Below are 72,089 nucleotides of genomic sequence, written 5' to 3'. Positions count from 1 at the left end.
CCATAGATTAGGGCCTAATGAATTTATTTAAATTGACTTCTATGAACTGTAACTCAATAAAATATTTGAAATTGTTGCGTTTATATTTTTTGTTGAGTATAGTTAGGAGCTGGGCAATTCCACAGTAACAGAATTACACCAGACTCTGATTTTTCATTTTAAAATGTATGCAAAACAAAAACCATTGCTGCTTTAAAACCACGTTTGTGTACATCAGTTCAACAACTGCAGGAATTGTGCCCCGTTATTAAATAATAGTATTTACTGGTGTTAATCTGACCTTCTGTCTCCTCCTCCTCTTTCACTTCAAAAACTGCATCCTCCTCTTCCTCTTTTACAGTAACATCCTCCTCCTCTTTCACTCTGAACGCGTCTTCCTCTTCTTTCACTGTAACGTCTTTCTCTTCTTCTTTCACTGTAACAGCCTCACCCTCTACTTCTTGTTTTACTGTAACATCCTCCTCTTCCTTCTCCTCTTTCACGACAATGTTCAGCCCCAGAGCTTCTTTCTCCGTCCAGCAGACCTCCTCTTCTTTAACAGGAGGGGAGTAGTTTAGGGAGCTCATGTTCGGGGATGTTTGCTAGCTAGCTATCATTAGCGACTAGGCTAATGCTAACTTAACCAGCCAGCTACTATAGCTGACTAATAAAAAATAACGTAATATTAAATGAAATAGGTTAACAAGTAGATACGACAGAAGTGTGTCTAAAACACAGTAGCTAATATAGACCGAAAGCGTATAAATAGCTTGAATGTTTCGGCTATGTTGGCTAGCAAGCTACCGAGGTGGTTGACGAGCTGTTTATGAAGAACCGTCCACTAGATTATACGTCACGCTGCAGCATCGCCTGAAAGACGCACATCGCCGTCTGCTGACTGGAGGGAAACGCAGTTGAGGATCACATTTTATTTTCAGACAAAGATTATTTTACATGGATGTAATTAAATAATACTATTATATTGAGACATACAAAGACAGGAATGTGTTGATTGATTGGTGAGAATATTTTTTTTTACTGCAGCACATTTAAGACAGTTTCATTCAGTCAAACAACATCTAAATAAGTAGCCAGCTACTGTAGGTCTATACTGATCCTACATGGTGTAACAATACATCATGTAGATGTATATAATGAACAGACTAGGTCTATACTGCTCCTACATGGTGTAACAATACATCATGTAGATGTATATAATGAACAGACTAGGTCTATACTGCTCCTACATGGTGTAACAATACATCATGTAGATGTATATAATGAACAGACTAGGTCTATACTGATCCTACATGGTGTAACAATACATCATGTAGATGTATATAATGAACAGACTAGGTCTATACTGCTCCTACATGGTGTAACAATACATCATGTAGATGTATATAATGAACAGACTAGGTCTATACTGCTCCTACATGGTGTAACAATACATCACGTAGATGTATATAATGAACAGACTAGGTCTATACTGCTCCTACATGGTGTAACAATACATCACGTAGATGTATATAATGAACAGACTAGGTCTATACTGCTCCTACATGGTGTAACAATACATCACGTAGATGTATATAATGAACAGACTAGGTCTGTACTGCTCCTACATGGTGTAACAATACATCACGTAGATGTATATAATGAACAGACTAGGTCTGTACTGCTCCTACATGGTGTAACAATACATCACGTAGATGTATATAATGAACAGACTAGGTCTATACTGCTCCTACATGGTGTAACAATACATCACGTAGATGTATATAATGAACAGACTAGGTCTATACTGCTCCTACATGGTGTAACAATACATCACGTAGATGTATATAATGAACAGACTAGGTCTATACTGCTCCTACATGGTGTAACAATACATCATGTAGATGTATATAATGAACAGACTAGGTCTGTACTGCTCCTACATGGTGTAACAATACATCATGTAGATGTATATAATGAGCAGACTAGGTCTATACTGCTCCTACATGGTGTAACAATACATCATGTAGATGTATATAATGAACAGACTAGGTCTATACTGATCCTACATGGTGTAACAATACATCATGTAGATGTATATAATGAACAGACTAGGTCTATACTGCTCCTACATGGTGTAACAATACATCATGTAGATGTATATAATGAACAGACTAGGTCTATACTGCTCCTACATGATGTAACAATACATCATGTAGATGTATATAATGAACAGACTAGGTCTATACTGCTCCTACATGGTGTAACAATACATCATGCAGATGTATATAATGAACAGACTAGGTCTATACTGCTCCTACATGGTGTAACAATACATCATGCAGATGTATATAATGAACAGACTAGGTCTATACTGCTCCTACATGGTGTAACAATACATCATGCAGATGTATATAATGAACAGACTAGGTCTATACTGCTCCTACATGGAGTAACAATACATCATGCAGATGTATATAATGAACAGACTAGGTCTATACTGCTCCTACATGGTGTAACAATACATCATGTAGATGTATATAATGAACAGACTAGGTCTATACTGCTCCTACATGGTGTAACAATACATCATGTAGATGTATATAATGAACAGACTAGGTCTATACTGCTCCTACATGGAGTAACAATACATCATGTAGATGTATATAATGAACAGACTAGGTCTATACTGCTCCTACATGGTGTAACAATACATCATGTAGATGTATATAATGAACAGACTAGGTATATACTGCTCCTACATGGTGTAACAATACATCATGTAGATGTATATAATGAACAGACTAGGTCTATACTGCTCCTACATGGTGTAACAATACATCATGTAGATGTATATAATGAACAGACTAGGTCTATACTGCTCCTACATGGTGTAACAATACATCATGTAGATGTATATAATGAACAGACTAGGTCTATACTGCTCCTACATGGTGTAACAATACATCATGTAGATGTATATAATGAACAGACTAGGTCTATACTGCTCCTACATGGTGTAACAATACATCATGTAGATGTATATAATGAACAGACTAGGTCTATACTGATCCTACATGGTGTAACAATACATCATGTAGATGTATATAATGAACAGACTAGGTCTATACTGCTCCTACATGGTGTAACAATACATCATGTGGGGCTTTAAGGCGATGCTGTTGGTGTGACGTATAATCTAGTGGACGGAACTCTTCTTTCAACAGTAGCAACAGTTATTCAGCCTCCTCGGTAGCTTGCTAGACAAAATAGCCGAACCAATAAAGCTCTTTAGACGCTTTAGTGTATATTAGCCACTGTGTTTTTAACCCACTTTTGTCGTCTAGTTAGTTATCCGATTTAATTACATATTTACGGTGTTGTTGTTATTATTCATCCAGCGGGCTGGTTAAGTTAGCATTAGCATAGCATAGCTAGCTAGCATTCCCGAACATGAGCTCACTGAGCTACTCTCCTCCTGCTAAAGAAGAGGTCTGCTGGACGGAGAAAGAGGGTCTGTGGCTGAACGTTGTCGTGAAAGAGGAGGAAGAGGATGTCACAGTACAAAAACAAGTAAAGGGTGAGGCTGTTACAGTGAAAGAAGAAGAGAAAGACGTTTCAGTGAAAGAAGAGAAAGACGTTTCAGTGAAAGAAGAGGAAGACGCGTTCAGAGTGAAAGAGGAGGAGGATGTTACTGTTAAAGAAGAGGAAGAGAAAGAGGAGGAGGAGGAGATTGCTGTCACATTGGAGGAAGAGGATGAAACGGGATATCTGGGCTCGGTTTCCCAAAGGCATCTTAAGGCATCCAATGGTTCTAACGATGAACGGGCCCTGATTAACACTAGTAAGTACTGTCTTAAATACAGAGGCACAAACTCTGCAGTTGTTGAACTGATGTGTGGTGTCAAAGGGGAAATATGCAATAGCTACATCCATATTGTGACTTTTAAATTAATAATTTATAGCCATTGATTGTTGAAGAATATAACACATGCCTCCATGAGCTTAGTTCAACTGTTGTACCCCATCAGAACCCCAAATAAGCTTTTTATACTCCAATATTTAGAAACATTTTAAATGATAAACAAACACTGTATAGCCTCAACATGGTTAAAACTATAATGTTGATATCATGGATGGTCAGTGCTTGCATCCGTAGGTCCGTCTATGAATTTGAGAGTAGTTACATTTCTCCAGCCCCATCATCATCTTATAACCAAACTAGTGGTGGAATGACATCTTTGTTATTGTATGAACTGCAGATTGGTTGATAGATGTGCAGCTATTTTATAGGGGTTACCTAGGATTTAAATAGCAATAAATTGTCAGCCCTGAGACTTGGTTTGGTAAACAGCTGAGGAATGGGCGCTGGAGAAATGTAACCACTCAAATTCATAGAGAAAGCTATTGTAGCAACCGTAACCCAAAACCTAGTGACCTCGTCAAGAAGTTCAGACATTTTGGTGTAACAGTTATAAGGTGTTGGCTTGACAGTTGCTGGACCCAGGTTTGAGTCCAGCTCAGGACTACCCCCCTGAATTCACTACACTATGAATACAAGAACGGGCCATCCATAAGGTCACAATTATCATTTTAAACAAGATCTATACAGTGCTTGTTTACAAACAGTTTTCAAGCTTATGTTTTGGTTTCTGATGGGGTAATACAGTTGAAACATTTGAGGCATTTATAAGTTATATTCTTCAAGAATCAATGGTTATATAGTAAATGGGTCTTTCTATAACTGCCAGTGTAGATTTCCTGTGGGGGTCAAATTGTTAGAGCTGTTGATAAGTCATTAGCTGTGTTAGAATACTCATACTAACCGTACTATTTGTGATGTTAATTGAGTATATAGTATGCCTATTGGTCATAGTATGATATAATTAGTATGCCAAAAGTTCCCGGATGTCTTACTAAATTCACCAAAATATGACGTAAACACGCAGTACGTTAGGGCCCATAATGCAATTCTTCAGGAAATGGGCGTGGCTTCACATCGTTTTCAGATTTGAAGAAAATGGCGGAAATTATTCAGCCGATGTCCAACGAGAGCCGATACAAATTCATTGTTTTAACTAATTATGACAAATGTTAAGAACATTTTGAGCAATGTAATAAAGTAATGACTTTTCAAATAAGTTACCTTAGATAGAATATAGTTAACTAACTACCCAACATATATTAAATAATATACCTTACACGTTTTTTTGGCTGACAATGTGTTAGCATGTTATTACAGCAGTATGTACCGCTATGTTATCTAGCTACCTAACGTTAGTTGGCTACTTATACATCAAACGTGCCAGTATATTTACTTTATTCTATCTAACTAACTACCCAAAGTTTATTGACTTGATTATTCCCGTCATTCTTAGCTTAGCTAAATGGTATAGTCGTTGTGCTTTCTCAATGGACATTCGGGTGCTTTCATAAATTCGCTCTGGCTATTTACTCTGATTTCAGAGCACTCGTCTGAGTTGTACAAAATAAAATGTTATTGGTCACATACACATGGCTAGCAGATGTTAATGCGAGTGTAGAGACATGCTTGTGCTTCTAGTTCCGACCATGCAGTAATATCTAACAAGTAATCTAACAATTTCACAACAACTACCTAATACACACAAGTGTAAAGGAATGAATAAGAATATGTACATATAAATATATACACATATATGAATGAGTGATGCCCGAACGGCATAGGCAAGATGCAGCAGATGGTATAGAGTACAGTATATACATATTAGATGAGTAATGCAGGGTATTATATAAATTATATAAATTGGCATTGTTTAAAGTGACTAGTGATACATTTATCACATCCAATTTTTAATTATTAAAGTGGCTAGAGATTTGAGTCAGTATGATGGCAGCAGCCACTCAATGTTAGTGATGGCTGTTTAACAGTCTGATGGCCTTGAGACAGAAGCTGTTTTTCAGTCTCTCGGTCCCAGCTTTGATGCACCTGTCCTGACCACACCTTCTGGATGATAGCGGGGTGAACCACAGTGTTGAGGATCAGCGGGGTGGAGATGTTGTTTCCTACCCTCAACACTTGGGGGTGGCCCGTCAGAAACTCCAGGACCCAGTTGCATAGGGCGGTGTTGAGACCCAGGGTCTCGAGCTTAATGACGAGTTTGGAGGGCACTATGGTGTTAAATGCTGAGCTGTAGTCGATTACCAGCATTCTTAGATAGGTATTCCTCTTGTCCAGATGGGTTAGGGCAGTGTGATTGCAATTGCATCGTCTGTGGACCTATTGGGGCGGTAATCAAATTGGAGTGTCAGGTAGGGTGGAGGTGATATGATCCTTGACTAGTCTCTCAAAGCACTTCATGATGCCGGAAGTGAGTGCTACGGGGCTATTGTCGTTTAGCTCAGTTACCTTAGCTTTCTTGGGAACAGGAACAATGGTGGCCCTCTTGAAGCATGTGGGAACAGCAGACTGGGATAGGGATTGATTGAATATGTCTGTAAACACGCCAGCCAGCTGGTCTGCACATGCTCTGAGGACGCAGCTAGGGATGCCGTCTGGGCCGGCAGCCTTGCGAGGGTTAACACTAGAGGTCGACCGATTATGATTTTAATGCCGATACCGATTATTGGAGGACCCAAAAAAGGCCGATACCGATGAATCACCCGTTTTTTAAAATGTATTTAATTTATTTATTTGTAATAATGACAATTACCACAATACTGAATGAACACTTATTTTAACTTAATATAATACATCAATAAAATCAATTTAGCCTCAAATAAATAATGAAACATGTTCAATTTGGTTTAAATAATGAAAAAACAAAGTGTTGGAGAAGAAAGTAAAAGTGCAATATGTGCCATGTAAAAAAGCTAACGTTTAAGTTCCTTGCTCAGAACATATGAAAGCTGGTGGTTCCTTTTAACATGAGTCTTCAAGATTCCCAGGTAAGATGTTTTAGGTTGTAGTTAATATAGGACTATTTCTCTCTATACGATTTGTATTTCATATACACTGCTCAAAAAAATAAAGGGAACACTTAAACAACACAATGTAACTCCAAGTCAATTACACTTCTGTGAAATCAAACTGTCCACTTAGGAAGCAACACTGATTGACAATAAATTTCACATGCTGTTGTGCAAATGGAATAGACAACAGGTGGAAATTATAGGCAATTAGCAAGGCACCCCCAATAAAGGAGTGGTTCTGCAGGTGGTGACCACAGACCACTTCTCAGTTCCTATGCTTCCTGGCTGACATTTGGTCACTTTTGAATGCTGGCGGTGCTTTCACTCTAGTGGTAGCATGAGACGGAGTCTACAACCCACACAAGTGGCTCAGGTATTGCAGCTCATTCAGGATGGCACATCAATGCGAGCTGTGGCAAGATGGTTTGCTGTGTCTGTCAGCGAAGTGTCCAGAGCTTGGAGGCGCTACCAGGAGACAGGCCAGTACATCAGGAGACGTGGCGGAGGCCGTAGGAGGGCAACAACCCAGCAGCAGGACCGCTACCTCCGCCTTTGTGCAAGGAGGAGCAGGAGGAGCACTGCCAGAGCCCTGCAAAATGACCTCCAGCAGGCCACAAATGTGCATGTGTCTGCTCAAACGGTCAGAAACAGACTCCATGAGGGTGGTATGAGGGCCCGACGTCCACAGGTAGGGGTTGTGCTTACAGCCCAACACCGTGCAGGACATTTGGCATTTGCTAGAGAACACCAAGATTGGCAAATTCGCCACTGGCGCCCTGTGCTCTTCACAGATGAAAGCAGGTTCACACTAAGCACATGTGACAGACGTGACAGAGTCTGGAGACCCCGTGGAGAACGTTCTGCTGCCTGCAACATCCTCCAGCATAACCGGTTTTGGCGGGGGTCAGTCATGGTGTGGGGTGGCATTTCTTTGGGGGGGCCGCACAGCCCTCCATGTGCTCGCCAGAGGTAGCCTGACTGCCATTAGGTACCGAGATGAGATCCTCAGACCCCTTGTGAGACCATATGTTGGTGCGGTTGGCCCTGGGTTCCTCCTAATGCAAGACAATGCTAGACCTCATGTGGCTGGAGTGTGTCAGCAGTTGCTGCAAGAGGAAGGCATTGATGCTATGGACTGACCCGCCCGTTCCCCAGACCTGAATCCAATTGAGCACATCTAGGACATCATGTCTCGCTCCATCCACCAACGCCACGTTGCACCACAGACTGTCCAGGAGTTGGTGGATGCTTTAGTCCAGGTCTGGGGAGGAGATCCCTCAGGAGACCATCCGCCACCTCATCAGGAGCATGCCCAGGCGTTGTAGGGAGGTCATACAGGCACATGGAGGCCACACACACTACTGAGCCTCATTTTGACTTGTTTTAAGGACATTACATCAAAGTAGGATCAGCCTGTAGTGTGTTTTCCACTTAATTTTGAGTGTCTCCAAATCCAGACCTCCATGGGTTGATAAATTGGATTTCCATTGATTATTTTTGTGTGATTTTGTTGTCAGCACATTCAACTATGTAAAGAAAAAAGTATTTAATAAGATTATTTCATTCATTCAGATCTAGGATGTGTTATTTTAGTGTTTTTTTGAGCAGTGTACATTTGACCATTTGATGTTCTTATAGGCACTTTAGCATTGCCAGTGTAGCAATATAGCTTCCGTCCCTCTCCTCGCTCCTACCTGGGCTCTAACCAGGAACACATCGACAACAGCCACCCTCGAAGCAGCGTTACCCATGTAGAGGAAGGGAAAAAACTACTCCAAGTCTCAGAGCGAGTGACGTTTGAAACGCTATTAGCACGCACCCGGCCAACTAGCTAGCCATTTCATATCGGTTACACCAGCCTAATCTTGGGAGTTGACAGGCTTGAAGTCATAAACAGCGCAATGCATTGCGAAGGGCTGCTGACAAAACGCACAAAAGTGCTATTTTGAATGAACGCTTACGAGCCTGCTGGTGCCTACCATCGCTCAGTCAGACTGCTCTATCAAATCATAGACTTAATTATAACATAATAACACACAGAAACACGAGCCTTAGGTCATTAATATGGTCAAATCCAGAAACTATCATCTCGAAAACAAAACGTTATTCCTGTTACATTGCACAACCTTCAGTGTTATGTCATAATTACGTAAAATTCTGGCAAATTAGTTCGCAACGAGCCAGGCGGCCCAAATGTTCTGTTGCATATACCCTGACTGCGTGCAATGAACGCAAAATGACCCAATTTCACCTGGTTAATATAACCTGCTAACCTGGATTTCTTTAGGCTAAATATGCAGGTTAAAAATATATACTTGTGTATTGATTTAAGAAAGGCATTGATGTTTATGGTCAGGTACAGTCGTGCAACGATTGTGCTTTTTTTCGGCAAATACGCTTTGTTAAATCATCCCCGTTTGGCGAAGTCGCTGTCTTTGTTAGGAAGAAATAGTCTTCACTGTTCACAACGAGCCAGGCGGCCCAAACTGCTGCATATACCCTGACACTGTTTGCAAGAGAAGTGACACATTTTCCCTAGTTAAAATAAATGAATGTAAGCAGGCAATATTAACTAAATATGCAGGTTTAAAAATATATACTTGTGTGTTGATTGTAAGAAAGGCATTGATGTTTATGGTTGGAGCAATGTGTACCTAAGCGATTATATGCAATGCAGGACAGGCTAGATAAACTAGTAATATCATCAACCATGTGTAGTTAACTCGTGATTATGATTGATTGATTGTTTTTTAGAAGATAAGTTTAATGCTAGCTAGCAACTTACCTTAGCTTCTTACTGCATTTGCGTAACCTCGTGGAGTGCAATGTAAAGCAGGTGGTTAGAGCGTTGGACTAGTTAACCGTAAGGTTGCAAGATTGAATCCTGAGCTGACAAGGTAAAAATCTGTCCTTCTGCCCCTGAACAAGGCAGTTAACCCACCGTTCCTAGGCCGTCATTGAAAATGTGTTCTTAACTGACTTGCCTAGTTAAACTCCCTGGGCAAGGTGGGACGCTTCCCAAACTGCAGAGTTTGTGCCTCTGTATTTAACTTCTATGTCCCACCCAAGTCAACAGCCAGTGGAATCGCGTGGTGCGAAATACAAATACCTCATAAATGCTATAACTTCAATTTCTCAACATATACTATTTTACACCATTTTAAGACAAACTCTCGTTAATCTAACCACATTGTCCGATTTCAAAAGAGGCTTTACACGAAAGCAAAACATTAGATTATGTCAGCAGAGTACACCAGCTAGAATATGATCAACACCCATTTTCAGCTAGCATATAATGTCACATAAATCCAAACCACAGCTAAATGCAGCACTAGCCTTTGATGATCTTCATCAGATGACAACCCCTAGGACATTATGTTATGCAATACCATGCATGTTTTGTTCAATCAAGTTCATATTATATCAAAAAACAGCTTTTACATTAGCATGTACGTTCAAACTAGCATAACCCCCCGCAAAACTTCCGGTGAATTTACTAAATTACTCACGATAAACAATCACAAAAACATAACAATTATTTTAAGAATTAGAGATACAGAACTCCTCTATGCACTCGCTATGTCCAATTTTAAAATAGCTTTTCGGTGAAAGCACATTTGCAATATTCTCAGTAGATAGCCCAGCATCACAGGGCTAGCTATTTAGACACCCAGCAAGTTTAGCACTCACCAAGTCAGATTTACTATAAGAAAAATGTTATTACCTTTGCTGTTCTTCGTCAGAATGCACTCCCAGGACTTCTACTTCAATAACAAATGTTGGTTTGGTCCAAAATAATCCATTGTTTATATCCAAATAGCGGCGTTTTGTTCGTTGCGTTCAAGACACTATCCGAAGGGTAAAGATGGGTGACGAGCACGACGCATTTCGTGACAAAAAAAAATTCTAAATATTCCATTACCCGTACTTCGAAGCATGTCAACCGCTGTTTAAAATCAATTTTATGCAATTTTTCTCGTAAAAAAGCGATAATATTCCGACCGGGAATCTGCGTTTAGGTAAAAAGACGAAAGAAAATAAAGCATGGGGTCGACTCGTGCACGCGCCTAAGCCCATTGTCCTCTGATCGGCCACTTACCAAAGGCGATAATGTGTTTCAGCCAGAGGCTGCCTCGATATCATTCAGCTTTTTCCCCGGGTTCTGAGAGCCTATGGGCGCCGTAGGAAGTGTCACGTTACAGCAAAGATCCTCAGTCTTCAATAAAAAGAGCCAAGATGAACAAGAACTTGTCAGACAGGTCACTTCCTGTATGGAATCTTCTCAGGTTTTTGCCTGCCATATGAGTTCTGTTATACTCACAGACACCATTCAAACAGTTTTATAAACTTAGGGTGTTTTCTATCCAAAAGCCAATAATTATATGCATATTCTAGTTTCTGGGCAGGAGTAATAATCAGATTAAATTGGGGTACGTTTTTTAATCCGGCCGTGAAATACTGCCCCCTAGCCATAACAGGTTAACTTGTTAAACGTTTTACTCACGTTGGCTGCAGTGAAGGAGAGTCCGCAGGTTTGGTAGCGGGCCGTGTCTGTGGCAGTGTATTGTCCTCAAAGCGAGCAAAGAAGTTGTTTAGTTTGTCTGGGAGCAAGACATCGGGGTCCGCGACGGGCTGGGTTTTCCTTTTGTAGTCCGTGATTGACTGTAGGCCCTGTCACATACCTCTGGTGTCTAAGCCGTTGAATTGCGTCTCTACTTTGTGTCTATACTGATCCTTAGCTTGTTTGATTGCCTTGCTGAGGGAATAGCTACACTGTTTGTATTCGTCATGTTTCCGGTCGCCTTGCCCTGATTAAAAGCAGTGGTTCGCGCTTTTCAGTTTTGCGCGAATGCTGCCATCAATCCACGGTTTAATAGTGGCTGTGGGTACAACACATCACTGATGTTCTTCAGGAATTGGGAGCTTTAGCTGCTTTAGTTGCTTCACAACGTTTTCAGATTTGAAGAAAATCTTTCACCTTTATTGAACCAGGTAGGCTACTTGAGAACAAGTTCTCATTTGCAACTGCCAAGCTAAAGTATAGCAGTTTGACACATACACAAAGAGTTACACCATGGAAGTAAACAAACATACAGTCATAATACAGTAGAAAGTCTATATACAGTGTGTGCAAATGAGGTAGGATAAGGGAGGTAAGGCAATAAATAGGCTATGGTGGCTAATAATTACATTATAGCAATTAAACACTGGAATGGTAGATGTGCAGAAGATGATGTGCAAGTAGAGATACTGGGTGCAAAGGAGCAATATAAATAAATACAGTATGGGGATGAGGTAGTTGGATGGGCTATTTACAGATGGGCTATGTACAGGTGCAGTGATCTGTGAGCTGCTCTGACAGCTGGTGCTTAAAGCTAGTGAGGGAGATATGAGTCTCCAGCTTCAGTGATTTTTGCAGATCGTTCCAGTCATTGGCAGCAGAGAACTGGAATGAAGGCGGCCAAAATAAGAATTGGCTTTAGGGGTAACCAGTGAGATATACCTGCTGGAGCGCATGCGAACGGGTGGGTGCTGCTATGGTGACCAGCGAGCTTGAGATAAGGCGGGCTTACCTAGCAGAGACTGAAGATGACCTGAGGCCAGTCTGCACACTGCTTAGAGTTCAACAACATTAATAACATATTTCTAGCCTACAATCATTGATGTTACTACTAATGTGAAAACAAGACAAAATATGACTTTTTCTTGCTCATTTTAATACAATTGTCAAATAATTTTTAACATTCATTACAGACGTGAATGGGTTGTACAACATCATGCTCTACTCGTTGGCATTACCTTTTACAGTGGATTTCCGCTGTTGTGGGCCTTGAACCATCTGTCTGACTTTGTTGTTGACACAGGAGAGAGACGTGACTATCGTGGATCCTCTGGGAGCCTCAACACCTCATGATGCTGAAGAGGCAGAGAGAGTCCCTCCAGATCAGAACACCTCAAGAAAAACCTGCAGAGACCCACAGGGAAGAGAATTCACTGCTGCTTTGACTGTGGGAAGAGATTCACCTCCTCGCAGGCATTAAAATTCATCAAAGAATCCACAGAGAGAAACCATTTAGCTGGTACTCAATGTGGGAAGAGATTTACTACATCTGGCTCTCTGATTTACACCAGAGAACACACACAGGAGAGAAAACCTTATCTAGTGGTCAATGTGGGAAGAGTTTTGGTCAATCTAGCATCTGACAGTGCACCAGAGAATACATACAGACAGAAACCCTATAGTTGTGATCATGTGGAAGAGTTTGTTCAATCTGGGCCAGCTGACATTACACCAGAGAAGCACACACAGGAGAGAACCTTATAGCTTGATCAATGTGGGAAGAGTTTTGGTCGATCTTGCCATCTGACTCAACACCAGAGAATACACACAGGAGAGAAATCTTATAGCTGTATCAATGTGGGAAGAGTTTTGGTCAATCTGGCCAGCTGACTCAACACCAAGAACACACACAGGAGAGAAACCCTATAGCTGTGATCAATGTGGCAAGAGTTTTGGTCGATCTTGCATCTGACTCAACACCAGGGAAACACACACAGGAGAAAAAATCTTATAGCTGTGGTCAATGTGGGAAGAGTTTTGGTCAATCTGGCCAGCTGACTACACCAAAGAACACACACAGGAGATAAATCTTATAGTTGTGGTCAATGTGGGAAGAGTTTTTCTGCAGTCTAGCAGTCTGACGCTACACCAGAGAACACACACAGGAGAAGAATCTTATAGCTGTGATCAGTGTGACAAGAGATACTCTGATAAAAGATCTCTGATTAAACATCAGAAAATACATTAGGAGTTGTTTCATGATATCAATGAAATAATGTCACAATGTAGAATGTTTAACATAGTAGGAGTATTTTAAGGAATTTCACAATGTAGAACCTAAACGTTACCCCATTCAATTGATTTCACGTGATATGGATATTAGCCTCAGGGGAAAAATCCAGGCTCTGAATTGAAAGAGTTACGATTTATGTGATTTAAACAAAAAGTGACTAACACAAAAAGAGTTGTGTTACCTTACCATGTTGGTTACGCACTTGAATCAAAATGCAACACTTCAAAATGTATCTAGCTGTTTTCTACAAACTGTCCTCTAACCAGGGAGGGTACACATTATTCCCAGATTCCGTGTGGGTTTTGAGTTGTTAGTTTTAACAGACGTGCAACCTCATCTCCCTCCGTAACATAAATGATTTCAACATGATATCGATGAGTGATGACAATAAGTGTTGTGTTCCTTGTTTAGTGACCCCTAAATTTAAATGCATCACTCCAAAATGTAGCTGACTGGCTTCTACATTTGTCCGCTAACCAGTGAGGTGAAAGATATCCCCCATTTCAATGTTTTTTTTTTGTTGTGTTAGTTTCCTGATTTCCCAATTAATCGATATCAGTGATTTATTGCTACTTGTCAAAACAACAGTGTTTCTGGTGCTTGTGCAGTTATAAGGTGCTTGTTTAAAAAAAATACAAAGTAACATGATTATTGTGGCAGATGTTTGTTTATATAGTATGGCCCATTTATGTTTAGGTTTATCAATATATCACAAACTGTTTCTGCATATTGGTTATTGATTTGGACACGTTAAAACTGTGTTTTGACATTGGGGATATCCCACCTAGGCAACATGTCATTGAAAAGAAGACTAATATACGTCCGGTATCTTCATTGTAAATGAGGAATTGTTCCTAACTGACTAATTTACAATGACGGCCCAGTGGGGATCAGTGGGTAACTGCCTTGTTCAGGTGCAGACAACAGATTTGACCTTGTCAGCTCAGGGGATTCGATCCAGCAACCTTTCGGTTACTGTTAAATGAAGGTTTACATTTTTTTAAATACACATGGACGCAGCCTATACACCTATAATCAATTTATTAACAATCTGACATCACTCCAGTATTTCTTTGCAACGTTCAGTGCTAATTGTCTTTATTTCCACTACTGAAGAAGCATGACTCAAATCACCTCATATTTCAAACATTCAGCCTGACAAAAGATACATGTTTTATTATTCATGCCTCACCATTAAGTTAATTATTGCCAACACATATTAACAAAGGGGTGTACATTTGGTTTGATATTTAATATTTACATTAATGTAACATTTAGTAATCATAATTATTTATGCAACCAAACTGACCATTTTTTGGGTACAATTATATTGACATTGTTATCCTGCTTTTAGAATATCAGGGTTCATTCTCAGATGTGCCAACCCAAATGTACAAGAGCATGACATTGGGGACTGGGCCTGATCCAACAACATGATTATCGAGATATTGCAGGAGTTTGCGCTTGAAATCAGACATGACTAATACAATTTGATTTGAGTTTCGGTTTCGGCTCGTTCCAACGGGACGAGAGTTCTAGAAGCTAGTGAGTTTTAGGAAGACGAGAGTTCTAGAAGCTAGTGAGTTTTAGGAAGACGAGAGTTCTAGAAGCTAGTTGAGTTTTACGATTCTATAGAAAGAAAATGGAGAACAAAAATTACATGATTGTATATTATTATTTAGAAATACGTGTTTTTTCTTGTATTTATTGTTGACAGCAAGTTGTTTTCTGTTGGTGGTGAGCAAACTTGTCCTAAAGAAATGTAGGATATATTTGTTGTCTTAAGGGGGAAGGTGTTACAGGCTTTCGTTTTCATTTATGTTTTGAGGTTGGACTTAGCACGTCTAGGCCCGTTAGCCCCGTCTAGCTCGTTAGCACGTTAGCTCGTTAGCACGTGTAGCTCGTTAGCACGTCTAGCAGCGTCTAGCTCGTTAGCACGTCTAGCTCGTTAGCACGTCTAGCTCGTTAGCAGGTGTAGCTCGTTAGCACGTGTAGCTCGTTAGCACGTCTAGCACGTCTAGCTCGTAGCACGTCTAGGCCCGTTAGCACGTCTAGCTCGTTAGCCCGTCTAGCTCGTTAGCACGTCTAGCCCGTCTAGCTCGTTAGCACGTAGGACGCACTGATTGGTGTCACCACTCGTTAGTCAGTATGTGTTAGACCTGTGCTGGCTTGTCCATCTCGTTAGTGGGAAGGTGTTTCACCTGAGCTGGTCCAGGTTCTATTTAAGAGTGTCTGGCCAGTTGTCTAGATACATGCGGAGAGTCAACACCTTTAGTTGCTCCACCTTTTTGGTTGCTTCCTGTCTTTAAGTTTGGTGTGGGTTTTCTTTTGTTTGCCTCTTCTTGGGCAGATTTAGTGGGTTCTCATGGTGGGTGTCTTTTAGGTCCCAGTTGTGTTACTAGTCACTTCCAGTGGACACCCCCATAGTGTCTTTCAAACAAGTTATATTTGGGTTGGAGGTTGCATCATATTGTTGATATTTTAATCAATGGCATTTCCTTACAATGCTCATTAGTCTTTCAGTTGTTATTATTGTTTTTTATCCTCATATTTGTGTACTAATATTTCTGATTATTTTCATCGTTTTTTTCCTGTGAAGCCATTGTGTTGCATCCATGTCTGACATGTGCTGTATAAATAAAGCTTGATTTGATTTGAACATATTGTAAAACAAATTAACCAATGACTGACCAATCAACAAACTCTTGGTCCACCTTAGTATGAAAAACTGTATCAATCCCACTTTTCCAGCCTGCTGAAGGCATGGTGGAGTGGTAAACACCACCCCCGGCTCTACCAGGGGCTTGAGGTGGTCTCCCACAGCTCTGCTTATGTCATGTTCTGTGGCCTTGCTGTTCCATTTCTGACTGCCCCTGCAACACAGAAACACATTTAGTCATATTATATAAAACACTCAAAGTAATGGATATGGAGCATCTACGGCCTCAGTTACACCTGGCACTTAAATGTGACTTCTGTCATCTGATCACTCCAAGCTGCATTAGGTTCAGATCTACCAGGATGGGCCTTTGACAAAGTCTGGACACAGTCAGGCCACTGAATATGCATCAGCAATGTAAAGAGATGGGGTGAATGTGTGGGGACAAGTACATTCCACACAAATTACCATAATATCAAAGAACAAATGTGTGTGTCTGAGGGGAAATTAACTTTCATACAGCCAGAAGGGGTGAGAAATTACACCAATATCAGTGGACAATTTGCACTAATGTAAATAAACATAGATGATGGAACATATTCCCTTTTGCTGACGTGATGAACCGCTAAGGGAACAAATATTTACCATCTAAACCATGTGTGACCTCTCACCTCTCTGGCTGTAGAAGTGTTCTTCCTAACCAGTCCCTCAACAGCTCTCTGACTGAGCGCCACCCTCACTGGGTCTTTATGAGTCTAATCTGGTCTCCTTCAACATGGTGAGCCTCCTTATGAGTCTAATCTGGTCTCCTTCAACATGGTGATCCTCATTATGAGTCTAATCTGGTCTCCTTCAACATGGTGATCCTCATTATGAGTCTAATCTGGTCTCCCTCAACATGGTGAGCCTCATTATGAGTCTAATCTGGTCTCCTTCAACATGGTGAGCCTCATTATGAGTCTAATCTGGTCTCCTTCAACACGGTGAGCCTCATTATGAGTCTGATCTGGTCTCCTTCAACATGGTGAGCCTCATTATGAGTCTGATCTGGTCTCCATCGACATGGCGAGCCTCATTAATTGTCTGATGAAAAAGAAACCCACACACTGATCAGTATCAATCAGCCTTTTGTTTTCTTTCAAGTTATTAACTAATGATTAACACACACAAGTTCTCAGATGTGTGAGTGCTTTACCTATTTCTAACAGTATCATTTCAAATGGAGAAAACATCTCAGCAAAATGGAAACAATGTGGGAGGATTAGCAAATCCTGTTTCACTATCGAAATTACAAACCACATGTACAAGTGCATTGGACACGCCTATGAGGCCAATACTAATCCCATCATGTCTGCATTGGATACGCCTATGAAGCCAATACTAATCCATCATGTCTGCATTGGACACACCTATGAAGCCATACTAATCCCATCATGTCTGCATTGGACACGCCTATGAACCAATACTAATCCCATCATGTCTGCATTGGACACGGTCTATGAAGCCAATACTATCCCATCATGTCTGCATTGGACACGCCTATGAAGCCAATACTAATCCCATCATGTCTGCATTGGACACGCCTATGAAGCCAATACTAATCCCATCATGTCTGCATTGGACACGTCTATGAAGCCAATACTAATCCATCATGTCTGCATTGGACACGCCTATGAAGCCAATACTAATCCCATCATGTCTGCATTGAACACGTCTATGAAGCCAATACTAATCCCATCATGTCTGCATTGGACACGTGCTATGAAGCCAATAGCTAACCCATCATGTCTGCATTGGACACGTCTATGAAGCCAATACTAATCCCATCATGTCTGCATTGGACACGTCTATGAAGCCAATACTAATCCCTCATGTCTGCATTGGAACGCCTATGAAGCCAATACTAATCCCATCATGTCTGCATTGGACACGTCTATGAAGCCAATACTAATCCCATCATGTCTGCATTGGATACGCTATAATGCCATACATGAAGCCAATACTAATCCCATCATGTCTGCATTGGACACGCCTATGAAGCCAATACTAATCCCATCATGTCCTGCATTGGACACGTCTATGAAGCCAATACTAATCCATCATGTCTGCATTGGATACGTCTATGAAGCCAATACTAATCCCATCATGTCTGCATTGGACACGCCTATGAAGCCAATACTAATCCCATCATGTCTGCATTGGACATGCCTATAGGCCGGGCAGGTAGCCTAGTGGTTAGAGCATTGGGCCAGAAACCAAAAGGTTGGTGGGTCAAATCCTGAGCTGACAAGGTAAAAATCCTGTCGTTCTGCCTCTGAACAAGGCATGTAACCCACTGTTCCCAGGTAGGCCATCATTGTAAATAGAATTTGTTTTCAACTGTCTTGCCTAGTTAAATAAAGCTTAAATAATGTTTAAATGTAGCAGAATTAAATACCCACAACGTTCATGTCTGTGGGAACTAGATTGACTCAGTTCACAGACTGTCAGCCAGACAGTGATTGTGCATCAATATCATCAGACTAAATTAGAGAAACAACCAAATAAAACAGACAAACAGGGAATGTTCACTGACCCAAAAAGACACTATAGTTGATTGTGTGAATCCACTTTATTTCCTATCATAAAGAACAGCTGTGGAAATGGGCCGTGGATTTAGACGTCCATCTGACTCCACAACAAGACATGACTGAATAGTTCAATAGTGTCTAATCCAAATAATCAGCACAATGTCAGGTGTTAGTGCAGGGCTGGAACAGAAACCTGCACACCCAGTAGCTAGATCTCTAGCAGCAAGGTTGGCCATGCATTTTCTAGGTCTCTGCATCGTTGCTTTAACAGTATTGGTGTAGTCATACAACTTATTCTAACAGTAAACCAATAGCATATTCAGAGCATTTAGAAAGTATTCAGACCCCTTGACTTTTCACACATTTTGTTACGTTACAGCCTTATTCTAAAATGGATTAAATAATATTGTTTTCCTCATTAATCTACCCCATAATGACAAAGAGAAAAACAGAAATACCTTATTTACATAAGTATGCAGACCCATTGCTATGAGACTCGAAACTGCTTTCAGGTGCATCCTGTTTCCATTGATCATCCTTGAGATGTTTCTACAACTTGATTGGAGTCCACCTGCGGTAAATTCAATTCATTGGACATGATTTGGGCACACACCTGTCTATATAAGGTCCCACAGTTGACAGTGCATGTCAGAACAAAAAACCAAGCCATGAGGTCGAAGGAATTGTCCGTAGAGCTCCGAGACAGGATCTGGGGAAGGGTACCAAAAAATGGCTGAAGTATTGAAGGTCCACAAGAACACAGTGGCCTCCATCATTATTAAATGGAAGACATTTGGAACCACCAAGACTCTTCAAACAGAGCAATCGGGGGAGAAGGGCCTTGTTCAAGGATGTGACCAAGAACCCGCTGTTCACTATGACAGAGCTCCAGAGTTCCTCTGTGGAGATGGGAGAACCTTCCAGAAGGACAACCATCTATACAGCACTCCACAAATCAGGCCTTTATGGTAGAGTGGCCAGACAGAAGCCACTTCTCAATAAAAGTCACATGACGGCCCACTTGGAGTTCACCAAAAGGCCTCTCAGACCATGAGAAACAAGATTCTCTGTTCTGATGAAACCAAGATTGAACTCTTGGCCTGGAATGCCAAGTGTCACGTCTGGAGGAAACCAGGCACCATCCCTACGGTGAAGCATGGCAGCATCATGCAAGTGGGGAAGTTTTTCAGTGGCAGGGACTGGCAGACTAGTCAAGATTGAGGGAAAGATGAACGGAGCAAAGAACAAAACAATTTCCACAGATGAGGCTAATATCCATATCATGTTGAAATCAATAGAACAGGGGACAAACGTTTAGGGTTCTACATTGTGACATCATTAAAATACTCCTTCTACAATGTTAAAACATTCTACATTGTGACATCATTAAAATACTCCTACTACAATGTTAAAACATTCTACATTGTGACATTATTTCATTGATATCATGAAACAACTTCTTCATGTATGTATTTTCTGATGTTTGATCAGAGATCTTTTATCAGAGTATCTCTTGTCACATTGATCACAGCTATGAGGTTTCTCTCCTGTGTGTGTTCTCTGGTGTATAGTCAGATGGCTAGAAGTAACAAAACTCTTCTCACATTGATTATAGCTATAAGATTTCTCTCCTGTGTGTGTTCTCTGGTGTGATAACTGGCTGCTTAAGTGAGTAAAACTCTTTCCACATTGAGTACAGCTATAAGATTTCTCTCCTGTGTGTGTTCTCTGGTGTACAATCAGATGGCTAGATGTAGTAAAACTCTTCCCACATTGATCACAGCTATAAGGTTTCTCTCCAGTGTGTTTTCTCTGGTGTGATACCAGGCTGCTTAAGTGAGTAAAACTCTTCCCACATTGAGTACAGCTATAAGATTTCTCTCCTGTGTGTGTTCTCTGGTGTATAGTCAGATAGCTAGATGTAGTAAAACTCTTCCCACATTGATCACAGCTATAAGGTTTTTCTCCTGTGTGAATCATCATGTGTACTTTTAGTGATTTTGATCTTAAGTAACTCTTCCCACAATCAAAACAGTGGTGAGATTTCTCTCCTGTGTGTACTCGCTGGTGTATTTTAAGTTCCGATGAAGATTTGCAGTAAGATTTCTTCCATGTGGGTCTCTGCTGCTGTTTCTTGAGGTGTTCTGATCTGGAGAGACTCTTCTCTGCCTTGTCAGCTTCATGATGTTGTTGAGACTCCCCAGAGGATCCACGATAGTCACGTCTCTCTCCTGTGTGAATAACAAAGTTATAAACAGATGGTTAAAGGCCCACAACAGCAAAGATCCACTGTTTATTTGAGGTGAAAGGTGATGCCAAGAGTGTACCCATGAAGTTGTAAACAATTGACTGTTAAATTATTTGGCAATTAAGACAGTCAAGTTAGCAACAATCATATTTTGTCTTGTTTTCACATTAGCGGTAGCTAGAGATAAGTTATTAAAGTTGGTGAAATCCTAAGCATTGTGATTTTTGCTATCCAATACAGGCCCCTTTCTGTGTTTGCTAAAATTTTGGGGGCGAGGGCGATGCACTCACAATTTGATTGCAGAAACACCTCCCTGCTAATGAGGAAACCACTAGTTATGGATGTAGTATATCTGGTAATGAGTAAACCACTAGTTATGGATGTAGTATATCTGGTAATGAGGAAACCACTAGTTATAGATGTAGTATATCTGGTAATGAGGAAACCAGTAGTTATGGATGTAGTATATCTGGTAACAAAGAAACCACTAGTTATGGATGTAGTATATCTGGTAACGAGGAAACCAGTAGTTATGGATGTAGTATATCTGGTAACGAGGAAACCAGTAGTTATGGATGTAGTATATCTGGTAATGAGGAAACCAGTAGTTATGGATGTAGTATATCTGGTAATGAGTAACCACTAGTTATGGATGTAGTATATCTGGTAATGAGGAAACCACTAGTTATGGATGTAGTATATCTTGGTAATGAGGAAAACCACTAGTTATGGATGTAGTATATCTGGTAATGAAGAAAACCACTAGTTATGGATGTTGTATATCTGAAATGAGGAAACCACTAGTTATGGATGTAGTATATCTGGTAATGAGGAAACCACTAGTTATGGATGTAGTATATCTGGTAATGAGGAACCAGTAGTTATGGATGTAGTATATCTGGTAATGAGGAAACCACTAGTTATGGATGTAGTATATCTGGTAATGAGGAAACCACTAGTTATGGATGTAGTATATCTGGTAATGAGGAAACCACTAGTTATGGATGTAGTATATCTGGTAATGAGGAAACCGCTAGTTATGGATGTAGTATATCTGGTAATGAGGAACCGCTAGTTATGGATGTAGTATATCTGGTAATGAGGAAACCGCTAGTTATGGATGTAGTATATCTGCTAATGAGGAAACCACTAGTTATGGATGTAGTATATCTGGTAATGAGGAAACCACTAGTTATGGATGTAGTATATCTGGTAATGAGGAAACCACTAGTTATGGATGTAGTATATCTGGTAATGAGGAAACCACTAGTTATGGATGTAGTATATCTCGTAATGAGGAAACCGCTAGTTATGGATGTAGTATATCTGGTAATGAGGACACCACTAGTTATGGATGTAGTATATCTGGTAATGAGGAAACCACTAGTTATGGATGTAGTATATCTGGTAATGAGGAAACCGCTAGTTATGGATGTAGTATATCTGGTAATGAGGAAACCACTAGTTATGGATGTAGTATATCTGGTAATGAGGAAACCACTAGTTATGGATGTAGTATATCTGGTAATGAGGAAACCACTAGTTATGGATGTAGTATATCTGCCTGGAGCAAAAATGGTGAGCGAAGATTTTAGTTTTTCACAATGTATTCTGAATATTACAGTGCAAGATCAGGAGTGCTACTCAAGGGAACTCACATTAAGCTCTGTGTCTATTCACTAATTCACCACCATGGGGGAAAACTCAGGGGAGTTCTCATAGGCTGACAGGAAAAATAGCCTCCATTTACAGGTTGCATATGAGTGCATTTCACATTACTTTTGGATTATAATTGTAAGGCTCGTTTGAACCTCCTGCTTAATATGTTTGTGTTATTGTCGCAAATCAACTGCTTTATTCTTTAAAAAACACTTCAACCAGTAAAATGCTCTTTGGCTAGCTTTAACATCAGCCTGACAATGAGGGTTTGTACACTAAGTGTTTAACAAATTGGCCCATAACTTCACCTAACAATAACATAGACCTACTGTAGGACCCATAACTTTATCTAACAACAACATAGACCTAGGACTATAAATAATTTAATATTTCAGGTGAAACAAGGAAACTAAACTGTCTTTGTCATGACATTTCATAACCTGATCACCAGATAATTTTGTGAATAATCCCACTAGGCTACTCTGTAATGTGATGTCATTCTAAATGTCCTGAATAAAGGAAAATAGCTCTGTGTGTTGTACAATAGCCTATCCACCAAGGAACAGTTCTCTACACATTATGAGCTAAGTATCTCTGTGTCCAAACAGACTAACGAGACCCTACTGTAAATCAAGCAGACAATAACACATTATAAACATCAATTTGTTAGGGATGTTGGATCCAACGTGGAGCACGGCATAACTGTCTTTACCAGAGTAATGAATGAAGAAGCACTTGGTTGTTGTTGCATGTCGTGATGTTTGTCATGTGACTGTCATTCGAAAATCCATTTCCTGGATCAGCTGATGATAGTTGAACATGTGACTGTAACTAAACAGCTACAGTATTAAGTATTATGTGTAATTATTGAAGAACCACATTAATGACAGTATCCATTTGGGTGTTGTCAATAAAGTTAAGGTGACTCTCGGTTAGAACCATTGGATTTAGCAAACTCTGAAATGATTTAGGATTTCTGTGCCCATGAAAACTGTTTTCCCAAAGTAACATAAGGAGACACTAAATGTTACGTAGGTAGAGTGCATTTCAAAGATCTGAATACAAAAAAACTGTCCTAACAGGACAATAACCTAAACCACAAGGCCAAATCTACACTGGAGGAGCTTACCAAGATGACATTGAATGTTCCTGAGTGGCCTAGTTACAGTTTGGACTTAAATCGTCTTGAAAGTCAATAGCAAGACTTGAAAACGGCTTTCTAGCAATGATCAACAACCAACTTGACAGAACATGAAGGATTTTAAATAGAATAATGAATATTCACATGAAGATCAGCCTCCTATTGGATGACATCACGACTTCCCATCAAGCCAACTCCTTGAAGGCCTTACTATGACATCACTCACTCCTTCTAGTTTGCAGTTGTTAAAAAAACACTATTTTGCTCAAAACATTTATTTGTTTCCCTTTAGTGTGTTTATAATTTTACTGTATTTATATATCACTTTTCAACAGGAAAGGACATCATGAACAATTCCGACAGTACAAAAACATATTCAAGTGTAGAATGCCCTTTTAAAAATCACACATTAGTTCAACAACTGCATAGTTTGTGTCCCTGTTTTATAAGATAGTACTCACTGTATTTACTGGTGTTAATCAGATCAATGTCCCTGTTTTATAAGATAGCACTCACTGTATTTACTTGTGTTAATCAGATCAATGTCCCTGTTTTATAAGATAGTACTCACTGTATTTACTGGTGTTAATCAGATCAATGTCCCTGTTTTATTAGATAGTACTCACTGTATTTACTGGTGTTTACCAGATCTCCAGTCTTCTCTTCTTCGTCCTCTAATGTGACAGTAATCTCCCCCTCTTCATCCTTCATTCCAAAAACGTCTTCATCTTCTTTCACTTCATCCTCCACTCCAAAAACTGCATCATCCTCCTTTTTATTCACAGTAACATCCTCCTCATCTTTCACTCTGAATGAGTCTTTCTCTGTAACGTCTTTCTCTTCATCTTTCACTGTAACAGCCTCACCCTCTACTTGTCTTTGTAGTGTGACATCCTCCTCTTCCTCTTTCACGACAACGTTGAGCCAAAGTCCCTCTTCCTCCTCCTCTTTCACCAGAGCTTCTTTCTCCGTCCAGCAGACCTCTTCTTCTTTAACAGGAGGAGAGTAGCTTAGTGAACTCATGGTCGGAGATAATAGCTAGTTAGCATTAGCGACTAGACTAGTGCTAACTTAACCAGCCAGCTAGCTGACTTATAAAGTAAATATTACATCAAAAGGGGTAGCTAGTTGTTTCCACATAAGTATGTTTAAAGCAAAGTGGTAAATGAACCACGAAATTGTCTAAAGAACTTGAATGTTCAGACTTTGTCGGCTATCGAGCTACCGAGGTGGCTGCAGTTGTTGAAGAAGAGTTCCGTCCACTAGATTATACGTCACACTAGAAACATCGCCTGAAAGACACATATCGCCATCTGCTGTCTGGAGGGAGGAAACGCAGTTGAGGAGGGAAAACTATTTTTATTCTTCATTGAATTATAATATTATAAAGCAGTTTAGGGAAACGTTTTTTTTCCTCTCCATTACATATGAATATTATATCAACACGTATAAAGAGCAACAAGTGTTGTTTGATTAGTTCAGATTTTTATGAGAATTTCAAACAAACTCTACATCTACTCCACATCTGTATTTCTGATTCAGTCAAATAATTAGATATCAAAATAAGCACCTAGTTATTGATACCCTTGATAAAGATGATAAAGAATTACTGTATAAAATAAATCATTAAACTTTACCCACTACTAGGATATTTTAGCCCAAAACCTGGTTACCTCTCTGCTAGGAGGCTGAAACTTGGCCTTAAGTGGATCTTCCAGCAAGACACATCAACGTCCCAGAAGAAATGGTTAATTGGGTACAAAATCAAAATTTTCAATGGCCATCTCAGTCTTCGGACTTGAACTCCATTGAAAACCTGTGGTTTGAATTGAACAGGGCAGTCCACAAGCGCAGACAAAAGAAATTGAGGACCTGTAGAGATTCTGGTTGGAGGAATGGTCTAAGATCCCACGCAATGTGTTCTCTAATCTCATGAAACATTTCAGTGTCATTATCCTCCAAAGGGGAGGGTGCTGGAGTATTGAAAACATGGGTGGCAATAATTCAGACCCCTACCTTTTGAGAATTACATGTTACACTAAATCTCTTTCTCTGAGCAATTGTATTAGTATAAAATAATATAGGACTAGGTATAGGACTAGGTCTATACTGCTCCTACATGGTGTAACAATACATCATTTAGATGTATATAATGAACAGACTTGGTCTATACTGCTCCTACATGGTGTAACAATACATCATGTAGATGTATATAATGAACAGACTGGGTCTATACTGCTCCTACATGGTGTAACAATACATCATGTAGATGTATATAATGAACAGACTAGGTCTATACTGCTCCTACATGGTGTAACAATACATCATGTAGATGTATATAATGAACAGACTAGGTCTATACTGCTCCTACATGGTGTAACAATACATCATGTAGATGTATATAATGAACAGACTAGGTCTATACTGCTCCTACATGGTGTAACAATACATCATGTAGATGTATATAATGAACAGACTAGGTCTATACTGCTCCTACATGGTGTAACAATACATCATGTAGATGTATATAATGAACAGACTAGGTCTATACTGATCCTACATGGTGTAACATATCATTATGACATCATGGATGAATTCTAGAATATACTATTTATCCTAGAAACCTGGTTAAACTATCATTATGACATCATGGATGAATTCTAGAATATGCTATATAGCCTAGAAACCTGGTTAAACTATCATTATGACATCATGGATTAATTCTAGAATATACTATATAGCCTAGAAACCTGGTTAAACTATCATTATGACATCATGGATGAATTCTAGAATATACTATATATCCTAGAAACCTGGTTAAACAATCATTATGACATCATGGATGAATTCTAGAATATACTATATAGCCTAGAAACCTGGTTAAACTATCATTATGACATCATGGATGGCCAGTCCTTGTATTCATAGTGTAGTGAATTCAAGGGGTTGGACTCAAACCTGAGCTGGACTCAAACCTGGGTCCAGCAACTGTCAAGCCAACACCTTATAACTGTTACGCCAAGTCTCTGGGCAGCCATTTTGTTGCTGTTTAAAAAAAAACAATAAATCAACCAATCTGCAGTAAAACACTGTTTTGGTAATAAGATGACGGATGGGTCTGGAGAAATGTAACTGGTCTCTAATTCATAGACAGACCTATGGATGCAAGGACCGACCATCCATGATATCAACATTATAGTTTTAACCATGTTGAGGCAATACAGTGTTGATTTACATTGTTTCTAAACATTGGAGTAAAAAAAAGCTTATTTGGGGTTCTGATGGGGTACAACAGTTGAACTAAGCTCATGAGGCATGTGTTATATTCTTCAAGAATCAATGGCTATAAATAAATTATTGAAAAAGTCTAAATATGGATGTAGCTATTGCATATTTCCCCTTTAACACCACACATCAGTTCAACAACTGCAGAGTTTGTGCCTCTGTATTTAAGACAGTACTTACTAGTGTTAATCAGGGCCCGTTTATCGTTAGAACCATTGGATGCCTTAAGATGCGTTTGGGAAACCGAGCCCAGATATCCAGTTTCATCCTCGTCTTCTTCCAATCTGACAGTAATCTCCTCCTCAGTCAGTCTAGTGAAGTGGTATCTCCCAGTCGGTCTAGTGAAGTGGTATCTCCCAGTCGGTCTAGTGAAGTGGTATCTCCCAGTCGGTCTAGTGAAGTGGTATCTCCCAGTCAGTCTAGTGAAGTGGTATCTCCCAGTCGGTCTAGTGAAGTGGAATCTCCCAGTCAGTCTGGTATAATGATTGAATTGGAGAGCATCCATTAACCTGTGATTCATTCTGTTTTATTGGCCACTTACTGTGGATTGATCATTCATATGGATCCACTGGATCCACATATGATCCTCCTCTTTCACTCCAAAAACTGCATCTTCCTCTTTCTCTTCCTCTTCTTTTACTGTAACATCCTCCTCCTCTTTCACTCTGAACGAATCTTCCTCTTCTTTCACTGAAACGTCTTTCTCTTCTTCTTTCACTGTAACAGCCTCACCCTCTACTTGTTTTTGTACTGTAACATCCTCTTCCTCCTCTTTCACGACAACGTTCAGCCACAGACCATCTTTCTCCGTCCAGCAGACCTCCTCTTTAGCAGGAGGAGAGTAGTTTAGAGTAGCTTAGTGAACTCATGGTCGAAAATGCTAGCTAGCTAGGCTAGTGCTAACTTAACCAGCCCGCTAGCTGAATAATAACAACACTGTAAATATGAAATTAAATCGGATAACTAACTAGACGACAGAAGTGGGTTTAAAACACAGTGGCTAATATACACGAAAGCGTATAAATAGCTTGAATCTTTCGGCTATGTTGGGGTGGTTGACGAGCTGTTTATGAAGAACCGTCCACTAGATTATACGTCACGCTGGCAGCATCGCCTGAAAGACGCACATGATGTATTGTTACACCATGTAGGAGCAGTATAGACCTAGTCTGTTCATTATATACATCTACATGATGTATTGTTACACCATGTAGGAGCAGTATAGACCTAGTCTGTTCATTATATACATCTACATGATGTATTGTTACACCATGTAGGAGCAGTATAGACCTAGTCTGTTCATTATATACATCTACATGATGTATTGTTACACCATGTAGGAGCAGTATAGACCTAGTCTGTTCATTATATACATCTACATGATGTATTGTTACACCATGTAGGAGCAGTATAGACCTAGTCTGTTCATTATATACATCTACATGATGTATTGTTACACCATGTAGCAGCAGTATAGACCTAGTCTGTTCATTATATACATCTACATGATGTATTGTTACACCATGTAGCAGCAGTATAGAGCTACAGTAGCTAGCTACTTATTAAGATTTAGTTTGACTTAATGAAACTGCCTTAAATGTGCTGTAGTAAACATTTTTTATTCGCACTAATCAATCACCACATTCCTGTCTTTGTATGTCTCAATATAATAGTATTATTTAATTAAATCCATGTAAAATAATCTTTGTCTGAAAATAAAATGTGATCCTCAACTGCGTTTCCCTCCAGTCAGCAGACGGCGATGTGCGTCTTTCAGGCGATGCTGCAGCGTGACGTATAATCTAGTGGACGGTTCTTCATAAACAGCTCGTCAACCACCTCGGTAGCTTGCTAGCCAACATAGCCGAAAGATTCAAGCTATTTATACGCTTTCGGTCTATATTAGCTACTGTGTTTCAGACACACTTCTGTCGTATCTACTTGTTAACCTATTTAATTTAATATTACGTTATTATTTATTAGTCAGCTATAGTAGCTGGCTGGTTAAGTTAGCATTAGCCTAGTCGCTAATGATAGCTAGCTAGCTAACATCCCCGAACATGAGCTCCCTAAACTACTCCCCTCCTGTTAAAGAAGAGGAGGTCTGCTGGACGGAGAAAGAAGCTCTGGGGCTGAACATTGTCGTGAAAGAGGAGAAGGAAGAGGAGGATGTTACAGTAAAACAAGAAGTAGAGGCTGAGGCTGTTACAGTGAAAGAAGAAGAGAAAGACGTTTCAGTGAAAGAAGAGGAAGACTCGTTCAGAGTGAAAGAGGAGGAGGATGTTACTGTGAAAGAAGAAGAGGAGGAGGCAGTTTTTGAAGTGAAAGAGGAGGAGGATGTTACTGTGAAAGAGGAAGAGGAGGATGCAGTTTTTGAAGTGAAAGAGGAGGAGGAGACAGGTCAGATTAACACCAGTAAATACTAATATTTAATAACGGGGCTCAAACCCTGCAGTTGTTGAACTGATGAACACAAACGTGGTTTTAAAGCAGCAATGGTTTTTGTTTTGCACACATTTTAAAATGAAAAATCAGAGTCTGGTGTAATTCTGTTACTGTGGAATTGCCCAGCTCCTAACTATACTCAACAAAACATATAAACGCAACATGCAACAACTTCAAAGATTTTACTGAGTTACAGTTCATAGAAGCCAATTGAAATATATTCATTAGGCCCTAATTGATGGATTTCACGACTGGGCAGGTTCTGCTGCCATATGCCCACCCACTGGGGCACAAGACCCAGCCAATCAGAATTAGGTTTTCCACACAAAAGGGTTTTATTACAGACAGAAATACACCTCCGCACCCCCCTCCCACAGACGATCCCGCATGAAACATGGGACCAACACTTTCCATGTTGCGTTTATATTTTTGTTCAGTATATAAACTTAGGAACACATGTCAACGTAGAGCCCTGAACTATAATAATAAGGCAGCAGTTTATCTGTCAGGACAGTGTGGTGTGTAGTGATCAGCAGTTTATCTGGCAGGACAGTGTGGTGTGTAGTGATCAGCAGTTTATCTGGCAGGACAGTGTGGTGTGTAGTGATCAGCAGTTTATCTGGCAGGACAGTGTGGTGTGTAGTGATCAGCAGTTTATCTGGCAGGACAGTGTGGTGTGTAGTGATAAGCAGTTTATCTGGCAGGACAGTGTGGTGTGTAGTGATCAGCAGTTTATCTGGCAGGACAGTGTGGTGTGTAGTGATCAGCAGTTTATCTGGCAGGACAGTGTGGTGTGTAGTGATCAGCAGTTTATCTGGCAGGACAGTGTGGTGTGTAGTGATCAGCAGTTTATCTGTCAGGACAGTGTGGTGTGTAGTGATCAGCAGTTTATCTGGCAGGACAGTGTGGTGTGTAGTGATCAGCAGTTTATCTGTCAGGACAGCGTGGTGTGTAGTGATCAGCAGTTTATCTGTCAGGACAGTGTGGTGTGTAGTGATCAGCAGTTTATCTGTCAGGACAGTGTGGTGTGTAGTGATCAGTTTATCTGGCAGGACAGTGTGGTGTGTAGTGATCAGTTTATCTGGCAGGACAGTGTGGTGTGTAGTGATCAGTTTATCTGTCAGGACAGTGTGGTGTGTAGTGATCAGCAGTTTATCTGGCAGGACAGTGTGGTGTGTAGTGATCAGCAGTTTATCTGGCAGGACAGTGTGGTGTGTAGTGATCAGCAGTTTATCTGGCAGGACAGTGTGGTGTGTAGTGATCAGCAGTTTATCTGGCAGGACAGTGTGGTGTGTATGATCAGCAGTTTATCTGGCAGGACAGTGTGGTGTGTAGTGATCAGCAGTTTATCTGGCAGGACAGTGTGGTGTGTAGTGATCAGCAGTTTATCTGGCAGGACAGTGTGGTGTGTAGTGATCAGCAGTTTATCTGGCAGGACAGTGTGGTGTGTAGTGATCAGCAGTTTATCTGGCAGGACAGTGTGGTGTGTAGTGAGCAGCAGTTTATCTGGCAGGACAGTGTGGTGTGTAGTGATCAGCAGTTTATCTGGCAGGACAGTGTGGTGTGTAGTGATCAGCAGTTTATCTGGCAGGACAGTGTGGTGTGTAGTGATCAGCAGTTTATCTGGCAGGACAGTGTGGTGTGTAGTGATCCGCAGTTTATCTGGCAGGACAGTGTGGTGTGTAGTGATCAGCAGTTTATCTTGCAGGACAGTGTGTAGTGATCAGCAGTTTATCTGGCAGGACAGTGTGGTGTGTAGTGATCAGTTTATCTGTCAGGACAGTGTGGTGTGTAGTGATCAGTTTATCTGGCAAGACAGTGTGGTGTGATGTGTTGTGTTATGGAGGCACTTTGTTGATTCTTGATGTTCACGTGTACAACTGTTCATCATTACTATTGTATCTAAATGAATTATTTTAACACATTGGTTAAAAGACTCTTGTCACAAAAATGTAAATTACATTGAGCAATATACCACATTACTTCTTACTTACATTCCTTGTTTTACAAACATTGCCAAGCTGCTCATTAGTTTTCTTGTAGTTGTGATTTTTGGTGTGATCAGTCATGGCAAAAAAATATTTGGGCTGGTAAAAAATCAGTGGCTGGTATATTCTATCATCAGCCTGCTACAGTGGCTGGTATATTCTATCATCTGCCTGCTACAGTGGCTGGTATATTCTATCATCTGCCTGTTACAGTGGCTGGTATATTCTATCATCTGCCTGTTACAGTGGCTGGTATATTCTATCATCAGCCTGCTACAGTGGCTGGTATATTCTATCATCTGCCTGTTACAGTGGCTGGTATATTCTATCATCTGCCTGCTACAGTGGCTGTTGGACCAAAATCAAACTAAAACAAGACTTTTGTCAAAGTTTGTAAAAACATTTAACCATTCACTACATTGACTGTCTGACTTTGACCTTCACACAGGAGAGAGACAGGACTATCGTGGATCCTCTGAAGAGCCTCAACAACACCGTGAAGCTGACGAGGCAGAGAAGAGTCTCTCCACATCAGGACACCTCAAGAAACACCAGCAGAGACGCACAGAAAGGAAACCTCACTGCTGCTCTGACTGTGGGAAACGTTTCAAATCTTCATCAGAACTTAAAAAACACCAGCGAGTACACACAGGAGAAAAATCTTATAGATGTAATCAATGTGGGAAGAGTTTTACTCATTCAAGTAATCTGAAAACACACCAGAGAACACACACAAGAGAGAAGCCTTACACCTGTGATCAATGTGGGAAGAGTTTTACTCAGGCAAGCAACCTGGTATCACACCAGAGAACACACACAGGAGAGCAGCCATATAGCTGTGAGCAATGTGGCAAGAGTTTTACTCAGTCAAGCAACCTGGTATCACACCAGAGAACACACACAGGAGAGCAGTCATATAGCTGTGAGCAATGTGGGAAAAACTTTTCTCGGGGAGAACGCCTCAAAGAGCACCAGAGAACACACACAGGAGAGAAACCTTATAGCTGTGATCAGTGTGGGAAGAGTTTTACTCAGTCAAACAGCCTGAATAGACACCAGAGAACACACACATGATAGAAACCTTATAGCTGTAATCAGTGTGGGAAGAGTTTTACTCAGTCAAACAGCCTGGTATCACCAGAGAGCACACACAGGAGAGACACCTTACCACTGCTCTGACTTTGAAGAGCTTTGTTTCCCTAAGAAACCTGACACAACACCAGAGAACACACACAGGAGACAAATCTTACCACTGCTCTGACTTTGAAGAGCTTTGCTTCCCTAAGAAACCTGACACAACACCAGAGAACACACAGGAGATAAGCCTTATAGCTGTGATCAATGTGACAAGAGATACTCTCATTCAAGTGGTCTGATTAAACATCAGAAAATACATGCAGGAGATCCAAGGAGTGTGGAATGACCTCCAACACCAGACCTGGGTAGTAAGAACACAGAGTGTGGCATGATCTCTAACACCAGACCTGGGTAGTAGATCACAGAGTGTGGAATGACCTCCAACACCAGACCTGGGTAGTAGAACACAGAGTGTAGAATGATCTCCAACACCAGACCTGGGTATTAGAACACAGAGTGTGGAATGATCTCCAACACCAGACCTGGGTAGTAGAACACAGAGTGTAGAATGACCTCCAACACCAGACCTGGGTAGTAAGAACACGGAGTGTGGAATGATCTCCAACACCAGACCTGGGTAGTAGATCACAGAGTGTGGAATGACCTCCAACACCAGACCTGGGTAGTAGAACACAGAGTGTAGAATGACCTCCAACACCAGACCTGGTTAGTAGAACACAGAGTGTGGAATGATCTCCAACACCAGACCTGGGTAGTAGAACACAGAGTGTGGAATGATCTCCAACACCAGACCTGGGTAGTAGAACACAGAGTGTGGAATGATCTCCAACACCAGACCTGGGTAGTAGAACACAGAGTGTGGAATGATCTCCAACACCAGACCTGGGTAGTAGAACACAGAGTGTGGAATGATCTCCAACACCAGACCTGGGTAGGAGAACACAGAGTGTGGAATGTAGTGAACATTTTTTTATTCGCACTAATCAATCAACACATTCAGGTCTTTGTAAATGTAAGTATTTAGTTAATATTGTCTGCTAACATGAATTTATTTTAACCCTCTCATGCGTGAGTTCCAAATATCTCTAACGGACGCCTCAGCGTGAGATTTTTTTATGCACGTGATGTTCAAATGTTCTCTCCATTCCAGAATGTGATTGTTACATAAACAACAACACTGAACGGCTCAGAGGTTACCGTGATTGATTGCCTGCACCGCCATTTGTATCAATAAATCACTGTCAGAAAATGTTTTGTGTGGTAATTATTTGTGTATTTACTGTTTTATTCACGTTTTCAATTCTAGGTGACAAATCATGCATTCTGATTCTTGCGTAGATTGTAATGGGCACATATTATGTGTGTAAAATACTTTTTTGAAGGTTGTACTGATTATGATGAGCTAAGCTGTTTCCAGCAGTGCAGCAATGTTTGTTGACATACAATGCATTCTGGGTTTCACGTAATCGTCTGTTTGACCAAAAAATTTTATAACAAAATGAGGTGAGTAAGAGTTCACTCATTTTTTGAGGACTTCTGGAAATGAATGGTGGGATGTGAACGACGGTAGATGACACACCCCTTCAACATGCATACTATAAACAGACCAAACTCATCTTGTCTTCGGTTTCTGTGAGGGGGAAAAATGCATGGCTGCGTGCTGAAACTAATCGACAGATTACTTTCGATTTCTAGAAAGTGTTTTACCTAATGAGTTTGATCAATGGTGAGCTCACCCGTGATGTGATTAATTATACATAGTAATTGCTATTAGCTAATTCATATTGTAGTTTATGTCAGCCCAGAGTTAGATAAATATGACCGCTTGTGTTGGGTCAATCTTTCCTCAGTTAGCGCTAGGACAAATGTAGCCTACATTTTTCCGGTTAGGATGATCGTGTTGTGCTATAGATACTTCTGTGAATATCTAAACATTGCATCCAAAAATAAACTGCTCACATTCTGGACATAACTTTGTAAGGACTGTGTTTGTGTAAATAGTTTCTGAAAAAAAGTGTGGCCAGCTCAAATGTTGATTGTTGCGTCATTCGAAACTGGCCGTTCTAAATGAGTGTTCTAATCACACGGGGTGTGATCGTACGCTTCAGGGACCACTGTAGAATGATCACACCCCGTGTGATGGTACGTGTGAAAGAGTTAACTAGGGAAAATGTGTCACCTCTGCAACAGTCAGGGTATATGCAGCAGTTTGGGCCGCCTGGCTCGTTGCGAACTGTGTGAATACTATTTCTTCCTAACAAAGACAGCCAACTTCGCCAAACGGGGGATGATTTAACAAAAGCCATTTGCGAAAAAGCACAATCGTTGCACGACTGTACCTAACCATAAACATCAATGACTTTCTTAAAATCAATACACAGAAGTATATATTTTTAAACCTGCATATTTAGTTAAAATAAATCCAGGTTAGCAGGCAATATTAACCAGGTGAAATTGTGTCACTTCTCTTCCGTTCATTGCACGCAGAGTCAGGGTATATGCAACAGTTTGGGCCGCCTGGCTCGTTGCAAACTAATTTGCCAGAATTTTACGTAATTATGACATAACATTGAAGGTTGTGCAATGTAACAGCAATATTTAGACTTAGGGATGCCACCGTTAGATAAAATACGGAACAGTTCTGTATTTCACTGAAAGAAAAAAAACGTTTTTTTTTTCAAGATGATAGTTTCTGGATTCGACCATATTAATGACCAAAGGCTCGTATTTCTATGTGTTATTATATTATAATTAAGTCTATGATTTGATAGAGCAGTCTGACTGAGCGATGGTAGGCAGCAGCAGGCTCGTAAGCATTAATTCAAACAGCACTTTCGTGCGTTTTGCCAGCAGCTTTCGCAATGCATTGCGCTGGTTTTGACTTCAAGCCTGTCAACTCCCAAGACGAGGCTGGTGTAACCCATGTGAAATGGCTAGCTAGTTAGCCGGGTGCGCGCTAATAGCGTTTCAAACGTCACTCGCTCTGAGACTTGGGAGTAGTTGTTCCCCTTGCTCTGCATGGGTAACGCTGCTTCGAGGGTGGCTGTTGTCGATGTGTTGCTGGTTCGAGTCCAGGTAGGAGCGAGGAGAGGGACGGAAGCTATACTGTTACACTGGCAATACTAAAGTGCCTAAAAGAACATCCAATAGTCAAAGGTATATGAAATACAAATTGTATATAGAGAAATAGTCCTATAATTCCTATAATAACTACAACCTAAAACTTCTTACCTGGGAATATTGAAGACTCATGTTAAAAGGAACCACCAGCTTTCATATGTTTTCATGTTCTGAGCAAGGAACTTAAACGTTAGCTTTCTTACATGGCACATATTGCACTTTTACTTTCTTCTCCAACACTTTGTTTTTGCATTATTTAAACCAAATTTAACATGTTTCATTATTTATTTGAGGCTAAATTGATTTTATTGATGTATTATATTAAGTTAAAATAAGTGTTCATTCAGTATTGTTGTAATTGTCATTATTACAAAGACATTTTTCAAAAATGTCCGATTAATCGGTATCGGCTTTTTTGGGCCTCCAATAATCGGTATCGGCGTTGAAAAATCATAATCGGTCGACCTCTAGACTGTAACTAAACAGCTACAGTATTATGTGTAATTATTGAAGAACTGTGTTAATGACAGTATCCATTTGGGTGTCAATAAAGTTAAGATGACTCTCGGTTAGAACCATTGGATTTAGCAAACTCTGAAATGATTTAGCATTTCTGTGCCCATGAAAACTGTTTCCCAGCGTAACATAAGCAGCCACTAAAAGTTACATAGTTCGAGTGCATTTTTTTAACTTAGAAATTGCACTGTTGGTTAGAGCCTGTAAGTCAGCATTTCACTGTACACCTGTTGTATTTGGCGCACGTGACAAATACATTTTGATTTGATAGCAGTAGGACTAGTCTACCTGTCCTGCTCGCAAATGTAGGCCTATAAATGTGCCCATTTGTGGATGTCTGATAGTATTTCTGGTTGTCTTAACACACCACCACTAATGAGTTGTGGAGCTTCTCAAAGTAATTTTTTCTTCACCTCAAACAGCAAGTAAACAAAGTCTTACTAAAATCAATTGCCTATGACAATATTTCCTCAAAGTATTTTCGTAAAATATTTCCAGCTCTCGCCCTTTCGATAACCACTCAGCATAAAAGGGAAAAATGTAATTCTCTGATCCAGTGGAAATGTCATAAAATACCTGATTACTTCTTATCCTTTGCACAAATAGCCTACAGCTGTGTCTGTCCAGAACTCACTGGCGGGAAACTGAGAGCCCTGAATATTTTATACAATGTTGCAAGTTCATTGAAGACAGGCCATGTGCAGCAATGTGATTTATATGATATTTATTTTTTATCATATTTTCTACCTGCAGGCTGCAATGTTTAAATTTGAGCTTTATGTAGGTTTAAAAAAAAAAACGTAGCAATGGCAATAAAAATGTTTATTTATATTTTAATTTAAATATAATGTAGATTAACCACAGAGAATTGTTGAGATATAAAGACTATTATAATTATTATTACTATTATTATAAATTAAATGAAACTGTTCAAGTAAAATGTGAATATGAAAATCATAACTGGCACCAGATCAGTAGAAATGGTCAAATAAATTGGCACCAAATGGAAAAGGTTGCTGACTGCTGGTGTAGCCTATTACCAGAAACTATAGGAGCATAACGACTGCTGGTGTAGCCTATTACCAGAAACTATAGGAGCATAACGACTGCTGGTGTAGCCTATTACCAGAAACTACAGGAGCATAACGACTGCTGGTGTAGCCTATTACCAGAAACTATAGGAGCATAACGACTGCTGGTGTAGCCTATTACCAGAAACTATAGGAGCATAACGACTGCTGGTGTAGCCTATTACCAGAAACTATAGGAGCATAACGACTGCTGGTGTAGTCTATTACCGGAAACTATAGGAGCATAACGACTGCTGGTGTAGCCTATTACCAGAAACTATAGGAGCATAACGACTGCTGGTGTAGCCTATTACCAGAAACTATAGGAGCATAACGACTGCTGGTGTAGTCTATTACCGGAAACTATAGGAGCATAACGACTGCTGGTGTAGCCTATTACCAGAAACTATAGGAGCATAACGACTGCTGGTGTAGTCTATTACCAGAAACTATAGGAGCATAACGACTGCTGGTGTAGTCTATTACCATAAACTACATGAGCATAACGACTGCTGGTGTAGTCTATTACCAGAAACTATAGGAGCATAACATCAGAATTTACGAAGGCCAGCCGCAGCGGGAGGAGAAGGCTCAGGAAGAGGTTTTTCTGGTGGTTAGGCTACCTTGTTTCAACCAGTCATAGGTACTGGTGACAAAGCACCTCGTAACCTAGCTGGGAATGGACAGACTGAAACCACTCCCCTATCAACCAGTCATAGGTACTGGTGACAAAGCACCTCGTAACCTAGCTGGGAATGGGACAGACTGAAACCACTCCCCTATCAACCAGTCATAGGTACTGGTGACAAAGCACCTCGTAACCTAGCTGGGAATGGACAGACTGAAACCACTCCCCTATCAACCAGTCATAGGTACTGGTGACAAAGCACCTCGTAACCTAGCTGGGAATGGACAGACTGAAACCACTCCCCTATCAACCAGTCATAGGTACTGGTGACAAAGCACCTCGTAACCTAGCTGGGAATGGGACAGACTGAAACCACTCCCCTATCAATCAGTCATAGGTACTGGTGACAAAGCACCTCGTAACCTAGCTGGGAATGGGACAGACGGAACCCTTCTGTGGTAACAGACAGGGGAGATTTGTAATCAAATCTAATTCCCAGGAATGGGGTTCATATGAACCACAGAGACTGTGTGTGGGATAATAACATGGCCGTGTCCAACCCTGCTTGTTCCCTCGACTCCGCTACCAACCACCAATCTCCAACAGGACCCTTAACCTGTATCACTAGACACCTCATAGTGAGCTACAGGTAGGAATCAGCAATGAATCCCAATAATGAGACACCTCTGGGGAGGGGTGTCAGCAACATTTAACAAAAAATATATAGCGTTATGATAAACCGTTTTTTACAAATCCGTCAAGACACCAAATTAGACTTTACCATGAAATGCTTTACTTACAAGCCCTTAACCAACAGTGCAGTTCAAGAAGAAGAAAATATTTACCAAGTAGACTAAAATAAAAAGTAATAATAAAAAGTAACACAATGAGGTTTTACTCGTACCCCAGCCAGCATTGTGAATGGTTAGGAAATAACATGTCATGTTTTACTTGTACCTCAGCCAGCATTGTGAATGGTTAGGAAATAACATGTCATGTTTTACTCGTATTCTTGGCTGAGTGTCTGAACATCATGGGTTCATTCTACACACCCAGAACAGTTAGAACATCATGGGTTCATTCTACACACCCAGAACAGTTAGAACGTCATGGGTTCATTCTACACACCCAGAACAGTTAGAACATCATGGGTTCATTCTACACACCCAGAACAGTTAGAACATCATGGGTTCATTCTACACACCCAGAACAGTTAGAACAGGCCTCTATCAACACACTTTTCTATGTTATAGGAGTTAGGTTCTTTACCAATCTCAAGCCCAATGCCTCGGCTTAAACAATTATATTTTACTGCACATGCATTAGTAAGGTTTAACAGAAAATTCCCTCACAGTGCTAACGAGCTAGACGTGCTAACGAGCTAGACGTGCTAACGGGCTAGACGTGCTAACGAGCTAGACGTGCTAACGAGCTAGACGTGCTAACGAGCTAGACGTGCTAACGTGCTAGACGTGCTAAAGTCCAACCTCAAAACATAAATGGAAAACCCAAAGCCTGTAACACCTTCCCCCTTAACACAACAAATATATCCTACATTTTTGTTGGACAAGTTCTCACCAACAACAGAAAACAACGTCAATTTCATATTAAAATCAACTAAAATGCTTCACCTCCTGTCAACAATTAATAACAATAAAAAAACACATTTCTAAATAATACAATTTTATTCGTTTTCTGCTTTTTCTTTCCAAAACTAATTTTGAAAAAATAATCATCTGCAATGCTTCACCTTCACCAATATTAACATGGTGTCTACTGGCTGTCAACAATTAAAAACAAAAAAACAATATTTTCCCCCCCACTAGCTTCTAGAACTCTCGTCCCCTTGGAACGAGCCCAAACAAAATTAATCTCCAATATGGAAAAACGTGCAGTCAAAATAAATTGTGATCCATGGCAACTCACTGGCTAAACGCGAAACACAAATGTTTTTGACTGCCCACCCTTGAGACAATCAGCAACCTTACCACGGACATGTCTAATTTCAAGAGGAAACTCCTGCAATATCCGTAGTAACTTTCCACCTCACTGCAGAGCTTCTCTCTCTTTTCAGGGTTCACTAGATAGGCATGTTGTTGGATCAGGCCCAGTCCAAAATGTCATGCTCTAGTACATTTGGTTTGGCACATCTGAGAATGAACCCAGATATTCTAAAAGCAGGGCAACAATGTTAATATAATTGTACCCCAAAAATGGTCAGTTGGTTGCATTAATAATAATCATGACTAAATGTTACATGAAATGTAAATATGAAATATTTGGTTGCATAGTCATATTTTCAACAGCTTTTCAATGACATGTTGCTAGATGGGATATCCCCAATGTCAAAACACAGTTTTAACGTGTCCAAATCAATAACCAATATGCAGAAACAGTTTGTGATTTATTGAAAACCTAAACATAACATGTGCTATATACATAAACATCTGCCACAATAAACACAACACATGGAAATGGGAGATATCTGTTACCTCACTGATTAGAGGACAACCTGCAGAAGACAGTCAGCTACATTTTGGAGTGATGCATTTAATTTTAGGGGTCATTAAACAAAGGAACGCAACACTTATTTGTCATAACTCATCGATATCATGTGGATTTTTTTATTAATTTTTTTAATTTTACCTTTATTTTACCAGGTAAATTGACTGAGAACACATTCTCATTTACAGCAACAACCTGGGGAATAGTTACAGGGGAGAGGAGGGGGGATGAATGAGCCAATTGTAAGCTGGGGATGATTAGATATCCATGATGGTATGAGGGCCAGATTGGGAATTTAGCCAGGACACTGGGGTTAACACCCCTACTCTATGATAAGGACCATGGATCTATAGAGACCACAGAGAGCCAGGACACCGGGGTTAACACCCCTACTCTTACGATAAGTGTGAGTAGGGGTGTTAACGTCCCATCCGAAAGACAGCACCATATAACACAGGGCACTGTCCCTAATCACTGCCCTGGGGAATTTGGATATTGTTTAGACCAGAGGAAAGAGTGCCTCCTACTGGCCCTCCAACACCACTTCCAGCAGCATCTGGTCTCCCATCCAGGGACTGACCAGGACCAACCCTGCTTAGCTTCAGAAGCAAGCCAGCAGTGGGATGCAGGGTGGTATGCTGCTGGCAACAATTGTGCGAAAGGAGGAAGATGAGATTACACATCCTGTTAAAACGAACAGCTCCAAAACCACACGGAATCTGGGAGTAATGTGTACATCACTTGTTAGAGGACAATTTATAGAAAACAGCTAGCTACATTTTGATTCAAGTGGGTCACCAACGTGGTAAGTGTAACACAACTATTTTTGTGTTAGTCACTTTTTGTTAAATCTCATGAATTGTACTCTTTCAATTCAGAGCCTGGATTTCCCCCCTGAGGCTAATATCCATATCATGTTGAAATCAATAGAACAGGGGACAAACGTTTAGGGTTCTACATTGTGACATCATTAAAATACTCCTACTACAATGTTAAAACATTCTACATTGTGACATTAATTCATTGATATCATGAAACAATTCCTTAATGTATGTATTTTCTGATGTTTGATCAGAGATATTTTACTAGAGTATCTCTTCCCACATTAGTCACAGCTATAAGATTTATCTCCTGTGTGTGTTCTCTGGTGTAGTCAGCTGGCCAGATGTAGTACATCTCTTCCCACATTGATCACAGCTATAAGGTTTCTCTCCTGTGTGTATTCTATGGTGTAGAGTCAGAGATCCAGATTGACCAAAACTCTTCCCACATTGACCACAGCTATAAGATTTCTCTCCTGTGTGTGTTCTCTGGTGCACTGTCAGCTGTCCAGATCCACCAAAACTCTTCCCACATTGGTCACAGCTATAAGATTTCTCTCCTGAATGTATTCTCTGGTGTATAGTCAGCTGGCCAGATTGACCAAAACTCTTCCCACATTGACCACAGCTATAAGGTTTCTCTCCTGTGTGTGTTCTCTGGTGCACTGTCAGCTCTCCAGATTGACCAAAACTCTTCCCACATTGACCACAGCTATAAGGTTTCTCTCCTGTATGTGTTCTCTTGTGTTGAGTCAGATGGCAAGATCTTCCAAAACTCTTCCCACATTGACCACAGCTATAAGGTTTCTCTCCTGTGTGTGTTCTCTGGTGCACTGTCAGCTGTCCAGATCCACCAAAACTCTTCCCACATTGGTCACAGCTATAAGATTTCTCTCCTGAATGTATTCTCTGGTGTATAGTCAGCTCTCCAGATTGACCAAAACTCTTCCCACATTGACCACAGCTATAAGGTTTCTCTCCTGTATGTGTTCTCTTGTGTTGAGTCAGATGGCAAGATCTACCAAAACTCTTCCCACATTGACCACAGCTATAAGGTTTCTCTCCTGTGTGTGTTCTCTGGTGTAGAGTCAAACTTCTAGATGCCACAAAACTCTTCCCACATTGACCACAGCTATAAGGTTTCTCTCCTGTGTGTATTCTCTGGTGTATAGTCAGCTGGCCAGATTGACCAAAACTCTTCCCACATTGACCACAGCTATAAGGTTTCTCTCCTGTGTGTGTTCTGTGGTGTTGAGTTAGATGGCCAGATCGACCAAAACTCTTCCCACATTGATCACAGCTGTAAGATTTCTCTCCTGTGTGTGTTCTCTGGTGTAATGTCAGCTGGCAAGATTGGCCAAAACTCATCCCACATTGACCACAGCTATAAGATTTCTTTCCTGTGTGTGTTCTCTGGTGCACTGTCAGCTCTCCAGATTGACCAAAAGTCTTCCCACATTGACCACAGCTATAAGATTTCTCTGCTGTGTGTGTTCTCTTGTGTTGAGTCAGATGGCAATATTGACCAAAAGTCTTCCCACATTGACCACAGCTATAAGATTTCTCTCCTGTGTGTGTTCTCTGATGAATTTTAATGCCTGATGAGGTGAATCTCTTCCCACAGTCAGAGCAGCAGTGAGTTCTCTTCCCTGTGGATCTCTGCAGGTGTTTATTGAGGTGTTCTGATCTGGAGAGACTCTTCTCTGCCTCGTCAGCATCATGAGGTTGTTGAGGCTCCACAGAGGATCCACGATAGTCACGTCTCTCTCCTGTGTGAACAACAAAGTCAGACAGATGGTTAAAGGCCCACAACAGCAGTAAACCCCTATAAAAGGATGATGCCAACAGCGTAGCCATGATGTTGTACAACAATTGACGTCTGTAATGAATGTTAAGATTTGACATTTGCCTTAAAATGAGCAAGAATAGTCATATTTAGTCTTGTTTTCACATTAGTAGTAACATCGATGATTGTAGGCTAGAAATTAAGTTATTCATGTTGTTGAAACTCTAAGCACTGTGCCACACGACTTTTGGTCTCCAATATAGGCCCCTTTCTGTGTTTGCTAAAATTGCAGCACGAGAGCGATGCACATGCAATTTGATTTCAGAAACTCCTCCCTGCTAATGAGGAAACCGATAGTTATGGATGTAGTATATCTGCCTGGAGCAAAAATGGTGAGCAAAGATTTTAGTTTTTCACAATGTATTCTGAATATGAATGGGGGAAACTCAGGGGAGTAACCTCCATTTCCAGGTTGGTGATGAGTTCATTTCACACTACTTTGGATTATAATTGTAAGGCTCGTTTGAATGTCCTGCTTAATATAATGGTTGTGTCATCATCGCAAATCAACTGCTTTATACCTAAACACTTCAATCAGTAAAATATTCCTTGGCTAGCTTTTCCATCAGCCTGACAATGAGGGTTTGTACACTAAGTGTTTGCCAAATTGGCCCATAACTTCACCTAACAATAACATAGACCTACTGTAGGACCCATAACTTCACCTAACAATAACATAGACCTACTGTAGGACCCATAACTATAACATAGACCTACTGTAGGACCCATAACTTCACCTAACAATAACATAGACCTACTGTAGGACCCATAACTTCACCTAACAATAACATAGACCTACTGTAGGACCCATAACTATAACATAGACCTACTGTAGGACCCATAACTTCACCTAACAATAACATAGACCTACTGTAGGACCCATAACTTCACCTAACAACAACATATACCTACTGTAGGACCCATAACTTCACCTAACAACAACATAGACCTACTGTAGGACCCATAACTTCACCTAACAATAACATAGACCTACTGTAGGACCCATAACTTCACCTAACAACAACATAGACCTACTGTAGGACCCATAACTTCACCTAACAATAACATAGACCTACTGTAGGACCCATAACTTCACCTAACAAGAACATAGACCTACTGTAGGACCCATAACTTCACCTAACAATAACATAGACATACTGTAGGACCCATAACTTCACCTAACAACAACATAGACCTACTGTAGGACCCATAACTTCACCTAACAATAACATAGACCTACTGTAGGACCCATAACTTCACCTAACAACAACATAGACCTACTGTAGGACCCATAACTTCACCTAACAATAACATAGACCTACTGTAGGACCCATAACTTCACCTAACAACAACATAGACCTACTGTAGGACCCATAACTTCACCTAACAATAACATAGACATACTGTAGGACCCATAACTTCACCTAACAACAACATAGACCTACTGTAGGACCCATAACTTCACCTAACAATAACATAGACCTACTGTAGGACCCATAACTTCACCTAACAACAACATAGACCTACTGTAGGACCCATAACTTCACCTAACAACAACATAGACCTACTGTAGGACCCATAACTTCACCTAACAATAACATAGACCTACTGTAGGACCCATAACTTCACCTAACAACAACATAGACCTACTGTAGGACCCATAACTTCACCTAACAATAACATAGACCTACTGTAGGACCCATAACTTCACCTAACAATAACATAGACCTACTGTAGGACCCATAACTTCACCTAACAACAACATAGACCTACTGTAGGACCCATAACTTCACCTAACAATAACATAGACCTACTGTAAGACCCATAACTTCACCTAACAACAACATAGACCTACTGTAGGACCCATAACTTCACCTAACATTAACATAGACCTACTGTAGGACCCATAACTTCACCTAACAATAACATAGACCTACTGTAGGACCCATAACTTCACCTAACAATAACATAGACCTACTGTAGGACCCATCATTTATTTTTATTTTTTTAATTTCACCTTTATTTAACCAGGTAGGCTAGTTGAGAACAAGTTCTCATTTGCAACTGCAACCTGGCCAAGATAAAGCATAGCAATTCGACCCATACAACAACACAGAGTTACACATGGAATAAACAAAACATACAGTCAATAATACAGTAGAACAAAAGAAAACAAAAAATATTATAGTGAGTGCAAATGAGGTAAGTTAAGGCAATAACTAGGCCAAAAATAGATAAATACAGTATGGGGATGAGGTAAGTAGATAGATGGGCTGTTTACAGATGGACTACGTACAGGTGCAGTGATCTGTGAGCTGCTCTGACAGCTGGTGCTTAAAGCTAGTGAGGGAGATATGAGTCTCCAGCTTCAGAGATTTTTTCAGTTCGTTCCAGTCATTGGCAGCAGAGAACTGGAAGGAAAGGCGGCCAAAGGATGAATTGGCTTTGGGGGTGACCAGTAAGATATACCTGCTGGAGCGCGTGCTACGAGTGGGTGCTGCTATGGTGACCAGCGAGCTGAGATAAGGCGGGGCTTTACCTAGCAGAGACTTGTAGATAACCTGTAGCCAGTGGGTTTGGCGACGAGTATGAAGCGAGGGCCAACCAACGAGAGCGTACAGGTCGCAATGGTGGGTAGTGTATGGGGCTTTGGTGACAAAACGGATGGCACTGTGATAGACTGCATCCAGTTTGTTGAGTAGAGTGTTGGAGGCTATTTTATAGATGACATCTCCGAAGTCGAGGATCGGTAGGATGGCAGCAAGAGTGAAGGATACTTTGTTGTGATATAGGAAGCCGATTCTCGATTTAATTTTGGATTGGAGAAGCTTAATGTGAGTCTGGAAGGAGAGTTTACAGTCTAACCAGACACCCAGGTATTTGTAGTTGTCCACGTATTCTAAGTCAGAGCCGTCCAGAGTAGTGATGCTGGATGGGTGAGCAGGTGCGGGTTGAATAGCATTTAGTTTTACTTGCGTTTTTTTTACATAGTAAGCCAAAGTGATATACAGGCTGCAATGTTTTTATTTGTTGGTTTTATGTAGGCTATTTTTACATAGTTGCCAATGGCAATAAAAGTTAGTTTTAGATTTGTATAATTTTCATTTAGATTTAGATAGAATGTAGATTAATCACAGACAATGATTTTGAGATACTATTATGAATTAAATGAAACTGTTCCAGTAAAATATGTATATGAAAATCATAACTGGCACCAGATCAGTAGAAATGGTAAGATACATTGCCGTTTGACGACCGCTGGTGTAGCCCATTACTGGAAACTTCAGGAGCATAACGACAGAATGTTTCTCCTTCTGGTTAGGTTATCTTGATCTCTGGCTCCCTCCAGTCATTTGTGTGTCTTAATTATTTGATCAAACAGCTTAAAGCATCAGACCAGTTCAGTACAGACAGTTGCATCCTGTTTCCATTAATCATCCTTGAGATGCATCTACAATTTGTTCAGAGTCCACCTGTGGTAAATTCAATTGATTGGACACATATAAGGTCCCAGTGTTGACAGTGCATGACAGAGCAAAAACCAAGCAATGAGTTCGAAGGAATTGTCCGTAGAGCTCCGAGACAGGATTGTGTCGAGGCACAGATCTGGGGAAAGGAACCCAAAAAAAATTATGCAGCATTGAAGGTCCCTAAGAACGCAGTGGCCTCCATCATTCTTAAATGGAATACTCTTCCTAGAGCTGGTCACCCGGCCAAACTGAGCGACTGGGGGAGAAGGGCCTCGGTCAGGGAGGTGACCAAAAACCTGATGGTCACTCTGACAGAGCTCCAGAGTTCCTCTGTGGAGATAGGAGAAACTTCCAAAAGGACAATCATCTCTGCAGCACTCCACCAAACAGACCTTTAAGGTAGAGTGGCCAGACAGTAGCCACTCCCCTTTTTAAAGTCAGCGTATGAGTAGAGAAACATGCCTATTATCCTTTAAAGTATGAAATGTTACGATTGCAAAGCTATACAATATTACAGAGAACAAGTTCATTATCTCACATCTCTGAAAATATTTGTAATGTTGTGCTTCTTGTTCACGGAGGGTAATTCATGCCAATGTTCTTTTCTTTAAGCTGTTAATACGAGTTGAAAGGAGTTTCCAATATCCTCATTTCTTAAAGTATTTCTGGTGATAGCTAGTGATAGTGATACACAAGCTAGGTCTATTTGAAACATTGCCATCCCATGGCAGCATTTACCAGCCACCAGATTCAGAAGATTTAAAACCACATAAAAAATATTTAAAACCCAATTCTAATTTTGCCCAAAGTTAAGATATAAATTATTCAAAATGAACATAATTCATGCTGGTTTTTATTTTAGGCTATTTTAGTTTTGGAGTCAAAGATAGTTTTGGAATAGTTTTCATTTTTCAAACAGGTTTGTTATTTTATTTCAGTTTACTAAATAGTTTCCCCCTAATTACTTTTTCTATAATAAGCATGGAGGTTTCCCCTATCAACCAGTCATAGGTACTGGTGACAAAGCACCTCGTAACCTAGCTGGGAATGGACAGACTGAAACCACTCCCCTATCAACCAGTCATAGGTACTGGTGACAAAGCACCTCGTAACCTAGCTGGGAATGGACAGACTGAAACCACTCCCCTATCAACCAGTCATAGGTACTGGTGACAAAGCACCTCGTAACCTAGCTGGGAATGGGACAGACTGAAACCACTCCCCTATCAACCAGTCATAGGTACTGGTGACAAAGCACCTCGTAACCTAGCTGGGAATGGACAGACTGAAACCACTCCCCTATCAACCAGTCATAGGTACTGGTGACAAAGCACCTCGTAACCTAGCTGGGAATGGGACAGACTGAAACCACTCCCCTATCAACCAGTCATAGGTACTGGTGACAAAGCACCTCGTAACCTAGCTGGGAATGGACACACTGAAACCACTCCCCTATCAACCAGTCATAGGTACTGGTGACAAAGCACCTCGTAACCTAGCTGGGAATGGGACAGACGGAAACCACTCCCCTATCAACCAGTCATAGGTACTGGTGACAAAGCACCTCGTAACCTAGCTGGGAATGGGACAGACTGAAACCACTCCCCTATCAACCAGTCATAGGTACTGGTGACAAAGCACCTCGTAACCTAGCTGGGAATGGACAGACTGAAACCACTCCCCTATCAACCAGTCATAGGTACTGGTGACAAAGCACCTCGTAACCTAGCTGGGAATGGGACAGACTGAAACCACTCCCCTATCAACCAGTCATAGGTACTGGTGACAAAGCGCCTCGTACCCTAGCTGGGAATGGACAGACTGAAACCACTCCCCTATCAACCAGTCATAGGTACTGGTGACAAAGCACCTCGTAACCTAGCTGGGAATGGGACAGACTGAAACCACTCCCCTATCAACCAGTCATAGGTACTGGTGACAAAGCACCTCGTAACCTAGCTGGGAATGGGACAGACGGAAACCACTCCCCTATCAACCAGTCATAGGTACTGGTGACAAAGCACCTCGTAACCTAGCTGGGAATGGACAGACTGAAACCACTCCCCTATCAACCAGTCATAGGTACTGGTGACAAAGCACCTCGTAACCTAGCTGGGAATGGGACAGACTGAAACCACTCCCCTATCAACCAGTCATAGGTACTGGTGACAAAGCACCTCGTAACCTAGCTGGGAATGGGACAGACGGAAACCACTCCCCTATCAACCAGTCATAGGTACTGGTGACAAAGCACCTCGTAACCTAGCTGGGAATGGACAGACTGAAACCACTCCCCTATCAACCAGTCATAGGTACTGGTGACAAAGCACCTCGTAACCTAGCTGGGAATGGGACAGACGGAAACTACTCCCTAATCAACCAGTCATAGGTACTGGTGACAAAGCACCTCGTAACCTAGCTGGGAATTGGACAGACTGAAACCACTCCTCTATCAACCAGTCATAGGTACTGGTGACAAAGCACCTCGTAACCTAGCTGGGAATGGACAGACTGAAACCACTCCCCTATCAACCAGTCATAGGTACTGGTGACAAAGCACCTCGTAACCTAGCTGGGAATGGGACAGACTGAAACCACTTCCCTATCAACCAGTCATAGGTACTGGTGACAAAGCACCTCGTAACCTAGCTGGGAATGGACAGACTGAAACCACTCCCCTATCAACCAGTCACAGGTACTGGACAGACTGAAATCACTCCGCTATCAACCAGTCATAGGTACTGGACAGACTGAAACCACTCCCCTATCAACCAGTCATAGGTAATGGTGACAAAGCACCTCGTAACCTAGCTGGGAATGGGACAGACTGAAACCACTCCCCTATCAACCAGTCATAGGTACTGGTGACAAAGCACCTCGTAACCTAGCTGGGAATGGGACAGACGGAAACCACTCCCCTATCAACCAGTCATAGGTACTGGTGACAAAGCACCTCGTAACCTAGCTGGGAATGGGACAGACTGAAACCACTCCCCTATCAACCAGTCATAGGTACTGGTGACAAAGCACCTCGTAACCTAGCTGGGAATGGACAGACTGAAACCACTCCCCTATCAACCAGTCATAGGTACTGGTGACAAAGCACCTCGTAACCTAGCTGGGAATGGGACAGACGGAAACCACTCCCCTATCAACCAGTCATAGGTACTGGTGACAAAGCACCTCGTAACCTAGCTGGGAATGGACACACTGAAACCACTCCCCTATCAACCAGTCATAGGTACTGGTGACAAAGCACCTCGTAACCTAGCTGGGAATCTCCAACAGGGCCCTTAACCTGTATCACTAGACACCTCATAGTGAGCTACAGGTAGGAATCAGCAATGAATCCCAATAATGAGACACCTCTGGGGAGGGGTGTCAGCAACATTTAAAAAATATATATAGTGTTTTATGATAAACCGTTTTTACAAATCTGTCAAGACACCAACTTAGACTTTACCGATTTGATGTGATATTTAAGTATTGTGTGAAATGATTTGACGTTATATGAAAGTACAGCAATTTATGTTTCTAGAAACGTATCGCAATTGAGAATCGATTCACATTTAGATGGAATATTTTACTATTTTAGCTGCCAGAGCCAGTCTACCTCTGAAAATAACATACAGTCCTTGGACCTTGAGGAATAACGGGGGCAGCAATCAGCAGTAGAAACAATAACAAAGCGTACTCCCTGCCCGTTTCGGTAAAAAGCTGAGGGATGGGGCTGGAGAAATATAACCATCTATGATATCAACATTATAGTTTTAACCATGTTTTGAGGATATACAATGTTTGTTTATATTTACTGACAAACATTGGAGGGGAAAAAAAGCTTATATTTTGGGTTCTGATGGGGTATGACAGTTTAACTAAGCTCATGAGGCATTTATAAGTGAATTCTTCAAGAAACAATGGGTACATATCATTAATGTATAAGTCCCAAAATGGATGTAACAACTGCTGATTGTCCCTTTAAGAGAACATATTGGGCTAATCTAATAGGAGATATTGAGGACTACAGTATTTCAGGCATTGTCATTGGATGCATTTGATCAATTGTTAACGTGTTGTTGATGGTCCACTCTTGATGTTCTACACGTTACAGTGTAGCTTCAGCCATTCCTACAGAACAACATTAAAGTGTAGAACCCCTTTACTGCATATTGGTTCAACGACTGCAGAGACGGTACTTACTGGTGTTAAACAGATCTTCATCTTCCTCCAATGTGACAGTCATCTCACCCTCCTCCTCTTTCACTCCAAAAACTGCATCCTCCTCTTCCTCCTCATCTTTTACTGTAACATCCTCCTCCTCTTTCACTCTGAACGCGTCTTCCTCTTCTTTCACTGAAACGTCTTTCTCTTCTTCTTTCACGGTAACAGCCTCACCCTCTACTTGTTGTTGTATTGTAACATCCTCCTCTTCCTCCTCCTCTTTAACGAGAGTTTCTTTCTCCGTCCAGCAGACCTCCTCTTCTTTAGCAGGAGGAGAGTAGCTTAGTGAACTCATGGTCGGGGATGTTAGCTAGTTAGCATTAGCGACTAGCCAAGTTCTAAGGTAACTTAGCAAACCAGCTAGCTGATAAACAACGTAAATACATAATTAAATGGTCCAACAAGTACATACAACAGAAGTGTGTTTAATACACAGCGACTAATATACACCAAACCAGTGTACAGAGCGTGAATGTTGTAGCTATGTTTGCTAGAAAGCTACCGAGGTGTCTGACTAGCTGTTGTTGTTGAAGGAGCGTCCCGTCCACTAGATTATACGTCACACTGGCAGCATCGCCTGAACCTAAAAGACGCACATCGCCATCTGCTGACTGGAGGGCAACGCAGTGGAGGAACCAAACGTTTATTTTTCATTTATTTCATAAAAGTTTAATATTATATTAAGTCGTTCAAAGAGAAGCATGTGTTGATTGATTCGTGACTTTGTCAATCAACTTGTTCTTAATAAATCTAAATCATGGTTTAGTGTTTCTGTATCAATATGGACTTTTAACAAATTCAAATCCTTTGGAGTCATTTTGACTCCAGCCAAAAGCATCTTTGATAAATAGGACGTTTAATTCAAATCAAAATCACATTTTATTGGTCACATACATGTGTTTAGCAGATGTTATTGTGGGTGTAGTGAAATGCTTGTGTTTCTAGCTGCGACAGTGCAGTAATACTTAAAAAGTAATATCTAACAATTTCACAACATTTTCCCAATACACACAAATCTAAGTATTTGAATCTAGGTTTCTCTGTAGACATGATCCATTCCAACAGAGGGTGGAGGGGCACCTGTATCAGTGATTTTGACCAGATAGACACCTGCAGACACACATTATAGTGCCTCCCATGTACTCTCCCATGTACTCTGCTAAGATTGGACTTTTCTGTATCACGTGACTGTGTACAAAACTGCCAATGGTAGAAAACTCTGCCAGTGGTATACAGTGCATTCGTTAAGTATTCAGACCCCTTCACCTTTTCCAGATTGTGTTACGTTACAGCCTTATTCTAAAATTGAATCATTTCCCCCTCATCAATCTACACACAATACCCCATAATGACATCACAATACCCCATAATGACATCACAATACCCCATAATGACATCACAATAACCCATAATGACATCACAATACCCCATAATGACATCACAATACCCCATAATGACAAACCAAAAACATGTTTTTACTTAAGTATTCAGACCCTTTGTTATGAGACTTGAAATTGAGCTCAGGTACATCCTGTTTCCATTGATCATCCTTGAGATGTTTCTACAACTTGATTGGAGTCCACCTGTGGTAAATTCAATTGATTGGACATGATTTGGAAAGGCACACACCTGTCTATATAAGGTCACACAGTTAACAATACATCTCAGAGCAAAAACCAAGCCCTGAGGTCAAAGGAATTGTCTGTAGAGCTCTGAGACAGGATTGTGTCGGGGCACAGATCTGGGGAAGGGTACCAAAACATTTCTGCAGCATTGAAGGTACCCAAGAATACAGTGGCCTCCATCATTCTTAAATGGAAGTTTGGAACCACCAAGACTCTTCCTAGAGCTGGCCGCCCGGCCAAACTGAGCAATCAGGGGAGAAGGGCCTTGGTCAGGGAGGTGACCAAGAACCCGATGGTCACACTAACAGAGCTCCAGAGTTCCTCTGTGGAGATGGGAGAACCTTCCAGGACAATCATCTCTGCAGCACTCCACCAATCAGGCCTTTGGCCACTCTACCATAGACGGAAGCCACTCGTCAGTAAAAGGCACATGACAGCCAGCTTGGAGTTTGACAAAAGGCACCTAAAGGACTCTCAGACCATGAAAAACAAGATTCTCTGGTCTGATTAAACCTAGATTGAACTCTTTGGCATGAATGTCATGTGTCACATCTGGAGGAAAATTGGTACCATCCCTACGGTGAAGCATGGTGGTGGCAACATCATGCTGTGGAGATGTTTTTCAGCAGCAGTGAAAATTGTCCCCTGTTATTGGTGTAATTTATCACCCATTTTGTCAGTAGGAAAGTTAATTTCCCTTCAGGCACACAGTTTTGTTCTTTGATTTATGAAGGTAATTTGTGTCAAATGTACTTTTCCCCTCATTCACCCCATCTCTTTACATTGCTCATTTATATTCGGTGGCCTGACTGCATCCAGACTGTCAAAGGCCCATCCTGGTAGATCTGAACCTAATGCAGCTTGGAGTGATCAGATGACAGGAAGTCACATTTAGGTGCCAGGTGTAAATGTGGCCATAGATGCTCCATCTACATTACTTTGAGTGTTTTATATAATATGACTAAATGTGTTTCTGTGTTGCAGGGGCAGTCAAGAAATGGAACAGCAAGGCCACAGAACATGACATAAGCAGAGCTGTGGGAGATCACCTCAAGCCCCTGGTAGAGCCGGGGGTGGTGTTTACCACTCCACCACGCCTTCAGCAGGCTGGAAAGGTGGGATTGATACTGTTTGTTTGTTTTCAGGAGTTGAATCCTTTGACCTTTGACCTGTTGTGGATCTCAAAATGTTTCATCTTCAACAAATGTTGGTTGAAAAGTGATATGAAACTAACATCACTATTTTGACAGTGGAAGATAAACTGAGTTCATACTGTTTTTCATAATCAAGTGGACCAAGTGTGTTGCGTTTGCACATTTGTTCATTGGTTCAGCAAGAGTCTGTTGATTTGTCAATCATTGGGTTCATTTGTTTCGCAACATGTTTAAATCAAGTTTTATTTATATAGTACATTTCAGACATGGATGCAACTCAATGGCTGCACTGGAAAAACTAATAAAAAAAGAATAACTAAGGAAATGACATTGATTAAAATGCAACATCCAACCCAAAATATCAGCTTGTTTTACTACATTGTTTGTTGTTATGTTCCCCATCACCAAATGTCACTTAAATAGAAGAGGGAATAAACAAAGAGTCACTGACAACAACCACAACTAAACAGGTGGGGTTTTAGGAGGGGTTCTGATAGACACTATGGGGGTGTCCACTGAAAGTTGACTAGAAACAACAACTGGGACCTAAAAGACACCCAACATGAGACCCACTAAATCTGCCCAAGAAGAGGAAAACAAAAGAAAAACCCACACCAAACTTAAAGACAGGAAGCAAACCAAAAAGGTGGAGCAACTAAAGGTGTTGACTCTCCACATGTATCAAGACAACTGGAGCACTGGGCCAGACACTCTTAAATAGAACCTGGACCAGCTCAGGTGAAACACCTTCCCACTAACGAGATGGACAAGCCAGCACAGGTGTAACACATACTGACTAACTAGGTGACACCAATCAGTGCGTCCTACGTGCTAACGAGCTAGACGTGCTAACGAGCTAAAGTTCAACCTCAAAACATAAATGGAAAAACCAAAGCCTGTAACACCTTCCCCCTTAAGACAACAAATATATCCTATATTTTTGTTGGACAAGTTTGCTCACCACCAACAGAAAACAACTTCCATTTCACATTATAATCAACTACAATGATTCACCTTCACCAATATAAACATGGTGTCTACTGGATGTCAACAATTAAAAATAAGAAAAAAAACACGTATTTCTAAATAATAATATACAATAGTATTCTTTTTTTCGCCTTTTTCTTTCTATAGAATCCTAAATCCCACTAGCTTCTAGAACTCTCGTCTTCCTAAATCCCACTAGCTTCTAGAACTCTCGTCTTCCTAAATCCCACTAGCTTCTAGAACTCTCGTCTTCCTAAAACTCACTAGCTTCTAGAACTCTCGTCTTCCTAAAACTCACTAGCTTCTAGAACTCTCCTCTTCCTAAAACTCACTAGCTTCTAGAATTAGCTCCTTAATATCCGTAGTAACTTTCCACCTCGCTGCGGAGCTTCTCTCTCTTTTCAGGGTTCACTAGATAGGCATGTTGTTGGATCGGGGCCCAGTCCCCAATGTCCTGCTCTAGTACATTTGGTTTGACACATCTGAGAATGAACCCTGATATTCTAAAAGCAGGGCAGCAATGTCAATGTAATTGTACCAAAAATTGTCAGTTGGTTGCATAAATAATTATGATTGCTAAATCTTACATCAATATTAAACATGAAATATAAAAACCAAATGTACACCCCTTTGTTAATATGTATTAGCAATAATTCACTTAATGGTGAGGCATAAAATGTATCTTTTGTCAGGCTTAATGTTTGAGTCATGCTTCTTCAGTAGTGGAATAAAGACAATTAGTACTTGAATGTTGTAAATAAATACTGGAGTGATGTAGGATTGTTCATATAATTGATTATAGACCAATTTATTATACTGCGACTATGTGTATAGGCTGTAAGTATGTTGAAATTAAATTATTTTCTTTTCAACTTTCAACTAAAACCAAACTTATATTGTACATCGGGCATAGTCTTATTTTCAACGACATTTTGCTAGGTGAGATATCCCCAATGTCACAGTTTTAACGTGTCCAAATCAATAGTCCAAATGCAGAAACAGTTTGTGATAAATTGAAAACCTAAAACATAAAATGTAATACATACACAAACATCTGCCACAATAATCATATTACTTGTATTATTTAAAACAAGCACCTTATAAACTGCACAAGCACCAGAAACGCTGTTGTTTTGACAAGTAGCAATAAATCAGTGATATCGATTAGAGGGGAACTCAGGTTGTACGTGCTGTTGAAACTCACACGACTAAAAAAACACATGGAAATGGGAGATATATTTTACCTCACTGGTTAGAGGACAACCTGCAGAAGACAGTCAGCTACATTTTGGAGTGATGCATTTAAATGTAGGGGTCGCTGAACAAAGGAACACAACACTTATTTGTCATAACTCATCGATATCATGTAAAAAATCAATTGTGTGAGAGAAGGGAGATGAGGTTGCACGTCCTGTTAAAACTAACAGCTCAAAAACCACACGGAATCTGGGAATAATGTGTACATCACTGGTTAGAGGACAATTTGTAGAAAACAGCTAGCTACATGTTGAAGTGTTGCATTTTGATTCAAGTGGGTCACCAACATGGTAAGTGTAACACAGCTCTTTTTGTGTTAGTCACTTTTTGTTAAATCACATAAATAGTAACTCTTCCATTTCAGAGCCTGGATTTTCCCCCTGAGGCTAATATCCATATCATGTTGAAATCAATAGAACAGGGGACAAACGTTTAGGGTTCTACATTGTGACATCATTAAAATACTCCGACTACAATGTTAAAACATTCTACATTGTGACATTAATTCATTGATATCATGAAACAACTCCTTCATGTATTTTCTGATGTTTAATCAGAGGTCTTTTACTAGAGTATCTCTTCCCACATTGATCACAGCTATAAGGTTTCTCTCCTGTGTGTGTGATCTGGTGTTGAGTCAGATTGCTAGACCTAGCAAAAATCTTCCCACATTGACCACAACTATAAGATTTCTCTCCTGTGTGTATTCTCTGGTGTGATACCAGACCTCCAGATCAACCGGAACTCATCCCACATTGAACACAGCTATAAGGTTTCTCTCCTGTGTGTATTCTCTTGTGTGATACCAGATCTCCAGATCGACCAAAACTCATCCCACATTGAACACAGCTATAAGGTTTCTCTCCTGTGTGTATTCTCTTGTGTGATACCAGATCTCCAGATCGACCAAAACTCATCCCACATTGAACACAGCTATAAGGTTTCTCTCCTGTGTGTGTTCTCTGGTGTGATATCAGGTTGTTTGATTGAGCAAAACTCTTCCCACATTGAACACAGCTATAAGGTTTCTCTCCTGTGTGTGTTCTCTGGTGTGATACAAGATGCCAAGATCGACCAAAACTCATCCCACATTGAACACAGCTATAAGGTTTCTCTCCTGTGTGTATTCTCTGGTGTGAAACCAGATGGCCAGACTGACCAAACCTCTTCCCACATTGACCACAACTATAAGATTTCTCCCCTGTGTGGATTCTCTGATGAATTTTAATGCCTGATGTGGAGGTGAATCTCTTCCCACAGTCAGAGCAGCAGTGAGTTTTCTTCCTTGTGGGTCTCTGCAGGTGTTTATTGAGGTGTTCTGATCTGGAGAGACTCTTCTCTGCCTCATCAGCATCATGAGGTTGTTGAGGCTCCCCAGAGGATCCACGATAGTCACGTATCTCTCCTGTGTGAACAACAAAGTCAGACAGATGATTAAAGGCCCACAACAGCGGTAATCCACTTTAAAAGGTGATGCCAACAGCGTAACCATGATGTTATACAACAATTGACATCTGTAATGAATGTTAAAATTATTTAACAATTGTCTTAAAATGAGCAAGAGTCATATTTTGTCTTGTTTTCACATTAGTAGTAACATTCATGATTGTAGGCTAGAAATAAGATATTCATGTTGTTGAAACTCTAAGCAGTGTGCCAGACAACTTTTGTTCTCCAATATAGGCCCCTTTCTGTGTTTGCTAAAATTGCGGCACGAGGGCAATTTGATTGCAGAAACTCCTCCCTGCTAATGAGGAAACCACTAGTTATGGATGTACTATATCAACCTGGAGCAAAAATAGTGAGCAAAGATTTTAGTTTTTCACAATGTATTCTGAATGTGAATGGGGGAAGTGTATCTATAATTCTTTAAATAATTGTTATATATTTTGTCAAGGTTTATGATGAGTATTTCTGTAATATGTATGCTCATTGTGCTCATTTACCGGAAGTTTTGGAGGCAAAATATTTCTGAACATTAAGCGTCAATGTAAAATGGGGTTTTTGGATATAAATATGAACTTGATCGAACAAAACATACATGTATTGTGTAACATGATGTCCTAGGAGTGTCATCTGATGAAGATCGTCAAAGGTTAGTGCTTCATTTTAGCTGTATTTCTGGTTTTTGTGACGCCTCTCCTTGCTAGGAAAATGGCTGTGTAGCTTTTCTTGTTTAGGTGGTGTCCTAACATAATCTAATGTTTTGCTTTCGCCATAAAGCCTTTTTGAAATCGGACACTGTGGTTGGATTAAGGAGAATCTTATCTTTACAATGGTGTATAATACTTGTATGTGTGAGAAATTTGAATTATGAGATTTTTGTAGTTTTGAATTTGGCACCCTGGCTGTTGTCAAATCGAATCCCGGTAACGGGATCCGAGCGGGAAGGGGTCCTCAAAAGGCTTTAACCTGTTAGGGCTAAACCTAAACACGACCGGGTGAAAATAACGTACCCGATTTAATCTGGTTACTACTCTTGCCCAGAAACTAAAATATGCATAGTATATTTGGATAGAAAACACTCAAGTTTCTAAAACTGTTTGAATGGTGTCTGTGAGTATAACATAACTCATATGGCAGGCCAAAACCTGAGAAGATTCCATACAGGAAGTGCCCTCTCTGACTATTTCTGGTGCTTCTTTTGCCTATCTATCGAAAATACAGTATCTCTGCTGTAACGTGACAATTTCTAAGGCTTCCATAGGCTCTCTGAAGACGCCAGAAAGTGGAATGGGATCTCTGCTGTCTCTGGGCAGGGTCCAGCAGCTCTGTTTGTGAGGGGTCAGGCTGGTGGCTCAGAGCCTGGAGATGCGCAGCCACGAGAGTACTCCATGTTTTTCTTCACCAGTTTGAATGAATACAATATCGTCCGGTTGGAATATTATCGCTATTTTACCAGGAAAAGGGCATTAAAATTGATTTTAAACAGCGTTAGACATGCTTCTAAGTACGGTAAAGGAACATTTTGAATTTTTTTGTCGCGAAATGCTCCCGCGCGTCACCCTTCAGATAGTTACCTGAACGCACCAACAAAACGAAGCTATTTGAATATAACTATGGATTATTTGGGACCAAAACAACATTTGTTGTTGAAGTAGAAGTCCTGGGAATGCATTCTGACAAAGAACAGCAAAGGTAATCCAATTTTTCTAATAGTAATTCTGAGTTTAGTGAGCCTCGACTTGGCGAGTGTCTGAATAGCTAGCCGTGATGGCCGAGCTATGTACTCAGAATATTGCAAAATTTGCTTTTGCCGAAAAGCTATTATAAAATCTGACACCGCGATTGCATAAAGGAGTTCTGTATCTATAATTCTTAAAATAATTGTTATGTCTTTTGTCAAGGTTTATCATGAGTAATTTAGTTGATTTAATTTAGTAAATTCACCGGAAGTTTTCGGTGTGTATGCTAGTTCAGAACATCACATGCTAATGTAAAAAGCTGTTTTTTGATATAAATATGAACTTGATTGAACAAAACATGCCTGTATTGTATAACAATGTCCTAGGACTGTCATCTGATGAAGATCATCAAAGGTTAGTGCTGCATTTAGCTGTGGTTTTGTTTTTTTGTGATATATATGCTTGCTTTGAAAATGGCTGTGTGATTATTTCTGGCTGGGTACTCTCCTAACATAAGCAAAACATAAAATTTCTCTGTAAAGCCTTTTTGAAATCGAACAATGTGGTTGGATTAACGAGAGTTTATCTTTCAAATGGTGTAAAATAGCCATATGTTTGAGAAAATTGAATTGTGGTATTTTCGTGGTATTGTAGTTGGTTTTGTATTTCGCGCGGTGCGATGCCATTGGCAGTTGGCTAGGGGTTCTGCAGGCGGAACGGGGTTCCGCTAGCGGAATGTCTGTCCATAAGAGGTTAATGAAAAAATTTAAAAAAGTGTTTTATGACAAACAATATTTTACAAATCCGTCAAGGCACCAACTTTGAGAAGGGTTTAAACAAAGGTTTCAAAACAATTCATGAATGTAACTGAATTTAGGTATGTTTCACCAACACTTTATAAGTGTTAAGCCAAGATGTCTTAACTTCTTGACGAGGTTGCTAGGTGTTGGGTTACGGTTGCTACAATAGCTTTCTCTATGAATGTGAGAGTGGTTACAATTCTCCAGCCCCCATCCCTCAGCTGTTTACCAAACCAAGTCTCTGGGCAGCCATTTTGTTTCTGTTTAAAACCTAGGTTGTCCCTTTAAAAAAGCCACACAATCAATCAACCAATCTGCAGTTCAAACAATAACAAAGCTGTCATTCCACCACTGTTTTGGTAATAAAATGATGATGGGGGCTGGAGAAATGTAACTAATCTCAAATTCATAGACAGACCTATGGATGCAAAGACTGACCATCCATAATATCAACATTATAGTTTTAACTATGTTTTGAGGCTATACAGTGTTGGTTTACATTGTTTCTAAACATTGGAGTAAAAAAAGCTTATTTGGGGTTGTGATGGGGTACAACAGTTGAACTAAGCTCATGAGGCATGTGCTATATTCTTCAAGAATTAATGGCTTTAAATAAATAATTTAAAAGTCACAATATGGATGTAGCAATTGCAGATTTCCCCTTTAACACCACACATCAGTTCAACAACTGCAGAGGTTGTGGCTCTGTTTTGAAGGCAGTACTTACTAGTATTAACCAGGGCCTGTTCATCATTAAAACCATTGGATGCCTTAAGATGCGTTTGGGAAACCGAGCCCAGATATCCAGTTTCCTCCTCTTCTTTCACAGCAACATCCTCCTCCTTCACTCTGAACGTGTCTTCCTCTTCTTTCACTGTAACAGCCTCACCCTCCACTTGTTTTTGTATTGAAACAGCCTCCTCTTCCTCCTCCTCTTTGACGAGAGCTTCTTTCTCCGTGCAGCAGGCCTCATCATCTTTAGCAGGAGGAGAGTAGCTCAGTGACCGCATGGTCGGAGATGTTAGCTAGCTAGGCTAATGCTAACTTAACCAGCCCGCTAGCTGACTAATAACAACAACACCATAAATATGAAATTAAAACGGATAACTAACTAGACGACAGAAGTGGGTTTAAAACACTGTGGCTAATATAGACGAAAACGCCTAAAGAGCTTTATTGGTTCGGCTATGTTGTCTAGCAAGCTACCGTGGTGTCCGACTAATTGTTGCTACTGTTGAAAGAAGCGTTCCGTCCACTACATTATACGTCACACTAACAGCATCACCTTAAATTCCCAGACCGCCATCTGCTGACTGGAGTGGGTAACGCAGTTGATTAAAATATATACTTTATTTTCAGACAATTTTGATTGTAGGAAGCATTAGTTTTTACTCACCAGTGTAACAACACAGTGTGGTTAAAGACTTAGTAACTGAGTTGTAGTCACGATCTGGTTCCCTATAAGTACAAACAGTTATGTTTTTGCGTTATAACATATTTATTAACTTATTTCGGGAAATCTTCTAAACTACCCACAATGCACTATTTCTCAACGTCATATGTATTATCAACTCTGTGCTACCGAGTTTGTATGCTAGTGTAACGGTGTAATGAAGTTACATTTTTAAAATATATTTAACCTTTATTTAACCAGGAAAGCCAGCTAAGGACAAATTCTTATTTACAATGACGGCCAAACCCCTGCCAAACCCTAACCCAGACGATGCTGGGCCACTGTGCGTTGCCCTATGGGACTCCCAATACGGCCTGTTATGATACAGCCTAGTTTTGAACCAGGGTCTGTAGTGACGCCTCTAGCACTGAGATGCAGGGCCTTAGACTGCTGTTTGTGTGTTTACATTACAGTCAGTGATAAAGGTATGGGATTCTGGGTAATCCACAGCAGATTTATGGAGAATTTGGAAATTGAGTGGTCCTGGGATAGAAATGTATAAAGTTGACATTAGATCATAAAATCCATCTTTTACATAATAAATTAGCAATTTATGTTTTAGTAACTTCTGTTGTTGGTTTGGCCTCTCTCTATATGTTATTTGCCGAATCTCAGTTTTCCATGTGGGTTTTATGCAGAAGTTCCCTCTTTCAAGTTGGTAGCAAACTGGAAAATGCATCTTCCATAGGAGTGCTATTTATATCCTGATCATTCATCCACACTGCATCTTCTTTAGGAGTGCTATTTATATCCTGATCATTCATCCACACTGCATCTTCTATAGGAGTGCTATTTATATCCTGATCATTCATCCACACTGCATCTTCTATAGGAGTGCTATTTATATCCTGATCATTCATCCACACTGCATCTTCTATAGGAGTGCTATTTATATCCTGATCATTCATCAACACTGCATCTTCTATAGGAGTGCTATTTATATCCTGATCATTCATCCACACTGCATCTTCTATAGGAGTGCTATTTATATCCTGATCATTCATCCACACTGCATCTTCTATAGGAGTGCTATTTATATCCTGATCATTCATCCTCACTGCATCTTCTATAGGAGTGCTATTTATATCCTGATCATTCATCCACACTGCATCTTCTATAGGAGTGCTATTTATATCCTGATCATTCATCCACACTGCATCTTCTATAGGAGTGCTATTTATATCCTGATCATTCATCCACACTGCATCTTCTATAGGAGTGCTATTTATATCCTGATCATTCATCCACACTGCATCTTCTATAGGAGTGCTATTTATATCCTGATCATTCATCCACACTGCATCTTCTATAGGAGTGCTATTTATATCCTGATCATTCATCCACACTGCATCTTCTATAGGAGTGCTATTTATATCCTGATCATTCATCCACACTGCATCTTCTATAGGAGTGCTATTTATATCCTGATCATTCATCCACACTGCATCTTCTTTAGGAGTGCTATTTATATCCTGATCATTCATCCACACTGCATCTTCTATAGGAGTGCTATTTATATCCTGATCATTCATCCACACTGCATCTTCTATAGGAGTGCTATTTATATCCTGATCATTCATCCTCACTGCATCTTCTATAGGAGTGCTATTTATATCCTGATCATTTATCAACACTGCATCTTCTATAGGAGTGCTATTTATATCCTGATCATTTATCCTCACTGCATCTTCTATAGGAGTGCTATTTATATCCTGATCATTTATCCTCACTGCATCTTCTATAGGAGTGCTATTTATATCCTGATCATTCATCCACACTGCATCTTCTATATGAGTGCTATTTATATCCTGATCATTCATCCACACTGCATCTTCTATAGGAGTGCTATTTATATCCTGATCATTTATCCTCACTGCATCTTCTATAGGAGTGCTATTTATATCCTGATCATTCATCCACACTGCATCTTCTTTAGGAGTGCTATTTATATCCTGATCATTCATCCACACTGCATCTTCTATAGGAGAGCTATTTATATCCTGATCATTCATCCACACTGCATCTTCTATAGGAGTGCTATTTATATCCTGATCATTCATCCACACTGCATCTTCTATAGGAGTGCTATTTATATCCTGATCATTCATCCACACTGCATCTTCTATAGGAGTGCTATTTATATCCTGATCATTCATCCACACTGCATCTTCTATAGGAGTGCTATTTATATCCTGATCATTCATCCACACTGCATCTTCTATAGGAGTGCTATTTATATCCTGATCATTCATCCTCACTGCATCTTCTATAGGAGTGCTATTTATATCCTGATCATTCATCCACACTGCATCTTCTATAGGAGTGCTATTTATATCCTGATCATTCATCCACACTGCATCTTCTATAGGAGTGCTATTTATATCCTGATCATTCATCCACACTGCATCATCTTTAGGAGTGCTATTTATATCCTGATCATTCATCCACACTGCATCTTCTATAGCAGTGCTATTTATATCCTGATCATTCATCCTCACTGCATCTTCTATAGGAGTGCTATTTATATCCTGATCATTCATCCTCACTGCATCTTCTATAGGAGTGCTATTTATATACTGATCATTCATCCACACTGTGTGTCTCATCAATGCAGGTAATTTATGACAAATGTATAAAGTATATGTTTTATAAACACATGAACACCAGCCACTTTATTAGCCAGGTTCTGTTAGTTTAGGTGTATTATACTTCTTCACCACCAGAGGGGGACATTGAGTAATATTCCAGGTTAATTTGATATATTTTGGTACTAAAATGGATGATAGTTTATTCTGATGTTGTGAATATGAGATTACACATGGAAACAATGTATTTATTTTATTATAGTAAATTAGGAATTATTAGGAACTGTTAAATCCACTATATGATCACAATAACTTTGACAGACATCTTGATTGTTTTTTGTTAGTATATTATCGGGCAGATTTATGGAGAATTGCTGTGGGAGTGCTGTTTATATCCCATCACTACTGATCATTCATCCATACTGTGTGTGTCCCATCATTGCAGCTTTGGAAATAAATGAACTATCCATCCATTGCTCCTTCCTGTGTTGACTCACTGACTTGAGGGACGGGACCAGGAAGGTCACACTAGCTCGATATCTAGCTCAAGCTTGCAAAAGTTTTTTTATTGTTTTTTTAATTTTTAATTTATTGAATATTCTAAACATACAATATACTTGCAGTGAAGCCGCTCAACAACTACATCACACCAGTCATCCAACAGACTCCCATTCAGAGCAACACACAGAAGCATCCAGGGTCAATGTCCTGCCCAAGGGCACGTTGACCAATCTACCACCAGGCCAAAAAATGTGACCCCGAACCCTCCAAGATCCCCAATAGCTGTCCCTCAACCATTCGAGACCCCTCCCACAGTTCCCCAATAGCTGTCCCTCAACCCTCCAAGATCCCCCCACAGTTCCCCAATAGCTGTCCCTCAACCCTCCAAGATCCCCCCACAGTTCCCCAATAGCTGTCCCTCAACCCTCCAAGATCCCCCCCACAGTTCCCCAATAGCTGTTCCTCAAACCTCCAAGATCCCCCCACAGTTCCCCAATAGCTGTCCCTCAACCCTCCAAGATCCCCCCACAGTTCCCCAATAGCTGTCCCTCAACCCTCCAAGATCCCCCACAGTTCCCCAATAGCTGTCCCTCAATCCTCCAAGATCCCCCCACAGTTCCCCAATAGCTGTCCCTCAACCATTCGAGACCCCTCACACAGTCCCCCATAATAAAAAAGACAGTTAATTCCATTCCCCACCTCCAAGAACCCCCCAATGCATCAACAACCAAGAGAATGAACTAAAGAGAAAAAAGGAAAAGACAGAAGAAAACAGCAAACAACAATGCAAAACAATTATAAAACAAAATAATACATTTAAAACAAAGGACATCAAGGACAACTGAAATCATAACAGCAATGCCAACTGTATATGTTTTTGTGCATGTCTGGCACTATTACATGTATGTGTGTGTTCTTGTATGTGTTTGTTTGTTTGAATGAGAGTGTGTGAATATGCATGTGTTCCTGCACGGCATCAGCCTCAGGCAAACCGGCATTAGTTGTAAAAACACTGCCACTTAGTGTCATTGAAATGTACTTTTATTATGTTTGATTTTGACTTTTTTTGTTGACTTTTATCCTTTGACCATCATTCTATCTCCTATGATTTATCTACCATGAGGTAGTCACCTGGAATGCATTTCAATAACAGGTGTGCCTTGTTAAATGTTCATTTGCCGAATTTCTTTCTTTCTTAATGCATTTGAGCCAATCAGTTGTGTTGTGACAAGGTAGGGGTGGTATACAGAAGATAGCCCTATTTGCTGAAAGACCAAGTCTATATTATGGCAAGAACAGCTCAAATAAGCAAAGAGAAATGACAGTCCATCATTACTTTAACACATGAAGGTCTGTCAATTCGTAAACTTTCAAGAACTTTGAAAGATTCTTCAAGTGCAGTTGCAAAAACCATCCATCGCTATGATGAAGCTGGCTCTCATGAGGATTGCCACAGGAAAGGAAGACCCAGAGTTACCTCTGCTGCAGAAGATAAGTTCATTAGAGTTAACTGTGAAGACAACACAACTATGCCTATGAGATGTTTTGGGATGAATTGGACCGCAGAGTGAAGGAAATGCAGCCAACAAGTGCTCAGCATATGTGGGAACTCCTTCAATACTGCTGGAAAAGCATTCCAGGTGAAGCTGGTTGAGGGAATGCAAAGAGTGTGAAAAGCTGTCATCAAGGCAAAGGGTGGCTACTTTAAAGGATTTAAAATATAAAATATATTTTGATTTATTTAACACTTTTTTGGTTACTACATGATTCCATATGAGTTATTTCATAGTTGTGTTGTAGACAATAGTTAAAATAGTTAAAATAAAGAAAAAACATTGAATTTGTAGGTGTGTCCAAACAATTGAATGGTACTGAATATGCATTGTGGAGGAGAACTGAATTGAGCTATTTAAAATGACATATTTGAATGTCAAATGATTTTTTCTGTTTGTCAATACAAGACAGGGTCTGTGGAGGCTTGGCCTATTAGTGGTAGATTTGGGGGAGAATTTGAGTTGGAAAAGTGATAGATTTTTGGAGGGACCCTTGTCACTAAAGCCAATCAGTGAGCAGCGTCCCTTCCCCCACACCGTAGGCAGTTCTGTTACTCACAACACTTCCCCTGCTTTCCTCAACAATGGAAAAGCCCACTGAACTAAAGCCTTGCCATTTCAGATCTTTTTTTAAAAGATTGGGGAATTTTTTACAATTAGGAAATAATATTTCCTGTTTTACTCGTACCTCAGCCAGCATTGTGATTGGTGTCTGATGCAGTGACAAACTAGAGCATGGCAGTAAATCTAATACTTAGGTGTTTTTAGTCGTGCATGAAAGGTCTGGGGTGGTTCAGTAGTTATAAGTTACTGACCTTGGAATACATTTCTGGCCATGCTGGCAGGGTCTGAATCAAACCCAATGTCAACCTGGTACACTGGCAGGGTCTGAATCAAACCCAATGTCCACCTGGTACACTGACAGGGTTTGAATCAACCCAATGTCCACCTTGTACAGCGACAGGGTCTGAATCAAACCCAATGTCCACCTGGTACACTGGCAGGGTCTGAATCAACCCCAATGTCCACCTGGCACACTGGCAGGGTCTGAATCAAACCCAATGTCCACCTGGTACACTGACAGGGTCTGAATTAAACCCAATGTCTACCTGGTACACTGACAGGGTCTGAATCAAACCCAATGTCCACCTGGTACACTGGCAGGGTCTGAATCAACCACAATGTCCACCTGGTACACTGACAGGGTCTGAATCAACCCAATGTCCACCTGGTACACTGACAGGGTCTGAATCAACCCAATGTCCACCCGGTACACTGACAGGGTCTGGAACAAACCCAATGTCCACCTGGTACAATAACAGGGTCTGAATCAAACCCAATGTCCACCTGGTACACTGACAGGGTCTGAATCAACCCAATGTCCACCTGGTACACTGACAGGGTCTGAATCAAACCCAATGTCCACCTGGTACACTGACAGGGTCTGAATCAACCCAATGTTAAGGGGAGGGTAGATTGGTCAAGAAGGTGATGATTATTGTTGTTCTACTGCCTGATTGTTATGCAACAACACTGTTTACAAAAGCTTTGTTAAAGAACAAGTTGTTGTTTGTGTCGCACTGCTTTGCTTTATCTTGTCCAGGTCGCAGATGTAAATGAGAACTTGTTCTCAACTGGCCACCTGGTTAGATAAAGGTGAATTTGTTAAAAAAATATATATATATATTTTTTACAACATTAACAATGTCTACACTGTATTTCTGATCAATTTTATTATTATTTTAATGGATGAAAAATGTGCTTTCTTTAAAAAACAAGGACATTTCTAAGTGATCCCAAACTTTTGAACAGTAGTATATATCTACATGATGTATTGTTACACCATGTAGGAGCAGTATAGACCTAGTCTGTTCATTATATACATCTACATGATGTGTTGTTACACCATGTAGGGGCAGTATAGACCTAGTCTGTTCATTATATACATCTACATGATGTATTGTTACACCATGTAGGAGCAGTATAGACCTAGTCTGTTCATTATATACATCTACATGATGTGTTGTTACACCATGTAGGAGCAGTATAGACCTAGTCTGTTCATTATATACATCTACATGATGTATTGTTACACCATGTAGGAGCAGTATAGACCTAGTCTGTTCATTATATACATCTACATGATGTATTGTTACACCAGGTAGGAGCAGTATAGACCTAGTCTGTTCATTATATACATCTACATGATGTATTGTTACACCCCGTAGGAGCAGTATAGACCTAGTCTGTTCATTATATACATCTACATGATGTATTGTTACACCATGTAGGAGCAGTATAGACATAGTCTGTTCATTATATACATCTACATGATGTATTGTTACACCATGTAGGAGCAGTATAGACCTTGTCTGTTCATTATATACATCTACATGATGTATTGTTACACCATGTAGGATCAGTATAGACCTAGTCTGTTCATTATATACATCTACATGATGTATTGTTACACCATGTAGGAGCAGTATAGACCTAGTCTGTTCATTATATACATCTACATGATGTATTGTTACACCATGTAGGAGCAGTATAGACCAAGTCTGTTCATTATATACATCTACATGATGTATTGTTACACCATGTAGGAGCAGTATAGATCTAGTCTGTTCATTATATACATCTACATGATGTATTGTTACACCATGTAGGAGCAGTACAGACCTAGTCTGTTCATTATATACATCTACATGATGTATTGTTACACCATGTAGGAGCAGTATAGACCTAGTCTGTTCATTATATACATCTACATGATGTATTGTTACACCACGTAGGAGCAGTATAGACCTAGTCTGTTCATTATATACATCTACATGATGTATTGTTACACCACGTAGGAGCAGTATAGACCTAGTCTGTTCATTATATACATCTACATGATGTATTTTTACACCATGTAGGAGCAGTATAGACCTAGTCTGTTCATTATATACATCTACATGATGTATTGTTACACCATGTAAGAGCAGTATAGACCTAGTCTGTTCATTATATACATCTACATGATGTATTGTTACACCATGTTGGAGCAGTACAGACCTAGTCTGTTCATTATATACATCTACATGATGTATTGTTACACCATGTAGGAGCAGTATAGACCTAGTCTGTTCATTATATACATCTACATGATGTATTGTTACACCATGTAGGAGCAGTATAGACCTAGTCTGTTCATTATATACATCTACATGATGTATTGTTACACCATGTTGGAGCAGTATAGACCTAGTCTGTTCATTATATACATCTACATGATGTATTGTTACACCATGTAGGAGCAGTATAGACCTAGGCTGTTCACTATATACATCTACATGCTGTATTGTTACACCATGTAGGAGCAGTATAGACCTAGTCTGTTCATTATATACATCTACATGATGTATTGTTACACCATGTAGGAGCAGTATAGACCTAGTCTGTTCATTATATACATCTACATGATGTATTGTTACACCATGTAGGAGCAGTATAGACCTACAGTAGCTGGCTACTTATTTAGATTTAGTTTGACTTAGTGAAACTGCCTTAAAGGTGCTGTAGTAAACATTTTCTATTCGCACTAATCAATCAACACATTCAGGTCTTTGTATGTCTCAATGTAATAGTATAATTTAATTAAATCCATGTAAAATAATCTTAGTCTGAATATAAAATCTGATCCTCAACTGCGTTTCCCTCCAGTCAGCAGACGGCGATGTGCGTCTTTCAGGCGATGCTGCAGCGTGACGTATAATCTAGTGGACGGTTCTTCATAAACAGCTCGTCAACCACCTCGGTAGCTTGCTAGCCAACATAGCCGAAACATTCAAGCTATTTAGACGCTTTCGGTCTATATTACCTACTGTGTTTTAGACACACTTCTGTCGTATCTACTTGTTAACCTATTTAATTTAATATTACGTTATTTTTTATTAGTCAGCTATAGTAGCTGGCTGGTTAAGTTAGCATTAGCCTAGTCGCTAATGATAGCTAGCTAGCTAACATCCCCGAACATGAGCTCCCTAAACTACTCCCCTCCTGTTAAAGAAGAGGAGGTCTGCTGGACGGAGAAAGAAGCTCTGGGGCTGAACATTGTCGTGAAAGAGGAGAAGGAAGAGGAGGATGTTACAGTAAAACAAGAAGTAGAGGGTGAGGCTGTTACAGTGAAAGATGAAGAGAAAGACGTTTCAGTGAAAGAAGAGGAAGACGCGTTCAGAGTGAAAGAGGAGGAGGATGTTACAGTAAAAGAAGAGGAGGAAGAGAAAGAGGAGGATACAGTTTTTGGGGTGAAGGAGGAGAAAGAGGGAGAGATAACGGTCATATTGACAGAGGAGTCAGGAGATCTGATTACCACCAGTAAGTACTGTCTTAAAAACGGGCTCTAACTGTCCAACTGTTTTGAACGAGTGTGTTGTTTTAAAGCAGCATGCTACTGAAATTCTATACTTAAATCATGTTCTGTACTATAGGAATTTATGTTATAATATAATGTTAAAGCTACATTTTAAAATGGGTGATTAAAGGCCTGAATGATGATTGGCTGACAGCCGTGGTATATCAGGCTGTATACCATGGGTATGACATGTATTTTTACTGTTCTAATTACGTTGGTAACATGTTTATAATAGCAATAAGACACCTCAGTGATAGATGGCCAATATACCACGGCTAAGTTCTGTATCCAGGCACGTTGTGTTGTGTTGTGCATAAGGACAGACATGCTATATTGGCCATATACCACACTTCCTCTGGTCTTATTGCTTAACTGTAACATGTGTATACCATCAGAGTCCCTCCCACCACAAAATCACAACTTAATTGTCTCACAGAATGGCAAACAAGTTATAAATGAAACTTTTGACGTGTGTCTATTGTAGGCCTTGTGTAGAGTGTGTATACCAGCAAAAACGCAGATTTCTAAATAATGTTGGAGAAATACATAAAATAAGAAGCATTATTGACATGAAAAGGACAGTGGTTTTGGGGAGACTGAACATATTAGCAAACGTCTGTGAGTTTGTAAGTCTTCCAAATAAAAATGTTGAAGGAAAGGTGTGGCTAAACAAAAAATATATCATTTAGAGAAGATAGTAATGTCCATTATTACTTTAGAGATGAAGTAGGCCACCAACAACACGTTATTAACAATGGATCAACTGCAGCCTTAAACATTGACTGAAATAGTAATATGTATTATTATAGAGCTCTGCTCAGCCAATAAACATGACATTATCTATTATTATAGAGCTCTGATCAGCCTGTAAACATGACATTATCTATTATTATAGAGCTCTGCTCAGCCTGTAAACATGACATTATCTATTATTATAGAGCTCTGATCAGCCTATAAACATGACATTATCTATTATTATAGCGCTCTGCTCAGCCTATAAACAAGACATTATCTATTATTATAGAGCTCTGCTCAGCCTATAAACATGACATTATCTATTATTATGGAGCTCTGCTCAGCCTATAAACATGACCTTATCTATTATTATAGAGCTCTGCTCAGCCTATAAACATGACATTATCTATTATTATAGAGCTCTGTTCAGCCTATAAACATGACATTATCTATTATTATAGAGCTCTGTTCAGCCTATAAACATGACATTATCTATTATTATAGAGCTCTACTCAGCCTATAAACATGACATTATATATTATAGAGCTCTACTCAGCCTATAAACATGACATTATCTATTATTATAGAGCTCTGTTCAGCCTATAAACATAACATTATCTATTATTATAGAGCTCTGCTCAGCCTATAAACATGACATTATCTATTATTATGGAGCTCTGCTCAGCCAATAAACATGACCTTGTCTATTATTATAGAGCTCTGCTCAGCCTATAAACATGACATTATCTATTATTATAGAGCTCTGCTCAGCCTATAAACATGACATTATCTATTATTATAGAGCTCTGCTCAGCCTATAAACATGACATTATCTATTATTATA

The 72,089-nt window shown here is 40.2% G+C and overlaps 1 protein-coding gene and 1 long non-coding RNA gene across 2 annotated transcripts in view; one reads left to right on the top strand and one right to left on the bottom strand.

Moving 5' to 3' along the window:
* Positions 1-41,909: 41,909 nt before the first annotated feature.
* Positions 41,910-46,673, bottom strand: LOC115151398 (zinc finger protein 135-like; the record flags this gene model as incomplete). The annotated part of the gene is made up of 2 exons (XM_029695304.1): positions 46,656-46,673; positions 41,910-43,031 (listed from the first exon to the last, which is right to left on the bottom strand). Coding segments are annotated over exons 1-2 (1,140 nt in total), but the record flags the coding sequence as incomplete, so codon positions are not given.
* A 23,663-nt stretch (positions 46,674-70,336) lies between these two features.
* The window catches only part of LOC115152500 (uncharacterized), a 2,730-nt gene continuing 977 nt past the window's right edge, over positions 70,337-72,089 (top strand). The window contains exon 1 of the long non-coding RNA XR_003867513.1: positions 70,337-70,473. This is a non-coding gene — a long non-coding RNA (uncharacterized LOC115152500). The remainder of the gene's footprint in view (positions 70,474-72,089) is intronic.

This window comes from Salmo trutta, chromosome 17 (assembly GCF_901001165.1).
Source record: "Salmo trutta chromosome 17, fSalTru1.1, whole genome shotgun sequence".
Lineage (NCBI taxonomy): Eukaryota > Metazoa > Chordata > Actinopteri > Salmoniformes > Salmonidae > Salmo > Salmo trutta.
Note: the sequence above shows the minus strand (reverse complement) of the source record. Positions and strands in the feature narration are given on the sequence as shown.